The sequence below is a fragment of the Corvus brachyrhynchos genome, unplaced genomic scaffold (genome assembly GCF_000691975.1).
Source record: "Corvus brachyrhynchos isolate BGI_N302 unplaced genomic scaffold, ASM69197v1 scaffold249, whole genome shotgun sequence".
Lineage (NCBI taxonomy): Eukaryota > Metazoa > Chordata > Aves > Passeriformes > Corvidae > Corvus > Corvus brachyrhynchos.
Genome location: NW_008240226.1, coordinates 1,164,033 through 1,236,121, shown reverse-complemented (window position 1 = coordinate 1,236,121; position 72,089 = coordinate 1,164,033). Strand labels below are relative to the sequence as shown.

Below are 72,089 nucleotides of genomic sequence, written 5' to 3'. Positions count from 1 at the left end.
AACTCTCCAGCAACTCTCTTTGACTGCTCTATCCCAATCAGCACTGAAAGGCAGACACTGACCTGATTGTTGAGGCTCAGCTGGGAACAGACCTGTGGACTAGCAGTGTGGGAAAACACCTACAGTGTGAGGCCTACAGCACCTCACTCTTTGCAAAAGATCTGTAAACGTTTCACTTGTCAGCACCAGCCCATTCTGATCTCCTGAAGGAAGGAAAACAAAGAGAAAAGCCACGAAATACAGAAAGAGCTGCCTGAGCTGCAGCTGATTAGCGGAGGGAAAGGGTGAGAGGAGAAAAATGTTCTCAAATAAATAGGTCTCATCAGACAGCCACTCGTGGCTCTACCTTGAGCAGCCTTTAGATGAGACAAGGTTTCTCATGTCTACTGCTGGGTGAGAGCTGCAGATACCCTGTGGGTCTAAGCAGGACATGGATGAGCTTTTACTGGACATTCATTCCCATTGCTGCATTCCTGAGTGATCTAACAGAGCACTGGTTTTTCCTCAAGAACTATGTTGACGTAATATAATAAAAAAGGATTGTATTGTTTTGACTGTCAAATGCAAAGACAAATGCACTGACATTCCCAGAAATAAGACAGAGTTCTGTTGTTCCTTTATGACTGAAGAGAAAACACATCACAATTCCACACAGTGAAACTTCCTGTTTTCATTCTTTCCTATTTATTTATCTATGTCCTCTCAGCCACTGAGTTGCCTCAAGTTTCTTCCCTGGGACATGAAGTTTTCAGCTGGCCTGTTGAAACTAGTTCTGTACTCAAGAAAGTGATGATTCAAAGCAGGTAAAATTAGGCTACTTAGTTTATGATATGTTGACATTCTCCTCAGTTAAGTCCTCTTAGGAAAGAGAGATTCATACATCTCTACGTGTCTCAATATTCCTAAGTAGCTATCTGGACAACTGACATAAAATCAAACAGACTGATTGCTTAGTTTCTCTATCATCTTCTCTTCCTGTAGTCCATTGCAGAGTTGAAACCCCACTGGGAAGGTATCAGATTTTTATATAATATTTTTAAAAGCACATATATGGCTCAATGAAAAAAAGATATAACAAGATATGCTAGACTAGCATTGCTTTTCACTTAGTGTGATCTACAATATCTGCACATCTTGGATTATTTTTGCACGAGTACCACTAACTTCTAGAGTAGACTTCTGTAAATCAATCCATCATATTTTTTCTTAATTATGAAATGATGATAGAAAAATTCCATAATACACAGAGTATTTTTAAGTCCTATGTGTGATCATTATTATTTAAGTAACTTAAAATTCAGTCATTCTCCTCACAGAAATATGTGCACACCAAAACAAACTAAGAAAGACAAACCACAACTGACTAAAAAAATACAGCTACTTTCCAGTCTTTAGCATGTGGAACAAGGGAGCACAGTTTCGTTTACGAGACATCACCAAATGGCAGGGGAGGAATCCAAAGAAAGTTACTGGTTTCAGAAGTCCTTGGATGAGGCCATGTATTTTTATTTAAACACTTAACAGGTCATGAGCCATAGCTGCAAGGTTACATTCTTTCTAAAATCACAAGAAACCCAAACCTGGGTCTTTCTGCTAATTGATATACACAATGATTATATCACAACTGGGAAAAAGGAAAATCAAAATTGAAGCTGTTGCTAAATTTCCAAATTAACATGCTGAACAATGATACTCTAGGATGAAATGCAAGCAAGATTATTTTCTATTCATGTTCTTATGAAATTTACAGCTCAAAGATAGTTTTACCTGCAGACAAACTACATCAACTCTTCAGAAAAGCCAGCACTGGTATCGGAATTTCTGGATCATTTATTAATGGCAGCCACTTTTCTAAAAATTATGTTATCTGTACTCTATCAAAACAAGGATGTGTTAATCATAAAGTCAAAGTACACATCAGCTGGCTGAAATACAAGAAAGCTTACAAAACAACTTTTTAATTTTTTGAAATATTTTCCTAATTGCAGAGACAAGTAAAGCAACAAAGGAACCCAAATTTACAGCTAAAATTTTCCTGCACTAGTACCAATAGACATTTTTCTTTTAGCAAGTCAACAACCAAAGGAGGCTGGTTCTGTTCTGAGCCATCTGCTTTATTGTATTTAAAATTACACATAATGATTACATGAGTTTGAACATTTAACATTTCTGGCTACTCTGAGAGAAAAATGCAATTTCATAGCCCAACTTTTCATTTATAGTTTGGCTTGTGCACTCACAAGGGAGAAAACAGTTGCTCTGCAGCAGTCGTTTAGGTCCCCAACCATAATGTGACTCAAGATTTTGGAGAGTTATACAGAAGACTTTCAGGATTGCTTCAGCCTACACTAAATTACCAATAACATCAAATGAAAGTAGCCACAAATGAGATCGTTTTACCTCCTTTGCCAGGGAAATGACTCAGGACCAGTGCCAAATTTAATCAGATAAAATAAATTTATGGTACCCATCATTAGGGACTTACAGTATGAAAGAATGCGACTTTCAAATATTTATTTCTACAGAGAAATCATTGCTTTGAGATCTAGCCAAGTCCAAATGTCTGAAAACACTATCAGGCCTTGTATGTGAGCCTTCCTTGTCTTCATTTTCTATATTTCCATTTTTCTTTGTTACCTTCTCATCTTCTCCACTCTAAATATCACCAAAAGTAGCAAGTCAAAGTAGCTCACTAGAGGACACAGTCAAAAGAAAAGTATTCAAGTGCTTTGGCAGGAATGATGCAAGTAAAATAATTTCTAGCCATTTTATTCTTCATTTCTTCTTCATTTTCAATTACAGCAACCCTAGAAGTACAACGAACCAATTTTTCTAATTGACATATCTCTGTGAACATCTTTGATTTTAACTTTTACTTTGATTAGTGTAGTTATATCAATAATTGGTTAGTGTCCTAATATTTCTTTGGATCTCACCAATGTTATTCTTACTTGCCAATTTGTTATGAGTTTGATGAGGTGCTACTGCAAAATAATAAATTTACTGTTAATAAATGAAGTAAATCACAGCACAAGGGGTTTCACTGTATGTATATATAGGTAGTTAGTAACTTATTAAATCACTGGTTTAACAAACTTTTTGGTGAGTCAAAAGAAGGCAGAAGGCACTTAGGGCACTAATAAAAACCTGCTAAGAAGACACATAGGTTATGGCTAGATCCTTGCTGAGAATTTGAGGAAGGTTGGTTGCAAGAGTTGATGCAAACAGTGAAGTGTTGCTTGAGAAAGCCTCTCATCAACTCAGGGCAGGTATGTTCCACAAAATACCTCCATTTTTGTGGATAGGGGGAAATTTCTTTCCATGCATACATGCTACATATCACTCCCATATTTTTCAAATTTACATGATTACATTTAAATTTCCTGTTAAACATTTCCTTGTCTTTATATGACTAGTGAATTTTCTGCTGCAAGGAGGCTACAGAGTACAGTTATTTTTGTTAGGATTTTGAGACACAATGCAGTTTATTTATTGATTAGGAGTCAGATTTAAAAAAAACAGGCTTTTTCCTGTTTCTATGAGGCAAAAGAGCTACATATGTGAGCTTTTCTCATAAAATATGTATTGATAGAGTGTTGCAGATATTATACACATTATAAAATACTGTTACATTACAGTAGTGGAACTACAATATTGTTTGACAAAAGGGAAGATAATGACAAGAGGAAATATATCCAGAGCCCATTTTAAAGTGCTTAAGCACTGTTTTGGAAAAACGTTATGATCTTTATCCTGATATGCTGCACGGTATGAATGTGCAAAGGAGTTATAAAACTTCTCTGGATTAGCAGCTAAGGGGATCCCTTAATGGCAGATTGATGGCAGAGATGTCACTACAACATCCGCTTTGTGGCAATGAAATTTAAGTGAAGACTTGATGGCAGAGGCATGCCAGAGTGCCACTTCACTCTAGCTGACTTCCAGCCTCTGTAATGATGCTTTGGGTACACTTAGAGACTGACAATATTATGATGGTATCAAGATAAGGCTAACTGAAATTTGGCATGAAACCTTTGCCCCTACTGCATAAATGTGTTGAAGCTGTTTCTGAATTTATTTTGACTTTGCAATGGAAACACGGTAGAACTGAGTCAAAATTCCAAGCTCTTCTCAGAACTCTTACCAAAATAGCATTACTTAAAATTTTGTGATTAAAACGTCTTGTTAAAAGTACCCACTACACATAGGAAAGAATTAGAATAGTGATGAAAATGCAATCTAAATGCAGGAACAAAGAGGAAGCTAAACTACACAGAATAGGATAGAGGATTAACAGGTTGTTTTCTCATTTTATTTTTGTAATCTGCTACTGTATCATAACCTTCAACTGTCTCAGTGATGTTACTATTTCATAACTCATCTAAAAGAAGAAGTAAAGAGTAACTTGGAAATGTTGCTTAGAAAAATGAATTATATTTCTCTCTCAGGGATCTTGTCAGTGCTTTAACAAATTGTTAATCTCCTACTGCATATTTTCACATTTGATACACAATTATTATTTACAAGCAGTGTGAATTCATTAGCTTTATGAAAATGATAGTTATTATGCATGAGGTTCTTCCTGTCCCTCAGGACTGAAATTAAAGTGAGATACTGCATCTCTAAAGGCTTCCCTTTAGCAAACTTCATAAGTAAATACCACAACAAAACGTTTGTTAAATAGTCACTAATGTATACTGAATCATATTTTACCTAATCTCAAGGAAATCTTAGCAAAATTTCCCAGGAAGGATGACCCAGCTCCTGAATTTCCAGGGTTAGTCTAGAAGAGCTTTAAGTAGTGATTAATTTGCTCAGAATATTTTTGGTTTTGCTTGCCTGAGACTGTAGACTTGTTGACACTAGAAGACTTCATACTGTTCTTATGGTTAACATTTCTTTTTATCCAGTTTCTGACTGGAAAGTTTCCAAAGTTGGATGTTTTCTGAGTGGAATATGGAGAGATCTGAATAAGAAACATTTCTGCTTCCACAACACATATTTTGACATGAATCTTTCATGAAAATAATTCATTATTTCCATCACTGAGCAAAAATAAATGTGAGCCATCACAAAAAATTACACTCCTCTTTTCCAGTGAATGGCCTTGTGATGACTGACCAGATAGTTGAAAATAAAACCTCTTTGAACAGTTGTCAATAAAATCACTGCTGGTAGCAGGAAATAAAATTTCATGTAACATGACAGTTTATATTTTAAAAAACTATATTCTCTAATTCCAGTTAAAATAAGTCACTACATTCTGAGGAAACTTGTATTACTTGCATGACTCAAGTCTGGCTTCAAACTTTCAAAATTTCTTTTACATATTTTTTCATTTCCCTTAACTTTTGTTCAGCTATTGCAGTACAGGAATGTATTTGACGAGGTGATATGAATCTTGAAAGCCAGGACTAGTACCTCTCAGAGATGGCATCAGAGAAAAAGACATTTAGCTGTAATAAAATAAAGGAGCTGTCCAGATGACATAAGGAAGGAGGGGAAACAGAATATTTCTGACTGCTCAGTTAAATTAGCCATTAATTAGGTGTACTAACCTGTTTCTCTTATGAGAAGTGTCTTCTCGCCACGTAACTGGCAAGAACAAGACAGGCAGGAATATTTTTCTGGCAGACTTAAGAGCCCCCTGCCACATTCAAGCAAGCATCAGCCGTATCTCCAAGCCTATGTCCTCCTGCGCCAGAACAGAAACAAGTGCAAGAGTTTGATGAGATGTAGAGCATACCCCAGTTATGTTTGCAGTCCTGATAAACAGTGAATGTGGATTTCTAGGTCATCCTCAGATGTCCAGAAATCTATACAAAACCTTTTCTTAGTTTCATTTTTTTTTCTGAAGCTTTTGCCTTACTCTTAGTGTAACAGCATCACAAATATTAATTGCTCACCTTTGTAGATATTTCCTAACTCATTAGTGATCACAACACAACCACACTCAATGATGCAGTGGAAGAGAGCAAGGAAAAAAATTCAGCCCAAAAGCAAGTAAGACATCCAGATAAACTGGATGTCCGCCACCATCATTAAGATCAACAGTGAATTTCCTTTTTTACTTACACCACAGCCATACAGTTCCTTTCACTTCATTACCATCATTTAAAAGCTGTGGTTTACCCATCTGTCTCTGGCAGACTTCAGGCATCGAGGGATGGCTAAGCAACCTCCTCCACACAAACATCTTCTGTACTGTGGGCACTTCTGCACCTCAAGACAAACATCATGGAACTAAGAACATATGGAGAGGAGTAATAACCTTAACAGGGACAGATGAGAAAGACTGATATCCTTTGATGCAAAGAGAAGGATGATGGGGTATGCTTGAAGGTCTGTAAAATCACAAGGGTGAGTGAACTCAGAACTATTTATTGAATAAGCCCAAAGAGAAACAGCCAGCTCTTAATGAATTCATCATATCAGTTAAAAGCCATTAAAAGAAAATACGTTTGTGCAGTAGCAAGTGAGCTTCTGAAATTTGTTGCCTCAGGAGTCCCTTGGAGGCAGTAGATTAAAAATCCTCAGACAAATTTAAAGACAATAGTGCCATAAACAGGTACTAAAGTGAATTAGCAAAAAAACCTTCTAATATCTTTAATCTAATAACTGTGGATTTATAATTTCTCCAATATCAAGAACTTAGAAGTTCTCACTATTTCTATTCTGTTCTTATAATTTTTTAGTACAGTTTTCAAGAGTTGGTTGGATAAAGCTCTGAGTAACCTGGTCTCACCTCACAGCTGATAGTGCCCTGAATAGGAAATTGCATAAGGATGTCTCCTGAGGTCCTTTCCAGTCTGCAATATCCTCTGATTCTAACTTATGATTTCAATAATTTAAGAATTCAGGAAAAATAAAATCGTTATTGTTCTACTACTAGTATTCTCCTTGGCAGAAAAGTTTCATCAGAGGGAAAAGCACAACTTTATGGAAAGACAGAAAATTAAAATTTTGCTACAAAGTTTAGCAAATACTAAAGTTAATGGGGCATATTTGGAAATGGCTTAAAATCCATCCATCGTCAGTTAACATAGGCAGAGGATTATATAGCATTATATACATTATCTAGAATATATATATAATATATAATAACATAACATGTTATTATACAACAGTTAAAATAGGCAGAGGATAAGTTTTAACATGGTGAGATTTCAGGAGCCCAGCTAGAGGGCAAATCTTAGCCCGTGGAAATGCTCCCTTTTTCATTTGGAAGGAAAGCAGTTGAGCTTTCTTGCTTAACAATAACCTCATTAATAAAACTCCACAGTGAGAAACTTGCTTGTGCACTGATCCAAGGGTAATGTACATGGGGAAACCAGGCTGTCCATGAAATGAAATGCTTTCACATCTTGTATAAACAGGACTCAAAAAGGTCCATCACTGTTTCCCGGTGAAAGGACCATTCTGTTTTGCCTCTTACCTGCTTCTTTTCCTCTGTGTTCATCTTGATGTTAAAGAGTAAAGTAGATAAATCATCTATGTTTCTGCTTCTTATTCTAGATTTTTCTTGCTTGGGGACTTCCTGAGCTCGCAGTAGGAATTCACAAAATCTGAAAGTGGTTCTTGAAAAACCCGTAGCTGCTTCCCCTTCTTTCCAAGCACATCCATGCATCCTCACACATGGATTTGGCTGTTGCTATTGCCACATTCACTTTGGAAAATGACATCCCGCACCCACCTTACAGTAAAATCAAAAAATGACATGCATATTTATCAGCACAAATATGGGTTTACTGAATTGAGTAGTAACAGTATCTGTCAATAGTCATATGGCTGCAAAGGACTCAGTAGTACAATTCAATATGTGTCTGGTGAGGAATGAAGGGGAAAAGATTTGATTTTCTCCTCCCCTGCCTGAGTCTTTATGAAAAGCAAGGGTTCATTCTAATACTGTGCAGCAGCCCACAGTTTACTCCACAGCCCCAAGAAACTTCCCATTATTCAGCTACTTTCTAAAAAGCTCAAATATGAGTCAGGTTCAAAGCGATACTGGATGAGAGAGAGAGAAAACCAACAGATTCTATCACATCCAGAATATAATATCCCAAATTATCTTCGATTTTGAATACTAGCATCTGTTCTTGCCATGTTAATAGGTCACTCTAAAAGGTTCATGACTGAAACATTTATATCAACCATTTTTATTTCCCCTGGGAATGAGTCACAAGCTGGTGGTGAAAACTGGTGTCTTTCCATTGATTTTAAAGGAGCTATTCCAGCTGGCACCATCTAAAAATTTCATGCCTTATCTCAGATTCCACACTGCATATGACTTAATTCATTATGAAAGCAAAACCTTGTGGGAAGAAGCCATGCCTCTCTCCTCCACTGTCTCATTACTAGCACTTGCAGAAGATTAGATTTTAGAATTCATGACAAGTAATACCAAAAACAAAAAGAAAAAGAAATGTATTTTCCAAGGTCACCTATACCATAAAGCATTAAAGAGGAGTGAAAAATAACTTGAAAGGACCTGTATAGCAGCCCAAATTTTACTCTTCATTTTTAGGTAATCTCCAAATTTGTAGGATTAGTTTGAAATGGTAGAGAAATTTGGACTTTTTTGGGCATTTGGACAATTTCCCATAACATTTTTTTCTGATTATGACTATTCATGTAGAATTCATTATTATGGAAAGCCTTTCTATCTGAGACAGATCTTAGATCCAAATCTAAGAGAGATTTAAATTCCACAACACTGAAATATCAAATTTTTCTTGTTTGCTCATATTAATGAGCATATACCTCTGACTTAGTTTCCTAAATTCAAGTTAAGTATAGAGAGAAAGAGGAGTCTCGAAACCTACAAAAATCACAGGGCATAGCTGGAAGCCACCTCCATACAACGTTTTCAAAGCAAGTGGACTAGACCGTGGAAAAGGTACTCTGCAGCCCAGAACATAGGTTACAGTCAGGGATAAATTTCGGTCTATGTTCTAACTACCTGAAGTAAAATCAATGAACAGGTTTGGAGACTGCATTCCTGTCTCAGGTCACACCCTCTAATACAGCAAACACCCCTCTTTAAGAATGCAGTTATGTTCACATTCACTCCAAATCCTTTCTTTCCTCTTTACCTCTTCCTCTTTTCCCTCTTCCCATTACATGCACACTTAGGAACACAGAGTACAAAGCACTGGTCCTATAAGGCTACTTCCACCAAGTTAATCAGATGTACATCTGATATAGAGATGGTGTGAAACTCTTCAGTGTCCCATCCACAAGATTTCAAATACCCCTCAATGCACAAATTATGCCTCAGCATCTGATCAGAGAATGGAGCCCTTAATATGAAAGATCAAGAGCTTTTAAAATGAAAGCACACCAGAGGAGGAAGCAGTGATTAAGGATACTGCCTATGTTTAGAAATTCTGCAACTTTCTGATCAGGGAACTCCCCTGATGTTCCCTGAAACAAGATAATATAAAACACTACAGAATAAAAAAGTCTGACAAAAGGCAAAACTCCTTCTTTCCCTCAAATCATAGAATGCGTTGTGTTGGAAGGGACCATGAATATCATCCAGAAGTAAACCCCTTGCCATGAGAGTTTAATCTAGGGCAGAGAATTAGAGACTGTCACACCAACCAGCTGCATGCCACTAAAGGGTCTAAAAGTGACTGCAGTGAGAGGCTTCCCTGGCATCTATCCTTGCCAGCTGCCAATGTAGCTCCACTTTTTCAGAGGAAAGCAGAGCAATCCCTTACCCCAGCCACCATCCCAGTACTTCTCCCCAAACCAAATCACTTATCAAAGGAGAGGATATTCTTTGTAACTGGGCCAGAAAACTTCAAGGACAGCAGTAATTGTATTCAACACTGATATGAAGGAAGAGACTAAAAAGAGTGATCATATCTCCTTTCAATTTCTGTGTGGTACTCATATACAGTTTGTGTCTTCCAAACTAACTGACAATGAAGACAGAGAAAAGGAGGAAATAAAAAACGTCAATGGCTCAATGTGCCATTACAGTAAAGAAATTACCACATATCCATCTAAAATGTCATCTTGTCCAGAATATTATGTGCAGCATTGATCACAAGGTTTCAAAAAAAGTGTTAAACTGGCAGTGGTTCAGAAAAGGAAGCTCAAATCTCTGAAAAAAAAAAAATCCAGAGAAATTAACACAGGGGTGGAAAAACACTCAGTAAGGTTGGAATCATTTTACTTAAAAAGGTGATACAAAACAGTTACTCTTTATTTTAATGTAAGCCCATCAGTATAAAAACACAGGCACTGATAGTCTGGAAATGGTTGGGGGCTTTTCATATCCATTTCTTGTAATAAATAGGCATGAAAGAATTCAATTAAAGGATGATAAATTAATAATAATTTTTTTTTCCACATAGCAGAATGGAATTCACTGTTCCTCGAAGCTACTGAGGCCAAAATCTTAGCGATCCAAAAAGAACATATAATTCTAATCAACATCCAGAGTTCTTACGAGTGTCAATATACTTTGGTTTGGTTTTGGAATATGTACAAAACTGCAGGAGTAAGGCTAAGAGATTTCTATCCAGCAGAAGTTTAAGACTTAGAGGAACAGAAAGGAAAAGAGAAAATTTTTCTAGATTAAACAACTAAGAAATTCTCTTTTTTTTTCCTGTAGCTATGGATACAGTAAATAAGATCCTTCCTAAGGTCAGAATAAAAATACTGGGGAAGTTAGGCTTCTGGTCCACTCACTCCAGTACTGCAATTCCTAAAAAAAGGATATTAAATTTGTCTAGAATAGATCAGCGATGTTACATTTTTTGACAGAAATAAATCAATAGAAACAGTATCTTTCAAGCAACCCTACTACGAAAATATACAGGTAATAAACAATATGTTCTCTTGCTTATGTGATTTTCATATTTTTATTAAGCAATACTTTTTATGTGATTTCATTCTAGCACCTTCAGGTACAATTGCTTTGGGATTATTTCTTTATTCTGTATTTGAGTTCATCTATGCATTGTATACTTTACCACAGCTCTGTTTGACCCAAACTTTATCCTAAAAAGCAGCTTGGTGTATGATTAATAAGTTATAATTCATGGTGCATACTTTATTGTACATACTCATCTATACCTTACAGATATTGGGCTTTTCATTGTTTTAATGGCAGCATAGTTATTTAATAAAAAAGAAAGAGATGTCTTTTAGTAAGTAAAGGAAACATTTATGACCTCACTTTCAAAAGATATATCCAAATAAATATGAGGAATAGAACAATAAAGTATCATGAATTCCACAGTCATTGGCTGATATTACAGTATGCCTGTGATAAACAAGGTTAACCAGACAGTTGAAAACACTATGTTTGTACTCTTCAAAATTGAGTGCTTTTATACACTGGTTCATTTTAATGAAATGTAAATTAAAAGTCTTATTTTCCCACTTTCTAGGACATCATTAAAGCATTTTTCACATGGCCATTATAGCCCTTTATTTCCTTTTAATTAAATCATTCATTCTTTATCTGGGTCCAGTGGAGAGCAACAAGGATAATTGGGAGACTGGAGCATCTCTCTTATGAGGAAAGGCTGAGGGAGCTGGGCCTGTTCAGCCATGAAAAGAGACAACTGAGAGGGGACCTCATCAGTGTCTGTCGGTATCTGAAGGGAGGGTGGCAGAGGGTGGAGCCAGGTTCTGCTCGGTGGTGCTGAGCAATAGGACAAGAGGCAATGGGGCAGAAACTGATGCCCAGGAAGATCCACCTGAATATGAAGAAGAATTTTTTTACTCTGCAGGTGACCGAGCACTGGAACAGGTTGCCCAGAGAGGTTGTGGAGTCTCCCTCACTGGAGATATTCAAGAACTTTCTGGAAATAACCCTGTGTGTTGTGCTCTGGGATGACTCTGCTTGAGCAGGGAGGCTGGACCGGACCCAGCCAGAATGTGGTCCCTTCCAACCTTACCCATTCTGTGAATATATCTGGTTTTCAACAAGTTTATTTTCTTCAGTTTTTATTTTGCTTACACATGTCCAAATTGGTTCTGCTACTAACAAAAGACATAAAATAAGCCCCACTGCACCAATCTCCCAACATTTTTTGTTATTATTATTATTCCTGAATTACAGTTAATTTCTTAAATGGAAGAATATCAATCACTGGTGAGAGTTTTATATAACCTGCAAAGTCTTATAAAATTAAGCCATTGTTTTTCTAAAAAAAAATCAGAAGAAAATAGATTAGCAATCATTGTTATGAAGCTTTACTCTATATAGATCCTATTTGAAATCAGCTAAAATGAAACAATCTTCCTGTGCAGCTGTTATTACATAGAATCAAAATCTTTCTTACATTAACATTTAAGTGGGTACAGTTCTGACTTTATTTCATGCTACATTTCTAAAGGTTTGATAAAGTGGCCTCACTGCCATATTTCCTTAATGAAATATAATAAAGATTTGATATAAATAAATAAATAAATAAATAATAAGGCAGAGTATCTAATGACCTATTTTAATTTCCTTTTTTTAAGCAGGCAAAGCAATCTCAAAGACTTGAGTGGGGATTAGAAACACAGGGGTGTTTTCTCATTTTTTCACTGTTAACTTACAAAATAATAAAAAAAAAGCAAACCAAGAGCATTTCATAAATGATATTTTATTGTTAATGTTAATTCTTACAATTAAATATTTAAAGGAATTAATTTTGAAAATATGTGTGATGTATGCTTGTCTCTAAAAAATTAAATGTGGACAATTGCTTTCAGATATATTTGTCTACCAATATTTTTAAATGTTTTTACACAGATGCATAACAAATCTGCATTGTATTCACTGAATTTATCCAGAATCCCACCATGCATTGTCTCTGGATAAACATGTGAGTTTCAAATAATTTAGTCACACTCACACGATAAAAGTTACAAAGTAATGAAAGGATGACAGCATCTATTGTCTCACAATAGCTGTAAATGAGTGTCCACTGGACTATTGAAAAAATCTGCATCTTACTCTAATCAGTTGCAAAATTTTCAGTGTAGTGATGAGAGCACAGTCTTTAGCAGTGTAACACATATATTACACAGAGTGGAATAATAGGAAATTTCCATAAATTTGGCTTATTCAATTTTGTTCATATTATGTTGAAAATTATTTCAAAGATATCTTTCTGAAGATGCCTACCTCTACTTGTTAAGTAGTATTTCTGTCTTTGAGTGGCAGTCTTCATTGGCAGACCTTCCTGAGACCTTATTTTTCACCCATGTTGCTACTCAAACGAACCATTCAAATTATAACCTGAACCTAAGCAGCTCAGGTTTCTGCAGCTGTGAAAGAAATATGCTCCGTACAAGAATGACTCCCTTGGAAATTAATCACACCTACTTATGTTCGACCTCCATTCTAAAACTCCCATTTTCCTACAAATGGGAACTCAGCAATTTAGGTACATAAACAGACATCAGGATGCTCCCACACTAGCAGGATTTCTGTTTTGAACACATAGCATCGTGAGGTTATAAGCTAAACCACCTTTTACTATGCACTTGAGCCAGATTATGAATGTCCAAACTTATTCATTATTACACTGCAGGTAAAAGAGAAGACAAGATTTTCTTTGCAGTGGGACTACACCAGAGTTCCTGCCTCGTTCAGTACCAAAGCACTCCACACCACACTTGGAGAGAACAAGATCCCTCTGAGCAAATTTGGCAAGGGCTTTTCAACCTCTGCAGAGACAAAGAAGCATTTCTGTGACCAGACGAGGCTCAAAGGGCTTTCAGATTTCACAAATCTTCTGATCATTCCTGTTTTTTTTCAGAGCTATAGATATCACAGAGAAATAGATACTGTAGGAGAGAAGAACCAGACTTTTTAGCCTGCCGAAAGTCCAAGGTTTGATATGATTGCCCTCTGCAGACATATCAAGAGGCACTGTATCAAAAAAAGAAAAATGTAATTTCATTTCAAGGATAATGTGACACAAGAACAAATGACCATAAATTGGGCAGAAGAACTGAAATCCTTCTGGAAATTCAAAGCAAGTGCCTTGTTACCAAAATACTGGGAACCCCAAACACCAAATTGATTTTAATGTGGACTTTATTAAAATTACTAACAGCATTGCATGATGTAAAAGGAAGGAAGGAGGGAGGGAAGGAAGGGAAGGAAGGGAAGGAAGGGAAGGAAGGGAGGGAAGGGAGGGAAGGGAGGGAAGGGAGGAAGGGAGGAAGGGAGGAAGGGAGGAAGGGAGGAAGGGAGCGAGGAAGGAAGGAAGGAAGGAAGGAAGGAAGGAAGGAAGGAAGGAAGGAAGGAAGGAAGGAAGGAAGGAAGGAAGGAAGGAAGGAAGGAAGGAAGGAAGGAAGGAATTTTAGTATTCTAAAATATAAATCTATTTTCTAGGGAATTAGGTTTTTTTCCATAGAGCATGCTGTACACAGATTTGGGGGTCAATCATTCTCAATCTTCATTGAAGAAATTGGAGACAGTTTGATGATCAAAATTAATTAAATGAGAAAGAAATTTTTGTAATACATGTAAAACGGAGGTCAGAAAGGAATCATGTTAGAAATTGTCTATAAAATGAAAGTATAGACATATATCAGGTATTACTAGAGACAGTCATTTTATTGATAGTGTTAATCACATCCAGAGGACAATTCCTAAATAGGTAATTCAATGGCACTAGAGACAGAGCATTCCACTGTGCTCCTTGGCTCAGTACTCACTATCTTATTGGTCTTTTGCCATGAGACAGCCCTTGCTTTTGGCACCTCTAAAATTGCCATTTTAGAAATCACTGCATACAGTCATAATAACCCAAAGATGTGAAAGCAAATAAGGATTTTTATCATTAAAAAGGGAAAGGCTTCAAAGGGAAGATAATGGAAACATCTTTGTTCAATAGCTGTTGCCTATAAAGAAGCTTAACCCCAAGGAATAATTACATGGACATAAGTTGTGTAACCTTAGGACAGTCATATAGAAGCAGAGATTTGTAAAATGTTCTAATTATACAGAAAAGTCTTCTGAAAATTGTTTTTTTAAATCTCTGGACCAAATCTAGAAGCAGATATGTTGGTAACATATATTAAAATCTCTGAAAAAATGAGACTTTATAGTTGTTACTCAAATTGTATCATCTTCATGCAAATTTATAATCTAGTTTTGAAACTGGCATTCATTTTTATGGATACAAGTAGTAATTATTTATAATGTTCACTGACAAGTTGGAACATTAAGAGCACTTGGTGCCATTTTTTTTTATTCCCTAGGTTGTACAATATAAAAAGAAACATTCTGCTTTTCCAGCAAATTTTAAATTCATGACAGCACCTCTTTAATGCATGTTTGTTAAGGTGACATACATTTCATAGGAAATTAAGTATGCCATTTGAAACTATTCATTTTGTAGAATTACTGTTTTTACTGTTGAGATGTCTTCTACCCTATTACCAAAAGTGATCTTTATGCTTTCTTTTGCTTGATTTGGGGGAGTACGGGTTGAATTCACTATGTCTCATGTAAGACACTCATCATCAAAAATTATCTCAATTGTTCCTTTAAATTACATTAAAAAGTGTGATTTGGGGGGGTGTTAGCAGTGATATTGTAATTGATCTGAATAGGGAATGGATAAAGGAGTGTCATTTACACTCTTTTAAGAGAAAAAGAAATCCACAAAGTCCATAAAGTATTGACAATTTCTGTATTGATGAAGGAATATGTACTTCACACGCAAAGAAGCAAAAGCAAATTAGCTTCAGATTCTCAACAGGATCAATGAGTGATCAGTTACCGATCAAGCAGTAATAATTATCTCCAACCTATTTTTATGTAGTGGATAATGGAACTGGGTGTCAGTATCCTATTTTTGAATTTTGGCTTAAAGATTTATATCAGTGTAACTTGTTAAGTGATGCAGGTTTTTGTGCTGAGGAAGCTAAGAATCATGGCATAAACACCAGTACTTCCATAACAATTTTCAGTGTTCAAAGGCATGTTGGCAACAGTTTCAAACCACTTGTAATAGTTGGAGGTACTGGATTAGAAGAAAAGTTGTGAAGAGATGGCACAAGGAAAAAACTTGAGATGGTAAAAACAATAACCATTACATAAATTCAAAATCAATCATTCAATTCAAAGAATATATTCAAATCAGAGAAGCCTGTAAAAAAGACCGATGCAAAAGCACCTGGAAATTACGTAGCAAAAAAAAATTTCTGCTGACAAAGTCATGCACTTCTCTTGGTGCTAAATTTTACATGTGGGGAGAAAAATAATGAGATTCATCCAAAAATACCTTTTTTCAAGCATGAAAAGTAAGTCAATCATCCCACAAGATAACTGAGACAGAAGAAAAAGAAATAATGTTTTCATTGCTTAAAAATTCTATTTCTTAATGATTCTATAGGTGTATTTTGGAAGACAACAAGCTTTTAGAACCACTGGTACAAATAATAAAGTCAAAGTGATATGTGCCATCAGTAGCCCAGAATGCATGTCTGACTTTTTCCACCCTCATCTTTTCCCATCTCAAAGCATTTACCAACAGAGTAAATGCCCCAGCTTTTCAGAGATCTCATGATCATATTAATAGCCAGTGTAACATCAGGAAGAAAAGTGCAGCTGTAAGAGCAGTATTCCTGTATTGAGAGGTAAGAGATACGAAGGAGAGATATGAAGGAGGGGTGTTTCTTGTGACGGAAGGAATATGCTCCTTCATTGTGGTACAATCTGACGTCACGAATGTTACAGCTCTTTCAGCTGATGATTAAGCTACAACAGAATTTCTCTCTTTAGTCAACCTTCTTTCTTTTTCATCTCGTACCTCCCTCCATAGAAAAGGTTCTGATCGAGTAACTGACAGAACTGTGAAGGAAGAGAAAAAAAGATCTAAAGAGTAATGTATTGATTCATTCCTTCCTATCAAAGATTTAACTAATCTTGCATCATTTGACTTGTTTTAGCTAGAAATCCCCACTTTACCTAACATTTAGTGATGTTATATATTCATATACTCAAATCACTTCACAAGGTTTACAAAGTTCTTTACAAATTGAATGTATACCATGCAAGAAACTTTTTGGGCCCTGGAACCGTAGCTATGTCTAATGTGAATTTCAGGGGATATATTGATTTTACACAATATTTTGTAATAGAAATCGAAGGTTGCATCTATTTTGAACTGCAGGTGAAATTAGGTAAGGAGAAAATAATTATCCAATCGGGAATTGGAGCAGAATGCTAACAACTCCATTCTTGCAGAACAATACTGACATGTTCTTGGTTTCGCCACTCGTGAGAAATGTAATCATCTTTATAATATGGAGTCCCTTACTCACTGCTGAGCCATAAATTCAAAATTTACTTGAATCAGTACAGGGTTTTGTTAAAAAACCCTCAACAATTACCTCTAGATTTTCTTTCGGGTTTTCTTTCCTGGTTTTACCAGAGAGAAACATACATCTTTGATTTCTTTTTTCTTTCTTTTTTTCCCCAGGAACAGCCTGTTTGATTACAAAACTGGAAAAATATAGTCCCAAATGGCTTTTGCCAGTGGTAAAACCATTTTAGATGCATCTCAACAGTTGATTTCTGTTCTCTGCAGCAGCACTAACATTGCTTTTTTGCTGTCTTTAGAAAAATCCCAGGGCCAAATGCTCTCTGTACATGCTGTGCACGAGCAAAGACATGACTTACACGTCTGTACTGACTTTTAGGGCTGTCATAAGGTTGCTGTGAACTGTGGACTCATGATCTGACAGTAACTGCCCAAAATACAGGATCAGGTGGAGAGCTGGAGTTTAGGATTTTCACACGCCCAATCAAATTAGTACAATGATCAACATGCAGATATGCCCAGCTTGGCAAGGTAGAGAACTAGAGGGTTGGCCTGCTGACAGCTCAGTTGTAAAGATTTTTCTGCCCAAGAACTGCAAACTCTCTGTACTCCTTACGAATTTCCACTTTTTTTTTTTAATGTGAAAGGAATAAGTTGTTATTTTCTACAAACACTGTCATTTAAAGGACCTTAACTTTCCATGAAATAAACAATTATTTTTGTTTTCTTTTAGTTTTGCTTTTACCTGAATTCAAGAATCATTCATTTCATCTGGAAGCAGAGCCTTTGATACTGATGAATAGACTATAAGAATTTTGCATGTATATTTCACAGTGACCTGTGTGTTAAAATCACATGGGTCACGGTCACTGAGAAAGTCATAACTGTAGTTAATCTCAAAATTAACAAAAATTTTAAACGTTACCAGTAATTATATTGGAAAAAATAACTTCCTGTTGTGGTGGTAACCCAGAAAAGACCCGGCATGTTTTTGCAGTTCCCTTTTATCAGTAATTCTGTCTGAATGAGATACATCCATTGCAATTATCCTATAGGTCATAAGAAATACTGAAGCTACAGCCTGAATACAGACAACATACATTAATTAGAAACAGGGTTATCAAGATGTGAGTACCAAATCACTGGAACCTCTATATACCATGTTTCAACTCAAGGGGAAACAATGGAGGGCAATACTTACCTCATCATCTGTTCATAGGAGGTAAAGACAAATATATCTGTGTCCCTAAGCTATTTTCTGAAGACTTGAGAACAGCTGCAAAAGAGGTCAGAAACAGAAGGAGTTTGTCAGCTTTCTCATTAACCAAAATCAGAAGATACATGTTTCCAAGGAGGTAACGCATATAGGAATGAAACATGCTGAGGCTCAGCAACAAAAGCTCATACTCACATCTATCGATGCCATCTTCTGACTGGATTGTCTCACCACGCAGAAGATATTTTAATCCCCTTCCCCACTTTACTTATTGGGACTAGGACCCAGCAGATGCCTTTTTTCTCTGTTGTGCCAGGTCATGATGGCACTTTGAAGATGGTGTGAGGAATGCTCCCAAAGGAGCTGTCTGTTCAAGGATTCACCAATTAGAGCAGGAGGATGGAGCACAGAAGATAGAGTATTATGAGTTATTATAACATTATAATAGTTGCTTCTGCCTTTTATAACATTTAACACAAGACACTCATCTTTAAATATTATTCAACTTTTCTGAACAAGAATCAAGATCAATATTACAGTAATCCAAAACACTATAACAAGCTACCTCTGAGACTGTCCTTCAAGATTTTTACGTATTTTCCAATCATCACATTAAACTAGCCTATTAACTTAAACAGTTAATATTACATGTACTTTTCTTATCACTTGCCCACTGCCTTGGCACTCTCCTAAAAGAACAGGGCAAAAGTTAGCAAAAAGTTTTATACATAAAATCTAATCAGCCCACCACTGAGTTCAAATAACTGTAAGATGTAGCATAGGACTCAGTCAGGTTTTTGACCCACTTTGTTTAATTGTTCCCACTGAAATCAGAAATAAAATTCCCACTGACCTCTCAGGGAGTGGAATTAGCCTGACACTAAGCAGTTTTAGCAGATGAAACTGCAACTTCGCCTTTCCTCCTGAATTCTACATTTTTTCTATTCTAACTGCTCTCCTGGCCTTTCTTTCCCTTAGTGTCACCTGTGCTCTCTGACCTGCATCTGTTTAATATTATCACTTGGACTGTCTCTAACCTCACCTCAGGTTTTAATCCATGATTAAATGGATATTTGTACATGAAACATCAATACATGACCATGTAGGTAAGGGGATTTTTTCAAAGTTATCTTCAGTGCCTTTTTTGTTCTCTTATCTCCTCACCTAAGAAGTAAATTAGAGCAATTAACAAGCAACACCCATATGAAATTTCATTGTCACTGATAGGTGAGTTCTGAAACTTAATGATGGGTGATCTAATATAAAATGGATAAAAGATTATCAATTCTGTTCCCTAGGATTGACTCAACAGTGAATACATATTCTGTAATAGAAACAGCTCAATGGGTTTAAAGTTTAAAAGACTTTTTCTGCTAAATAGAGTGTGCTAAATAATTCTGACTAATCTAAAACCCAGAAGATAAGCCCTCTAGTGCAGATTTCTGAACTATGCCACTTATTTATCTTACGTAGACAGTGCTACTGCTGAAACCTTTCTTTAACCTCCTTTGCTCTGTCTTTTTAGTTTAGAATGGTGATACTTTCAAAGGAAAAAAACCTTCATTTTCCTGGTACTTTTGATTCTGGCTGTCCAGATATGATCTTCAACACAGCACACATTAATTAATTTCCATATTTCAGTTTTAGGTTCACATTTTCCTAAAAGGAAAAAATCTACCTTTTGGGCTTGACTTCATTAATGCAAATGACTTTCCTTGCATTCAGCCTAACATTTTAGAAAATGTAGGCTGGATGCAAGGAGAGTAATTTTTCTTTGCAGCTACAATACAAGTCTCATACATGCAGTATACTAATCTTCTTTTCATTACACAACTGCAGTTATACAAAGTACTTTAGACCCAGAAAAACAATGATTTGGAAGTGATTTCATGCAACAGAACAATTGCATCCACAAAACATATTCTGTTTATTGTAAGTGCACTCTAAATTGATTTAATTTTGGAGCCACAGCTAGAAAAGATGCTGTTTAGACAATATTTTCTAACCAAAGAATCTGCAGCATGTATCCCTTTTTTCAATCTAGCACATATCAGCTGAAATAATGTTTTATGTAGAATGCTTGTTATATTCTACCACCTCTTTTTCACAGTAAGTAAGTTGAAGTACAGAGTGAGATTGCCCTTGCCTTCAGATCCAGCAAATAAAGAAATGTAGCGCTTCAACTGATAGGAGAAGTCCTTGTCTGAACTAAGCCTAGCAATTTTCTGTGGATCTACCAGCAGTCAATTCTAAAGCCCTCCACAGGTAAGTAATTTCCTGAACTAGGGTAAGATTTGGGAAGAATTAGGAAAAAGGTTCTCCAGTTCTCCGGAATATACTCAATCACAACATTGCAAGATGTGTTAGAGTGAAATTTATGGCTACAGAATGAAAAATGAGATGCTTATTCTAAGTCAAACCTAGACTGGATTCAGATTAGAGATATTTTGCTAACATTCTTTATCATACTCGCGGCCAGACCTGACTGATGAGCATTTAAATGGCAAAATTCAAAGCACGAGAGGTAGACACGTATAACAGATATGTCTCAAAATCTTTATCAGAGGTCTTAAGATAGATTTTTATCAGAAAGCTTCAAGTTAACTACAGTTGGATTTCCTTAATTTTTAAAACTCATGAGGAAAGAAATCGGGGTTTGTAAATATGAAACTAATTCTAAAGCACTGCAGCAAGAAAAGAGTTGGATTTTTATTTTCAGATTGTTACCAGCACTGTATTTGTTGCCCTTATTAACATGCTGAAGAAACCTTATGAATGTTACAGAGCTTTAAAAAATCATGAGGTTTTGAGGATGGCATTAAGTCCACTGACAGTCTGTGTGTTTGCTTTTTGAGTTTTCCTTTTAATTTTTTTTTTTTTTTTACATCTGGATGAAACTTGAAATGCCTAATTATAGATCATGAGGCTAACATGGGGCAAGAAAGAAACCAAGAGAACTGAAGAACTGACAAGAACTGAAGAACTGACAAGCTGACAGAACTCTTGGGTTACTAAGCTCAAAGATTTAAGGCAGAATATGATACACTATCACACACACAAAAGGCTATCTGATTTCAGAGTCCTCTGACTAGCTCTAACTAGGGTGATAGAAATGGTGAACCTTTGTTGTTGGCCTTCTCCAGAGGGTGCAAACTGAGAAAGGAAAGATGAAAAAGCTATATTGTTATCTAAATGACCTGAAGTTTTTTTATTTGTGGGGACTATAATTGTGGGGAATGTTCAGGGCCTGTGCTGACTGAGTATCACTAAAGAAAACACAGCAAACCAGAAGGGTAGAGCTGTTGAGAAAAACAATCTCTAAAAAATTTATGATGAATGTCAGAGCCCAATGTGAGCACCTTTTGCTTTTGTCACTGCAAGACACAGTTCTACTAGTAGTTATCTCCACCAAACACTCAAAGAGAAAATGTCCATGGAGAATGGGACTGTATAATCTGCAGTTTTGCTGGGAAGTGGCCTGTGGTCACTGGAGGGCATGTAAATCACCATAGGTCAGTAATCAAATGCCAAATAGTCACTAAGGACAACTTAAAAAAAATATTGTTGATTCCTGCTCTGTAACCAAGTCTCTATTTGGTAGTGCATGTATGAGCTAATTTGGGGCATAGCTCTAGCAGTGGAGACCTGCAAATCTCCACTTCACAGACATGCAAAAAATTTCAAAAGCTAATTTCCAAAAATGGAAATGCATTTACTTATTAAATTCTATTATTTACATAAAATAGGTTCTGTTAGAATCTATCACACCTTCTACAGTATGACAAAGATCTATTGAGCATTAGCTGACTGATATATGTAACATAAACTAACATCAAATGGCTCAGACAAGATACTCAAAGAAAGATAATCTTCCATACCATCTACCTATCAACATTTAAGTGCTCCAAAGGTCATACACTTTCTTCTCTAATGAGGAATAAGTTACCTTATGCACACATCTGTTCTTATTCAATTAATGAAACTTCTCTTCAATGGATTAACTTGTTAACATATAATATCTTGAAGACTTTACAAGCTATATGTCAAATTGTGACATGCACATATAAGGAAACACACTGCTGGCAGGAGTGAAATACAAACTTCAGGGCCAGAGAGCTGGCTAGACACTTGATAATTTCTAGCTCCAGGCTTAAGAAAAGATGGTTCTGGATATCAGCCACAAGTGCTTTGAATTTATCAACATGAATTATGAAATATAGTACTGCATGAACAGATAGATGCAAGTAACCAAGGTGAGCATGACCCACAGCTGAAGTGAGAACAATAGATTTATTCCATCACTTTTCAGGCTGGAGGATTTCATGAGCAAGCTGGGGCACATACACTGCTAAGCTCATTCCACCTTAGCAGGGGCAAAAAGCACGTGACCTGTTCCCCAGGCTCAATATATCAAACAGTCTGGCACATGCCCAGTTTACCTCCATGATTTTCTCTGTGCTTTTTATGACCTCTGCTTTGATCTCTCTCCCAAGACAGGAAGCTCAAGCATGTCTTGGAGAGGGTCTCCAAGTCTCTGTAAACACCTATGTTGTCTCTACACAGAAAGTCTACTTCTCAAAGCAGAGGATAAGCAGCGCTAGGCATAATATATAGTTTCCCACACTGTTATTTGCCAGGACTTGGCATTCCCAGATACAAGGTCACTTGAGTAAATCTACTATCCCCCTTGCCATTCTCCCACTATTAATTCTTTCCTCCCAGCAAATGCTATTACCATTGGGATACAAATGAGAAGAATTTAAAAAGTGAACAGGGCTGCAAACAGTGCTGCAGAAGATATAGAAAGCAACATCTTATATTCTCCACAACTTCTATAATTTATGAAGGCAAAATATCAGAGGAAGAATTTACAGCCGAGGAAGCTGCAGTGGAATGGTTGGGCAGGGTGCACCAGCACATTCAAAAGCTGTCTACACAAAAAAAGCAGAGGGAAAGAAGGGCAAAATATTCTTTGAAAACAAATTCCAAAGAACAACTGTACTTTGTGGTCATTCAGGTGATGAGTAAATGGTTTGTCCATAAAATAAATATACTCCCAAGAGCCAAGGCGGCACGAACACTACAGATCTAACTGAAGGATTTGGAAAGAATATGACACCTCCAGGACCTCATGTTTCTATCCTGCTGTCAGGAGTCATTCAGTAGCAACTAGAATTGCATTCTTCCATCTCCATTTCCAAGGCACTTATAATTTCTCCATCCCAGAGACCAGGCCTGCAGACAACTGATTTAAGTCAACTCAATTAACTACTCACTAGTTAAGATCTACTTTGAGTTTCAGTGGAAATACAAAGAGGGCATAAGAGCTGTGAAAATCCTTTTAAGCTGGCTTCTCAATGGGGCAGAAATGAAAGCTGAAAGTGTGAGTACACTATTTTAGTGGGGCACAGATCCGTCCAGTGGAGGCTACTGATTTGTACAGTCTCAAGCTCCCAAATTGTCCTTATTGGGAGCAATAGGTCGTCATCTGCCTCAGGAACACAATAGGAGATGGGAATTGCTGTCCTAATATGATTTGGTGGTTCTCACTGAGTTTTGAGTGGTAGAAACATTTACAGTGTGCAGAGCTGAGTGCAATTGCTTCATACAAAGCCAAGATGACGGGCCATTAATCAGTAAATCGGTGCTGTCAGAGTAGAAGAGTGACTATTTTTAAGGTATTGATAATAGCAAAATACCTCACATTAGCCATGCTTTCTCTTCAATTGAACTTTAGGACCAAAAGCACATGCTTTTGAAAGTCTGAAGGGACAAGAAATTCAGGAAGAGTCTACAAAGGTGTTTTTCTTATGTTGAGGAATTATGTCATGGGCAGATTCCTAGAAATATTTACAGAAACCCAACTCCTGCAGAAGTAATAGAAATTCATTTCAGTCATAGGATACTCAGGACACCAAATCACAAAATTACACGTTAACTTCGTAGTAGCTGGCACCTAATCAAATCTGCCAAAATGACCATTTAGACTAATCATTGTTTAGGACCGTTATCACATACAAAACAAAACTAAACAAAACAGTATATATCCAGGAAAGAAGGGTCGGGAGCTTCAAGTTTCAGCAAAACCCAGCAGAGTGAGGATTCTCATTACAGTTATTTATACATTAAAATAATCCAAGATGTAGCACGTTAATTCCAATACCTAAACTATCATCTTAAACTGGACAGTTCGATGCTTAGCAACCTCTCCAACTGGTCTAATAAACCAGCCACTTGTTTAACTATGTTCCAGCATTTTCTGTGCTGTCTGAAAGTCACATGCAAGGGGAGCACGGCTTGCAGTGAGTGGTGGTGCCCAACAGCATGACAGCACTGCCAGTTTACACCTCATTCCTTCAGAACTAAGCTGACCACTGAGAAGGAACATCACAGCTGGAAGTTGCCCTTTGCTGCCATGCCACTGGCTATCTCAGTATGAGATTTAAAAATGCTACACATCTTTTTTAGATCTTATTAAAGTATTTCCAGAGACAGCTGGGCAACATTGCCTGATCTACATTTTGTTTTTAAATTAATCACTGCACTGAATTCAACCAATTTAGGTTTTCCAGAGCTGCTAAAAATGCACCCAGTTTTATTAGTGACACCTTTTTTTATGTGGGAAATCCCTAGACACAAAAGAGTAAAATGGAAAGGACCAAACTACAGGCTTACCTTGTGGGACACAGGACTCCAGGAGCACAGGAGAGATGACCTTTCAATCTTCTGTTGCAAATGTCCTTTCCTGTTGTGTACAAGGCAGAGTGCTATGTGACACCAACAGAGTCACAGACGGCACAAAAACTAGCATTGCCCATTAGCCACTTTCGTTCTGTCTTGCTGGTAATGAATGTGTACAACACCTAGTTTGGTTGTGTTCTTGACAAAATCTATGTTGCCACAGCAGTAACAGCTTGCAAGACTGCATTCTTAGACATGTCACATATACTCTTACCATCCTCAGGTTAAATTTAAAGTTAGTTACATTGTGCCTTACCTGATTTATTAATTCTTTCCTTACTGTTACTATTGTACTCATAAACATCCAGAGTTTAAATTCTGAAATACATTTTACCTCCTTGTGCTCCCTGGATAACCAGCTTGTAAATTAAAAAGTAATATAGCAGCTATTCATTCCAGTTCAAAGAAATTAAAGTTACAGCATCATGATTGCAGTTATTAATGAATCCATTTCCAAAATTACTTTTTTTATGATGTACATGGAAAAAAACAAATAGTAGCAAAACAAATAGGCAAAACCCATAGTGAATGGAGCATGACCAGCATTTGATTCTGATAATTAAAAATACTGAAGAGTTATTTATCAAACTATGGGGAGAAAAAAAGCATGATGTTAGAAGCCAAAGTATCTTCATATTTGCAAGGGAACACATTAAAAAATCTCCTCCTGTTTTGTGCATAGTTTGGCTTTCAACAGGATAGTCCCAAAAATGAAGGGAAACTCCATTTGAAGGGCTGCAATCAGCATAAGATTCAACTGCTTCTAGGAGTGATAGGAGTTTCACTGGATGCACAGACTCTGTCAAGGCAGTCTTCCTCAGTATAATGGCACCTGCTGACAGACTTTATTAAACTATATTCTATCATAACTGCTGGTGAATTATGGTCTGGGGTGCAAAGATAGGTGATATTTTTTGCTCAGTATTTTCTATACATCACTGCACTGTCATTGGTTTATTATAGTGACTGATTTGATTTAACAAGGTGTGATGATTTATTGATTTTTTGAAATTCCCACACTATATTTCAATGGTTAGTGACACATTCTGTTGTCATTACCTTCAGCTAATTAGCACTTCTGGATTTATTTTCTTACGCAACTGACTGAAGATGAAGCACAGTGGCAGCAGAAAATTGCTGCGTCCCTGGACATGCTCAAGGCCAAGTTCAATGGGTCCTTGAGCAACCTGGTCTAATGGAAGGTGTCTCTGCCCATGGTAGCGGGGGTTGGAACTCGATGATCTTTAAGGTCCCTTCCAACACAAATCATTCTATGATTCTATGACAGACGTGACACAAATAAGACTGCAGTTCAAATGCTTTGGACTGAATTTAAACCTGGTATTTTAGCCACTGGAATTCTGCTGGGGAAACAAAGATCCACTGAATATATAACATATCAATATGGCTTCTTAATATTAACTTATTCTGTTGCTCTTGACTTTTTTTACAGATCTCCTCTCTCTAAATAAAATTCACCTCAGCACAGTAGGTCAACAAAAAGTCTATGAATTGAGTCCCACTCAAAATATCACTATAACCCACACGGTCTTTTAATATCCCTCTATAGGAATGAAAAATTCTTCACCCCCACCACCCCCTGCCAATCTCTCTGTATATTCAGAGGTGTACTCTTCTGAAAACTAAATATAGGATTTTTCATATTAATTCATACAGCAGGATAATCTAGGACCAAGGACATCCAACAACCAATGATCAAATGAAATGCTTAAATAGGTATGTCTGGTATTTGACAGGGGAACAAAAGGAAAGTGGTAACAATACCTTGAAAAGCATTACTGTCAGTAGCAATAAAAAATCTGTCATCATTACTAATAAATACTTCATAGCTGAAAATGGTTTATATCTCCCTCCCATTTCCACTTGTATCTGTATCATCGAATGAAGTGCTGATCCCGAAGGAAACATGATCAAAGCCTAAGCTTGGAGTTTGCCTTTTATCGTCCATACATACTGTGTCATTTTCTCTGACCATTGTTGCAACTGCATTGTGTTGTGCATTATCTTTTCTTTCAGGAATGTCTATGAATAGGTTGTTACCTTATGTTTTCATTATATTGCTTTTCTTCTGTTAACTCTTAAATTGGCAAGAAAAATAAGTGTAATAGAAACTCAAGTAACTGTGATCAAATACCTTCTCTTTCCCATTCTTGCCTGCTCAGTCTTGCTCAATCAAGGTAAAGCATCACAGTCAGTTTTATAACCTCTAGCTATTTTCTTCTAAAGCTGCAGGATGGCCCCAGGCAACATGCCTAAATCCACAAGCAGTATCAGATCAGTAGAAAACTTGATATACCAGTTTTATTGATTTTTTTTTTTAAATAAATGTTCCACTAGTATAACATTTCTCTATTTGGATAACAAATAATAGATACACTTTATTACAGTAACATATTCTCAGCTATGTTTATATGTAACATTTATGACATTTTATAGATATAGGAAACCTTGACCTTTATTACCAAAGTTACTTGTAATATTTAGAAGGAGACAAGCAAATAACATATTTATGCTTTTAGCAAGTTTATTTTTATCACTATAATATAATCTCTAGTTGTGAAGACACATGATGAAATCTTTTACCAAAGTCAACTTCAGATCTTTTTTTTATTACTATTAGAATTATAAATGAGAAGGAAAAAAAAAAAAAAAAACGCACAGAAAGAAAGAAAACAAAAATAAAGGCTAATTGGGAAACAAATGCTTTTGTGATTCCTTTTTTATGACATGAAATGCCAGGAAAGGAATTAAAGGCAATGCTATAATTTAACAAAAACAAGAATGACTAAGAGCCTAATTGTTTTAAACCTACTGGTAAATTAACTCAGAATCAGTTGCCAAACTGGAAAAACCTCCGAATACTGCATATATTTCTGGTCTCTTTTAATTATTTTTTTTTAGAAATGTTAATTTAAACTGGAATGGGTTCCATAGCAGGACTGATACAATGATTAGATGACGGGAAAACTTCTTCTTTAGTTAAAAAATAGATTAAAAGAACCTGGATTGTTTAGTTTGCAGCAGTAAAACTGAAAAGGGAAGCTGATAAAATCTGCAAATATTGAAGGGACAGAAGCAAATATTAAGATGAGTGAAGAATTACTTCAGTTATGAGATATAATTGTCTATGGTCATGCTAAAATAAATTCTGCTTGTAATAACTGCCTGCTTTCACAGGCAGAACTTCTGAAACAGAAATTAAAATGTGGAGGGAGCACTTAAGTTCTCTGCAAATGAGAGAAAACCTGGCAAAGGATCATGGAGCAAAACAGAAAGCTTGAGTTTAAAAGCCTTCCCTAGCCATCTTTTTGACCTCAAAGGTAAGGTTTGAAGGAACAGAACTGTTTTGTGAATATCTGATCTCTCCTGCTTTAATCTTGCAGAAAATTGATGCTTTTGCCTCTTTCTGTAGATCTCAGGTTTATCAAAGTGCATTGAAAAGCATTTTATTAACTGTTATGAGGGGGAGGTAAATGTTAAGTAACATAAACATATGTGAAAACATAAGAGTGGGGAAGGGAACAGAGCATCAAGTACCTCAAGAAGCCCACTCTATTTTTGTTCTTTAAATCACCTTTTTTATTTTCTCCTTTTCTAGCTATATATCCACAATTTGTAATCTTAATCACCAGTCCTTCCTCCCTCCCATACATGTGTGCTCTCAAAGATTTGGTTTGATGTTAGGGGGTCAGAGCTACAGAAGGAACCAATACAAACACATCAGTCTCTATCTCACACTCAGTGCTAGAAGTCCATAACAATTTGCTAGTCTGACAAGGAGAAAAAAAACCCCTTCTTTCCTTCTAATCTGTGAGCAGCTGACAAGTTTCTCTTCCCTCCTGCTGTGTGGTGGTGGTGTGCGGCTGTGATACAAGAAAGTTACCCATCCAACTCAATGTTAGCCGCAGCTGATGTTTACTTACAGGGCAAATAATCAATTATCAGCTCTACTAAGTTTTCCAGTCTCAGCATCCCTGTTCATATGCCTCATACAGACAGAAGGAGAATTGTTCCTGAGGTCACAGGGACAGATTGCACAAACTAATTTATGGAAACTGAGAGACATAAACCACTGTACAGCAATAGTGTGCAATTTTACTGAAACAGAAGGAAAGTCAAATGTAAATGGGCTTTTTTGAGTCTGGCCTAATAATTGACTTCTTCAATATAACAATTATCAAAGTTATCCATGCAATCATTCACCTTCTTGCTGTATTCTCTATTTGTTGGAAACGGAAGTAAATTCAAAGTACTGAAATTATTACCTTTTTTACCATTAGAGACTAATGAAGTAGCATCTCTAATTTTCCAACAGCAAAAGAAGGAAAAGAAATAGTAATGAAAAAACACTGTTTATATAATACCATCCCACAACTCAAATCAGAAATTCCTCTCTAAAAGAGTATGGATAAACTCAGGGTAGAATAGATTTAGCAGTTCATACAATTGTATAGGAAGTATTTTTGTTTCCCTAAAGATACTTTTTCTAAAAAACCCACAGAATTTAATTACTTTTTAAATTAATTCCTTTCAAGAAGGTATAGCATCTTATAGTGTTTACTGTAAAAGAAATCACTTTTCTAACTTAGTCTATAAATAATGGTAATTAATGTGCATTAACATGGGGTATCATGGAATACATAGCCAGTAGGGCAAATACACCAGGAACAGATGAAAATTCAGCCAGATTTTTTTCAGGGAAGCAGAAAGCACATTTCTTTTGAAAATTTTTTGACATTAGCCTGATGAAATCTTTTCTGGATAAATGATTTGGCCTAAGACAACTCGCTCTTCCCCCTTCAGTTTACCACACTACTCATGTAATTTCTTTTCTAATTGTCATCTCTGTGGCTCTGAGCATTGCAGCTGTCCAAGATACAAAATGCCAGAAGCTAATTTACTGCTCTGCTTAATAAAAATAGAATTTCCCATTGAAGGTAAAAGAAACTAGATCCCTGTTAGTTGCCATGAAAAATAGGAAGATGATTGCATTTTTGTTCAAAAGTGCCCTTTCTCCCCTAAATTTTCTATATCCTGCTGGACACATTTTACAAAAGGCTCAAATTTCCCCATGCAACTTCAAAAATGTCAACAGCTGGTGTTTCACAAGTAACAGACTTCTGCTTTAACGTGGGCACCATGTAAAAAATGTGGCTGAAATTGGTATACAGAAAAAAAGCACATTGGCTGAAGACTGACAGTTTCAAAAAACTCTCCAATACAAACCAGTTTAGAGTTCCATATTGCAATCTTATTTTCTGTGTTGATACTCTCTGTCCTTAACAATAGTAAAAATACATCAATATGAAGGCAAGAAGATACACCAGGAAGGCTTTTACCTTTACAAATTACTTTTACAGATTACCTTTACAAGTGTCTATCCAATGTTTGATATTTTTCAGAATTATTGAAGTTTCCTTTTTTTCCTTGAAACTTCTCTTACGCTTTTGTGGACTTTGAGAACAGTCACTAAATAGGTGGAACAGGAAGCTGCCGCTCACAAACAAACATATAATGAAAACGGATGGCAAAATACAAGCTGGAAATAGACTCTCTGCATCTTATTTTTGTTGAACACTGAGGGTATTACATTCTAGTCAGCAAGGATCTGCCCACATATCTTAAGGGACCATTGTTAAGGCCAGATGGAAAATAAATTTAAGAAACTCCTGCAGAACTGCAACAGTATTCAGGACCTTTGTTCAGATTAAACAGGAATTAAATTTATTTTCTGGAATTGCTTTTACTCATTTCTTGACACCAAAACCACTGACATTTTATGATATGCTGTTAGCTGTTGAGAAAGCAGGAGGATGATAGCTCTGAGGGATTCTGAAACCCAAACTGCTTGACCTGAACGGTTTATGGTGACCTATGGTCCTTCTTGTCTCCCACTTGCCCCAGAAAACAGGATGAATAACAAATACTGCTTCATAACTGCAGGGTTTGCAGGTGCCTACAAGGAAAGAACATAACAGCAGAGCTAAAATCTGAAAGCAAATAAATCCAGAAAAAGTCTGCAGTAAAACTACCTCAGAAGCATGGCTGGAAGATCACTATGGCAGCAGCATTTAAACAAATCAGGAATAATTGCATCTCATTTTTTCTATTTCTTTTGTTATTTCTGATAGCAGAATCACAAATGTTTAATATTATTTTAGCAAAACATGTTTTAAAAAGAATGCTTCAACCAATCTAGTGCATTGCACATCAGCAGTGTCAAAGGTAGTCCTTGGGTTGAGAAAGAATTGTGTAATTAAATAGTTCAGAGAGAGGTAAAATATAATTAGAAATACAGGCATACATTTAGAGAAATAGGGATCTCTATGAGTTATATTTTTAATGTCTTTTATTTTGAAAGCCCAGGATATTTACTAGTCTGTGGATCTACTGTGAATCTACAGTGGTTTGCAGGGTATCGCGTTATCCTCGTAGGAGGATTAACAGCAAAAACCTGAAGTCTCCATGGATCACAATCACACTTGTTTTACTGTAATGCCAACAGCAAATAAAGGTTCCATATTATGTGCTATTGTTCTTGAGAATGAATTGCTTTTTTTCCAAACTCTTCTGACCATCAATTTAAAATTGCTTTCAGGACTTCTGTAACTTTGCAAAAAACATAAAATATTTTGTTACCAATATGGTGAAAATATGTAATCTGAATTGTTCTTTTTTTAATCTGATGCATGCTGCTGGACTCTGCATTTTTAAACACTAATTTCAAATTGAAAGTATGTGATAGCTTTCCAAAATATAGGAACTGCTTCTCTAGGGTGTTTAATGTGTGCTATAATGCAAGCACATATCTATTTTTACTAATCTAAATTAAAAGGTAAGGAATTTTAGCACAAATGATCTTGTGTTTGCTAAAAACTGTTGAAAATTAATTTTAACCGTTCTTAAAAGTAAATTATAGTTATCTGTCAACATATAAAGAAAATGTTGACTTCTGTCTAGATTATTTTATATTTATGTCTAACATAAAAGATTCAGAAACACAGCCCAGCATGGTTGGGCAAGATAAACAACACACATCAAAATTCTCAGTGTGTCCTTTTTTACCTTGGTTTCCAAGGGTAGTAAAGCTGTGCTTGGTCTTTGAAACAGCTATGAAACCTTCTGCCAGACTTACAGTACATCTGGCACAGAAACAGCAGGACAAGCTACAACTCACTGGACGTGTACAGTAACTAAACTGACCAAATTTGAGTCAATTCGTATCCCACATACATTCCCATGTTTCCACCCTTACCTAATCCTGACTAATGTCAAAAGACTTGGGCACTGTACCTGAGCTGCACTGGCTAGATTATCTTTTTCAACTTCCTATGGCTACAGGAGAATTGTAATTTCAAATTCCAGCTCAGAATATCCTGTGATTCTGTAAAATTTCCTATGACTTTATTATCAATTCTCATAACCTACACAAATATCTGTCAATTTTTTTTCTTTTCATGGGCCACAGAGTGGGTATGACAGCATATGCTGTTTCTTCTTAGTCTTCTGTAGGTGCTAAATCTCTGTAGATTTCCCACAGCCTTCTGTAGGAGCTAGGTTTAAGACATACTTTGGCACACAGCATTTTTCATTGATTGTTAGAGCATAGTTTATTTCTGGTACGCATAAGATTATGTTATCTCAAGGCTTTTGAGATATTCAAGCCAGATGTGAAGGAGAAGTATAATTTGGAGATGCCAAAACAGGTTCTGTAAGCAGAATATTATTAGCTTATTCTTATTGGCATTAATTCTAAAATCTAGTTTCTAGTAGGTGGACTCCTACTTGAGTCATCTAAGGTCACCCCCAAGTAAAAGCAAACTACAATAAAACAGGTTGTTAACAGCACTTGTTCAAATTTCTTTCATTGCAAGAAGAAAGATATGATGCAGCATTTCGAATCTAAGTCTAAAGGACTCAGTGAAAGGCAAATACTATAGAGAATGCACAAAACCCTTGTTTAATTATTTCCATAATAGTATGACAAATTAAATTAATTAAACAAAAGCAATGAGTTTACTGCTGGCAAAGTCAGATACCAGAAGGCCCGAAATATGTTAAATGGAAACAAAATATAATGGACCCAAATTCACATAATTGGTCATTTATTTGTTGCCAGTATACAATAACCCAAATATAATGAATTAAAAGCAAAAGATGACCACATAAGGCTTCACCAGATTATGAGAAGAGAATGAACATCTTAGATTATGAGCATGCCAAAATTAGAAAATATTGACTTTTTTGCAATACCAGAGTGCACAAGAAAGTTCTTGGCTTAATAGAATTTTCCTTCCCTATGATTACTTCATTGTCTGGGTTCACAGAGAAAATACTTCTAGTGCACAAGTATTTTACCATTTCTTTCTTATTCTTTCATTTTATTGCTTCTTGACTCTATTTTTATTAATGCTCTACTTTCTACTGTTCTTGTTGGCTGGGGCCTTCTCTCATGCAATAGTATGACCAAAGGCAAATCTATTCTATTTTGTGACGTGTATTCTCTATATATAAATAAAAGAATTTCACTAGACTAATGGGGGAAGTGATTCTGACTTAATAATTCTATTTATTTTTTAATTATAGATATATTAATGTGTTGACTGTAGTACGGTCCACTGCTTCCTATTAAATCTAGCTCTATGTAGATAAATTATTAAACAAGCACTTTGTTTTAGTATTGAATGTAATGATGTTGCTACCATTTGCATCCCAGGTTGAGTACAAGTACTGGAACGTTCTTACTGCATTTGTAATCGGTTCTATATTAATATTTAGACTGATTAAGAGACCTTCTCTAGCCTACACTACTCAAATAGCTGCCTCCTCTTGTTACTGTACCTTGTGCCCTGCACAAACAAGTTCTTGCTTGTCTTATTCACAAAGGAAGTTTTTGCTAGAAAGCCATCTGTGAACTATATTGTAAATTCATATGTACTTACAGAGGCAGGGACAGAATGAGAGAAATGGAAACCTGGAAGTAAGGCTATTGCTGATAAATCCATGCTGCACAAATAGGCTAAATTTCAATCATTTCAAATAATCTACCTCCTGCCCAGAAGCAGAACACCAGGATTCTACTTCTGCTGGGTCCCAAATGTAGATGTTGCACTACAGATGTAGTACTAACAGACTTCCATATGATCCTGTGCGTATACCAACAATATGTGACATGCTGACTACGAGCTGCCTAGGAATTTGCCCTGAGAACCACTGAAGAGACATTTCAGTTCCTTAAAAAAAAAAAAAAATTCTGTGTTTTGAGGGGTTTTTTGTTTGTGTGTTGTTGGGTCCTTTTTTTTTAATCTGGCAAATATTCCCAGCATCCTCTTATCAAACTCTAAAAGGATATTCTTTGTATATGGTGAGTCAAGGTGAGTCTCCCTATGGTACGCTTGATAGAAGTTACTTTGTATCTGAAATTATGACATCTTCTCTTAATCAATGTGATAAAACTAGAAAGCCACTACTACATTGTAAGAAAACTAGCACAAGGAGCAAAAGCCTATACAATCAGAAAAAAAAGGGTCAGAGATATATGAATATGAATATCCACTCCTAAATGAAAATAGGACTCTAAAAGAATAGAGATTTTAAAATCATACTTAAGCAAGAAAAAATGTTTTGATTTATTCACTGAACTGGACAAGAACATTATGATTCTGAACTCTCCCCACAATCTCCATCAAAAAGAGAACATAAGTGTTTTTCGAAAAGTGTACAGCACCTCCCCACATTGAAAGGCTTGTTGAAATAAAAGGTACTAAAAAATTAATTACCAGTCATTATTTCTAAGGTCAATCAGTCAGCATTTTCCAAAGGGGGAAAGCACAGACTTTATCAAAGTATTGCCTATTACATCATAATTACAGAATCACAGAATAGTTATGGTTGGAAGGGACCTCTCTAGATATATTTTCTCTAAAGCAAAGGAAGCAATACTCACTTTTTGCCAATGTAAATGATAGTAGCAACTGATCATTGCATTTCCAAATAATAAAGCATAAAAGTCAAAATATGCAGCTTTGCCAGCCTGGGTAATTTGCCTCAGGGTAAGTAAAGTTGAAGAGTCTTTCTACAATGAGAGGTAGTCTGTTCAGAGCACAGGAAAAGATAAAGGAATACTCAGAGCAGTGCTGCTCAAGAGGAAACATTTGATGATGTACCCTACTCTTTTATAGATTTTTATCTTTTTTTTTTAATTCATGTGCTAGTTCTCATTTTTTTTTCTCTTTTCTTCGTTGGTACTTATTTTGTTACATAATAGTATTCACTTTTGTCACATCTTTCCTGATCTCTACACCACCAGATCTGAAGATTTATGCTCTAGATCCCCAACAAAGTTCTTTTTCATGACTTACTATTTTATGACAGAAGAGTGGGTAAAAGTGGAATTCTCAGTGTTAATGATTATCATAAATTTTGCTGTACCGTAGTGATGTAAAAAAACATATTCAAGCCCCAAAATGGGCAGTGAAAAATCAGATAAAATTACAAAACACATTGAAATAAAAAGACCTGAATGAGACAGAAGTTTCAGAAGGACAATCTCAGTGACAGGAAATTATTTTTCTCAGCTCTTTGAATATTGTTTCACCAAATCATTAAAGCCATATCCCAGTGATTGCATGGTTTAGATGTTTTTATTTTACCACCAAGTAAAGTTAGATGATAAACTATTGGATAAATTATTGGGACAGATCAGCAATATCTGCTGTATAAATGGAAATGATTATTTAATATAGCTAAAAAAAAATAATGGTTATCCTTACATGAACTGAGTATTTTCATATGCATATTTCAGATGAAGGTCACCTTAGTGTTAAGCTCTATGATTTTATTGCACTGTAAAACATTCTCTGTAAAATCATTTAATAAATCAAATTGAATAGTACCTATAAATAAGGCTGATAATTCCCAGAACAGTAAAATCAAAATGTTCCAAAACCAGAGTGATTTATTTTTCCTATCTTCCTATTGAAGCTATGGACCACAAATCTCTCAATACAGAAATTTTAGAAGGTGTGTATCTCTAATAAATTTTCATCTCATTAAATTTCATTTTCTATATTTTGTCTTCTCAACTATAGATCTTAGAATAACCTGAGAAGTGTGTGCTTTACAGTATTTTTATTGTATGTTCATCTGTTGAAAACTGCTTACTACTAACAAAATTTTTAAATACATATAGCTGTATAACCAAGCAAACCAGTATAGGCAAAGTCACTTTTTAATTTTGGTACTGAAATAGTATAATAGCCATTGCAAAAAATATTTTATGATAAAAGAGAAATTTCGCTTCTGTCTCTGAATAGTATTCAAATCCTGTTGCAATTCTTAAATAGGATTATCCTTCAGAGGGATTAAAATAAATGACATGTCATAATGACTGGTTAAACAATAAATTAAACAAGGCTTTGTATTATTGCACAGAAAGTTACTATCATCTAACATCATTATTATGATTGGAAGAAAGGCTTTTACAATGTCACATTATCTGAGAATGTGACAGGGTTAATGGCAGGTTCGGAGTTTCCATAAGAAATCAGACTCTTCAGACACCTTTGAGGCTTTCCCTGACCTGACCTTACTATATGGTTTATGGCTATATGGGATGCCTACTCTATTACAAAAGCATTGTTTGTTCTATTGTGTAATTAAGTAAATTACACAAAGTTCTACATGATTGTGAGAAAACACCTTCATTTTCATGTAGAGGCATCAAGCAGGCTCTATAATCACACCTCTCTGAGAACTATTCCATTGCTCATTTTCATTCCCTTACTCTTTGGAAAAAAAAAAAAAAAATCCTAAATATTCTCCCAAGAATTACATTCTCTGTGCTCAGGAAACAGACTCAGTAGTTTCTGCTTAGAATAACATTTTTAGCTGCCAGTATTTTTTCTGGGTTTATGGTCAAGCTACAAAAAAAGATAATTTTAACAACTGATCTTTGTTTCACTTATGAAAACAGAAGTAGATATGAGTATTAAAATCCTTGCTACTACTTTTACCATGTGTACACATTTGGGTCTATAGCCATAGAAGCAAACACAGGTGCATGATACACTGTCACAATATGATGTGCATCAACAACAGAAAGTAACTTCTCTGGGTTCACTACTACGTGAAAAGATATAAAAAGGCGTGAAAAGATATAAAAAGGCATGAAAAGGATTCCTGATTACTTAACCCAGATATAGCAATCATATTTTACTTTCTGAACTACTGAATTTCTGGAAATCAACTGATGCTTAAAAATAAGCCACCACTCAGATACAAATAAACTGGGTTGTTTACTTTGCATATCATGTAGAAAGACTTCTTCAAGTCCTGCTATTCTGAAGATGCAGAAAAGACCACTCTGAAAACAGAGGCTTCAGCAGGTAACAATGCATCTACCTGTCTGGAGGGAAAAAACCCAAATTCTTCCTTTATGAACAAGGGTAGAAGAAACTGAGATATCTCATATTTCCCTCATTATCCTGTTCTCACCCTGCAGAATCTGCTGTTGTGCTGGAATAGCCTGAGACAAAGAGGTAGTAAAACACAGGAAAGGGGCAAGGACAATTCCCCTCTCCTTTTACTGTCTTTCCCTGAGGAAGCTGCTCATACAAAGCTTGCTATCATCATCCACTGCAGAAAAATGTTCTAAAAAACATTTTATTGGCTTTGACTGCTTTCAGTAGGAACATAGGTTTAGATTTACCCACTGATCTGAGCAACAAAAGCAGATCTTGGTCTCCAGCTAAAGTCATAATTTAGGTAGAATTGGGGTCAGCAATTGTTTAAGTTAAATCTGCAGTGGAAATTCTGCTGCCTTTTGGTGTTTAAAAGAATCTAAGTACCAATAGCACACTACAGTCCTCTATCCCCAATGTTTAGCTTGTGACAAGAAGCAAACATCTCTAACTCTGTTTTATATCATTTTATCAGCACGATCCAGCAAACAAAACAAAAGAATATAGAAATTTGTTGAGTGTACAGTACAAAGTTCCCCTATGGGCAAAATACACAAAACTTGACAGAATTGTGAAAACGTGACCTTTTTTTTTCTTTTTAAAGTTAAAATTCATTTTCATCTAGAAAAGAAAATAATAGCTGAAAGGAAAGAAAAATAAAAGCCCAAAACTATAGGTTCAGTCTACTCGTTGCTTACTCATCTGTTATACGTGAATGAAATGAATGAAAATAAACTAAATTATTAAACAGTTATCAATCATATTTCCCACTCTCCATTTAGAAAAAGGTTTATAAAAGGCATAGAGCGTCAAACTTTCCTTCTCCTTCTAAAAATCACATATTTTGAAGCTCAATTAAGACAATGAATTGTCTTAGTTCACATGAGATGATAAAGTTTATTCTTTAAAGAGACTTAGCAAACCATTACAACGTAAGACTTTGCTGATTTTCAGCAGTTCAAAATAAAATTAAGTAGGACAAAAAATGCTCAAATTGCTTAATGTGAAGATCTGGATCTTTTTTCAATACATAGAAGAATTCCTCTAAAGCCAATATTCTCCTTATAGCATAATTTTATGTTCCCATTAAATACTCATCATAAATCCACCCTGAAACATTAGTATACACCTTTGGACTGTAGAAATGCTTGGGTTTTATCTGGAAAGGTTTTGAGAGTGCACAGATGGCTATTACAGATTACTAAAATGGGACTGTGCAATAACAGTGCCAGCTGTGTAACAACCGGTCCATCTCTAAAAGAGATTACAAATTCAAGGTGGTAATCCTTTCAGTAAAGGTCTGAGAGCTGCTTCAGAGGAACTGAGGCTCCACATTGGGAGGACAGAATTCTTTTACAAAAAGGACAGAATGCTTCTAGCATATTTGCCATTAAAACTGTGCAGGTGGTTTAGGGAAATGAAAGAGCTCAAACACTCTCTTTTATATTACAACAATTATACCACTCAACACTCAGCTCTGTTTTATTTTAATCTTTCTAATCTGACCATAAAAAATTAATTCCAGAGAGGTTAGATCAGTGGAGAGAGTCACCAGAGGGGCAGGCTGATTTCTAGACCATTAATCCTAGCTGAGGTCCACAGCGCTTGGAAACTATCTCTTGAGGAATATCTGCTAGTTTATTTAAAAATATATGATGTCTTTGTGTATCATTGAAGTAGTGGGGGAAAAAAACCACAAAAATTAAAAAGAACTGCATTCAGAAGACAGCCCTGAATACTTAAATTTTGACACCAATTTTTTATTTCAAGAGGCAACAATTCCCCACAAAATTTTTCTTCTCCTTCATTTTCTTTCCAATTGCTTTTGTTCTGCCCCACTGACAAATTTAGCAATTTGAGATCCATATTTCACTAAATTCTTTTTTGATAACTGCTGAAACAGTTATTATATATGTTTGGTACCCTAAGGTTCAGTGAAATAGGGATTGACAGTAATAAGTATCTTGCAGAGCAGGTATTTTGATATCAGCCATAATTAAATATAGTAAAACTTTAAATAATTCTATCACTGTTATGAATATAGAACCATCCTCACAAAGGTGTCAATAATGTCACATAAGACTTCAAAAAGAAAAAATTAATATTATAGCAGGTACTGCTTTCTGGTGTCTCAGCTGAAACACTGAAGAGCGAATAAACTATACAGTCACTTTTTTGTCCTACATTCAGATTTAAGCAAAACTCTTACTCCATACTGAAGCAATATAGTAGTCACTATACTTTCCATGTTTATACTTAAATAAATACATGAATGAAGCAAATCTCCTTCCAATCTTTTTGGCTTTTTTTCCTGTATCATGAAGAACCGGATCTAATCCTTACTTAATAAAAGAACCTGATTCTGGGAAAGTATCAATACTAACAACAAAAAAAACTGGTTAAGGACCTGGTTTTCACAAGGAGCTTAATCAGTTGGGGATTTAAAATTCTAGTGTGTGCTTGAAAATCTTAAGTAAAATTTGCCCTTCCAGAATTTAAAGAGAGGTTTTCATGAGATTTGAATTGAATCAACAAAAATAACTGGGTTAGGTTTGCAGCATGGCAGTATGATTCTATCCTTTCAGAGGCTGCAATTCATAAATGTATGTATAAAGGTAGAAGACAAAAACTAGTTAAAAATATCTTCATCAGATCATACATAAAATACACAGCTCGAGGGGATAGAAAATGTTCTTATGGCTGGCTAAGCAGGAGAATAGTTTTGACTACCGTCATCTCCTTGTAGTAACAGAGATGGTACTGAGCATAAAAGCTTTCAATAGTTCCTGCAGCAATGTCAGCTGGAGTTCAAGCAGTACCAACGACTGCTGGAGTGTCCTTTACAAGGCAAAGTTACTGTCCTGTTAATGATCTGTTTTGTTTTCCTGATAATGTCATTTGTCCTGGTTTATGCCTGACTTATACCACTATTAAGGAATAAAATCATAGGTATTTGCAATGATATAACATTTTAATATTAGTCTTTTTGCAAAAGTTCATGTATTTTTTCAGTGGAGGAGGTCATTATTTAGTGCTTCTATTAGGGTAGACCCAGGCTTCTGAGCTGAGCTTTTTTCTGTTCAAATTTAATGGCTCTTTTATAGACAATTGTACCATAAATAGTTTCAACTATTCTATCTGGGCTTTTTTTCTATTAAGAATTATTGTTGTGCCTCTGGCTTAGGAACTTTACTTGCTAATTCTCCAGTTTTCTTACATCAGCAGTTTTAGGACTCCCCTTCCTGGAAGGCTCCTAATATTTTATGGGGTGACATTTCTAATGTTCCAACCTTCATCTGAGAGGTGACTCCTTTCTTAGTCTGAAGTGGATTGTCCAAGTAGGGCAATAACATGAAGATCACTTTAAAAAAAAATAAAATTAAGTACACTCATTTATTTCCCTCTAAGCATGCAAGAGGGAGAGTTATCAGAGCTGAAATTATAAATACTTTTTTGGAAGTTGCATTGGATTTATACCATTAGAAATGGCTTTTTGTTTTCATGCAGGTGCAAACCAGCCATTTTGGGTAACTATGTCATGGGTTAGCAAGCATAGTCCTGGAAGTGATGTTCTTGCAAAGGGGTGCTTGCAGCTTCCTCTATGACCTGACAGAACCTATCAGCTGGCCAGTTTGAATATGGACAATTCTCTAAGCCACTTAAAATTGTGACCGCCTCTGTGATTCACACTTAAGAATAGGAAACCCTGAGACAGAAGCTCTCTCTCGTTTCCGGTGCTGGGCCGGTGGGCGGGGGGCCCTTTCAGGGGGGGGGCCCGCGGACCCGGCCCGGGCCCTGCTCAGGCCAGGCCAGGCCAGGCCATGGCCATCCTGGAGTCGATGGACCCTGCTCCACCCGCAGAGCCCCCGCACAGCCCTGCTGTGGGCAGACGAGTGGCCCCCCTTCTCCAGTTCGGCCAAGATTCAGCTAAAGCTGCCCACCGCTGTCCGCAGAGGCCAGGTGACCAACAGCGATAAGCAACATTCCAGCTGCAAGGCTGAGGTGAGATTAACCCTTTTAGTGCTGTGAAGAGCTGAAAACCTGAGGGAAGAGAAAGAGGAGATGCTTAAAGCTGAAAGTCTGTTGTGAAGCTATGATACATCAGAGTATCCCGTTGTAATTTCTGAAGGCATGGGGGGTGGAGTGTTCAACTTGTGAGCAAAAGCACCTGCGCTGAGATAGGCAGATGCTGATGCAGCTGTAATTTCATGAGAAGTTTGGACAGGGAGAGATGGAAGCAGTGAGGACTTTTGCTCCAAATGGGAAAGGAGAAAACCTCAGCTCCTAGAGATGCTCCCAGAGATAGTCCTAACGATGAAGATGAGGAAGACCCTTTGCTCCCAGGGAAGGAGAAGGAAGAGAACTTTTGTTTCTGAATAGCTCAACCTTAAAATTGTACCCCAAAAAACTTCAAGAGTGGACCCTCAAAAGCAGTTGCAAAAGAAGCTGCAAGTCGGGGGAAGGGACTCACATGCGAGCAGAGAGACCTCTTCCTAAATGGACTGAACAGAGTTATTTGGAAGTGGGCGGCTGTCTCGTTGTGATAATATGTTCATTGCATGGGCAAGAGAGACTCCTCTTCCTAAATGGACTGAACAAGGTTATTATGGAAGTGGTAAACAGACTGAACATCTCAAGGGTTGTCTTTTTACAATGTCACTTGGAGAAGGGAGAAAGGTGGGGGGAGGATAAGTGTTCTGGAGGTGTGGTATAATTTTTTTTTCTTCTTTTAGGTCTGTTAATAAACTTCTTTATATTCTCTCAAGTTTGGTGCCTGCTTTGCATTTCTCCTAATTCTTATCTCACAGAAGGTAAACAGTAATGAGTATTTTGGACCAAACCACTACTCTCTAATATTCTTTAAAAGTGTTTCATTCACTAAACATAATGAAAGAAAAACCTCAACAAAACTATTTGGAAACCACCATATAGTACATTCTCTAGCTAAGACAACTAGATAGATGGTAGGAAAGATAGATAGTAGCCAGATATATAATTTAAAGCTGGCCAGGGCACACGAAAGGAAAAATGGCTCTTGCAACACTTTTTGTAGCCTACGAGGTTGACGAACACTGGATATCCCAACAGAAAATCCACCTAAAAACAGAGCCTTATGAGCAACAGTATTTTCTGTCTACTAGCTTAGTTCCTTTCCTCCCCATTTTCTTAAGCAGGTAAAGGTTGGAAAATGAATAACTTTTGGTAGACATTGAAGGTAATGCTTGCAGGAAGAAACAGGGTAGGAGACAGAATCATTTATATTGGTGCTGTGGAAATAATAAAATGGCACATACTTAGAAAAAATTAAGCTGTTTATTTGAGGGGACTATTTTTTTGAGGTTTCTTCTCAGAAAATATATTCACTAACCTGTTTACATTTGGCTAGCCCACCTTGCATGTTTTCCTTCATCTAAATTGTGACATTTAATTGTTTGACCAAGCACAACATTTTTAGTGTATTTCATCCCACTCTTCTAGCAAGGATTTCTGAGTGAGGCTGGCTGCTATCTTCTGCAGTTTCATGCATTTATATATGTAGATTTATATACACATATTTCAAACATGGTATAAATTCCACTTCTCTTTTATCCACTAAAGACAATTAAGAGCTGTGAGATTAGAATGGCACTCCTTCACTTTATGTCAGAATTGAAAGGGAATTTTCTGCAAAAACTTCTGTCTTTTTTAATGCACATTTCAAATACAACTGAACAAAAAATCAAACCCAAAGATGCAAAATGTATTAAGTTTCCTACTTTCTTATTACAAAGAATATAGTGGAAATAGAATGTCTATTTATAGGACAGAGACAACACATAAGAGTTCAAGTAAAGAGGTGCTCTATTATAGCTTGCACAACATTCTCATAAGAAGTAATGGGTACTATTCTCATTTAGACATTACCAAAAACACTTCTCTCATCTCCCCTTGGGAATAATGATACTTTATTTTGCTATTGGTACTTTAAGTTTTTGTATTGATATATATGTAGGGCTTTTAAGATTATAAAATGTCTAATACCTTATGTACCAAGTTACAGACCTCACCTTAATAGTCTCAGCCGGGCATAATGTGGATCCAAAACACTACCAGGAGTTGAAAGCAGAAATAGTATTCTAGGAAAACAGCCAATAAAAAATTTTCTCACATTCATGTTTTCCTTGTAGCAGTAGTTAACATTTTTGAGCTGAACAGGACTGCCACATATTTCAATTAATTTAGAGCTTTGGCCAACCTTCCCAAAGTGCTGCTATTCCAAATTTTTCAGAATGACTGCAAAAGCCCTCAAAAATTGCACTAACAGCAGTGACAAAAAGTCTTCCAATTGTATTCTTATTCTATTATCGTAGGTAACACATTTACAGAGCAACACCAGTGGAAGAAAAGGAAATATGCTATTTTCTGTGACAAGTTTGACAGTACCTGGAAGTGCACAGGTAATGCTAAAAGCAATGACCTAAGCATAACATCCTGCAATAAAGAGCATCTTTGTTATTGCCTTGAACTACAAGTTGCTTCAGCTGAACCAGTACTTTTCTTCTGACTTCCATTTCTAGTTATAAAAAGTCATAAAAGGGACGCGCCTCGGTGATATTTTCACATCTACACAAAACATGCACACACACATTAATAAAGGTAAGATTTCCCAGCGTCTAGCAGGTTATTGAAAGGGAATTCCTTTAGCCCAGGCCTGATGAAGGGAAAATACAAGATTACAGCACGTGTGGTGTCCTGCAAGAGAGTTCAGGGGGCATCTTATTTAGCAGCGTGCACCAGCTGCAGCACAATACTGAGTTCAAATTCATCTGTCTTCTCAGCAAGGAAAATTAGGCAAGACAGAACCTCATGCTGTCAGAAATCTAATACTTTAAACTAAACTACCAGAGGTACCTCTGCTAGATACAGGACAGTGTACTCCACCTATCTGGAAGCACAAGAAACCTCCTCCATCAATACCATCTGCAAAGGTGTCATCGCCAGTACTTGTGGCACGGCACTGCATCTGAGAAGTCATACCTGTCTTTCTCTTCTGCCATATCTTCCACCAACAGTATCTGTGTAGATCACAATGGTCTACTTGACTTCTTTGAAAGCCCTTTCTTTACCCTAGTTTAATTTGTTGCATCACAGAAGACTGTGTCTTTCTGACATAGGAATAAGGGAAGCCAAGATCCAAGCAGTTTATATATTTAGGACTATACAAACCACTGTTTCTGTTTCATAAGTGGCTAGGATGTTTTTATAAATAGCTCATAAATCATAGAATCATTGAATGGCTTGGGCTGGAAGAGACCTTAAAGATCATCTATTTCCAACGCCTTTGCTATGCACAGAGACATCTTTCACTCAACCAGGTTGCTCAGGGCTCCATCCAGCCTGGCCATGAACATTTTCATATCTTCTCTGAGCAAACTCTTCCAGAACCTTACCACCCTCACTGTAAAGAATTTCTTCCTGATATCTAATCTAAACCTCTTATTTTTCAGTTTAAAGCCATTCCCCCTTGTCCTGTCACTACAGGCCCTTGTAAATTGTCTCCATCTTTCTTGTACACTCCCTTCAGGTACTGGAAGACCGCAATTAGGTCACCCTGAAGCCTTCTTTTTTCCAAGCTGAACAATCTAAATTGCCTTAACCTTTCCTCATAGGAGAGGCACTTCGTCCCTCTAATAATCTTGTTGGCCTTCTTCTGGACTCGTTCCAACAGGTGGTGTCCTTCCTATGCTGGGGATCCCAGAGCTGGATGCAGTATCCAGGTGGGGTCTCACCAGAGAGGAGCAGAGCAAAACAGAATCACCTCCTAAATGTTAAGTAGACATTGATTTTAACATACACCTTTCTTGTCAGTTTTATTGTGAAAGACAGAACAGAACAATCAAAGACATTATTTCCTAACAAGTCTTTTCTCATATGTTGGTCTCCTCTCCCCTTGGTCTCTGACAGCTCATTCAGATTAGTAATTATTGGTAGGTAATAGCATTTAGGAGAAGCTCACAGTTGCACCACTGACTTAATGGCAGATTTTCTCCCTGTGAGATTCCTGAGCATATGCCCTCCTCGGTTTAGGATTTGGCTTCTCTTGGCAATGTGAAAAGGTACAGATGGTTTAGATTGTAGCAGCCTTCTCTGAAGGATGAACTATTACTATTAATGATGATATAAGAGTCTCATACTGTTTCCTCTACCACGGTAGAGCTGTAAAAGTCAATTAGAAAAGTTTGGTTACATAAATTATTTTCTCATTTTCCATCCCTCCAGAACTCAACTGGTCAAGGAGGATGGCAGCTCAAATGAGTCTTTTCTTCCAAACCTTTACTAAATGTGCAGTCTTTGCTTACTAGATAGGAAGCTTTAGATGTAAGACCACACTGCAAACTACAGCCATAGAGAATGATCACTTCTTCTTTTTGAATCATTCAAAATTCATGGTGAACACGTGTATTTAGACATTGCATTTATAAGCCTTTCAGATTTACAAAATCATTTTTTTCTGCTTTATGATGCATATAAATATAAATTCTCACCTGCAGAGTGAGAGTACAGTCAGAAAACTGAAGGGGATTGCAAGCAAGGGTTCAAGGTAAAATTTCCTTTTCCACTGAGCACTCCACAACAGACAACACTCAGGCTGCAAGTGAGAGAAGCATGGAAGATTATTTTAAGAAGCTTGTAATACTATTGAACTACTGTGCTTTAAAACTAACAGTCCCATGTGCATACAAAGATATTCTTGAATCTATTCTTCAAAGCAAACAAAACTGTTTGTAAAGGTACAAGTTTTATATTTAATAATAAATAATAAAAACATATAACTTCCAAATTTTAGTTCAGTGAAATATTTGATACCTAGTAGAGCATGTATCAAAATTTTTAGTTTAATAACCAGTTTTTCTGTTGCAAGGAAATATAGCAATGTATACAAATATGTTGCTGCACCTAACCAAAACAAGTTTTGATCTGAAAGAGTTCACTAAGAGCGTGGGCACAGAAAAGTTGCAAATATTTTTCCCACCTGTATTATTTTATTCTACAATATCAGATGCTAAACATTTATTTCAGTGGTGAGGCACATCACACTGAAAACTTAAGCTATACATCTAAGTTTCTGGCCTAGTTATTAGGTTTTCCATTTTCTAAGGTTATAAATAACTGCAAATGTAGTAACTTCTACCATCTTCTTTGATTTACTTCACTTCTACACTAGTGACTGCCAGCTCTTGGACTAGTTCTAGCCATTAGATGACAAAAAAACCCATATGCTAGATTTATCTCTTCTATCCTTTCTCCTATAATCTATTTTTTCCACAAAATTCAACTTTTAGCTTATGACATTTCCTTCATTTTAATGAAAATAGCAGGCCTAGTTACTACCTCCAGCTTATGAGAGAGATCATGTGGCTTTAAAGAGTTTGCATGAAAACAGGACCTCAATCAAAATATTGCTTGCAATTACACCACTGCAAACTGCTTCCCAGCTCTCGTGAGCTGAATTGGAGGAAACACCTTGCCCCTCTTGCCATGCATCTTTTATGACATCGGCTGCACATCAGTAACCAAAAATATCTCACTGGTCTTTAAACAACTAACATATGGTTGTTACAATGCACACATCCAGAAAACAAGGATAGCACAGATTTCACTCAATTTGATTCAGTGAAGCTCTGCAAAATAAACATTATATCTGTGGGGGTTTTGTACTTCCACTGCACATTTACTAGTGTTGACTCAATTTACAAAGAGGAAACAAGATACGTAACAGCATGAAAGGAGAAAGATACACTTACCATGTTACAGGAAAGAACTTAATTTATTATGCTAATTCTTTTTATTTAAGGAAAAGTATTTGAATCTAGATGTGATCATTTCTCCTGAATCAGCTAGTAAAAAACTGACACCCAAAGTGTTTGTCTGACAAACATGTCTGTTTTCAGGGAGGCTGTGATTCTGAGGCAGTCTAAAAAGTTCTACATTCTTCTAATCCATGTAACCAACAGCAGAAGTACACCCCTGTATATAATCTAGGAATTACATTTTTCTAAGATGGGTCTTAGATATGCATAACCTTTATAAGTATCTGTCTTTTTGCGAAGCAAAATTGCTGACTTTTCCTCCTTTAGTACGTCAGGATGACTATTTCAGTAAAACCCAGATGCTATACATGGCAATTCCTTTGCAAATTCAATTCCTCTCAGACTTTACTGGCCTTCACCAATTCCTACATGGTCTTGATTTCCTCCTTGTTCTTGCTGAATCAATTTCACTTTGTTTTACAAATATATTTCTGATCCTTTCCCAGCCAAGTTCTTCCTGTTAAGACTATTTTCCATGCTGAATGGATTCTATCCTGATAGGCTAGGAACAACCTAAGCTAAATTTCACAGAAGCATACAACAGCAGCGTTTGGCTCACAGATTGTCTCAGCCTATAGTCCTGCCATGACAGCTGCTCCCATGATAAATGATAGGAGCTTACAAACAAGGCAGAGTTGCAAAGGACAGTGAATTTCAAAGAACCATTTGCTAAGGTGTTTGCAGAAAGAGTGGCTATTTACAATGTCTAGGGTAGCATTTACAGTGCAAAAATGGATATGAGTTCCTTTAGCATTCCCTAGCCATACTGATGTTCTCATCTATTTTCACTTGTCTCCCCTTTTCTAGCTTCTTCTCATTCCTCCCCACACACATACACAAGCACACATAAAACCCTCTTTTGCTCAGAAATATTTTCCTAGGAAGTTTCACAGGGACAGATTCTGGAAAAATATGCAAGATAAAGAAGTAAATTACAGGAATAAGTAGAGTGCTTCTTAATTGTTTGTGGCACTGGTGCTGGATTCCAATGAAATTTCTACTGCTTTCTAACTAAAATGCCATTTAGTATATAAGTGTAATAAAAAATCTTCTGACATAGAATCTAATCTAATTCCCCTAAATACAGGTTTTAACCCTTGTACTGCCTATATTTTGACGAAGATTGTGCATAGTCTTAATAACTGGATGATAATAAAATAAAAATTTCTAAATTGTCAGGTGGTTTAGACATATCTAACTTCAACATAAAAAGACTACATCTGTACCTGAACTCCCTACAATCCAAAGAAATATTTTAAAAGAAATCACAGCAACACTGATCAGTAGTTAAAACACTAGAACAGACTTGAGAGTTTGAAAAACTTGATTTCCTTTACTATGCAAAAGAAAATATTACTTCTGCCTGAGAAATACAGAGTGGTCACATAACCTGAGGACTCAACAGGTCTGCAAAACCTTCTTCCTTAAGGAAACACCTGTTAGGATTTAATCGTGCATTTACCTCAGAGTAAGCCAATGAAGTATTATTTCCAGATGGAAAGAGATTCTTAAAATGTAATCAGACACAGGATTTCATTCTGTTTAATTATGTGAGCAGTCAGTCAAAGTGAATGATATAGAACAAATAAAAACAATCCTTGCATTTAAACACCTCGCAAAGGGGAAAAAAAAATATCCCAAAGTCAACCAAAATTGTCCTAACAAGAAAAAATATTTAAGTGTAATTCTATAAGTCATTACCTTCCATACTTGAGTAACATATTGATTCTCCTTTCCAAGTCTTCCATTTTCTAGGCACTGAAACAGAAACTAACAGAAATTGACTCATTGACAGGATGAATATTCACATATTCTAATCTCAACAATCTATCTTAGGCTGAAGCTAACATAATAGTCTCCTTAGAGCTAGACTGCAAACCCTTGAGAAAAGAAGGTATTGCTTTGTGCAATTCAGACCAAAAAAAAAGGAATCTCCTATCCTGAACATTTGGAGAAGTAAAGAAAAAGGCCCCGTGGTACAGGAAGGATAGGGAGAGCTGCCTAACTTAAACAACCACATTGATGATTTGAATATACCCCATCATTTTCTTTCTTCGCAGCTTTTTACAACACCAAATGCTTTTGTCAGCATATCTATGACATCAAAGACCAAACCAAGAAAAACAGCTATTGATCACTGACAGTTAGAAGTGTGGCACAGCAGTACTTAGAGATACGTGGAATTTTCCTGAATACAATACCTTTTTCCATTGCAAAATTAAAAGGAAGAAAAAGTAGAATGTTCTGTGGAAGACTTTCTTCTTAGACCAAGCTCTCTACGTACATCATTTCAAATCAAAGCAAGAACTGCTCAGATTCATGCATCTGCACTGAAGCAGGTGAGTATGGACTTGGTTGATTCTGGCATATTCCAGGTAAGTAGAGCTACTCTTTGAATCTATGGATACCTAATTACTTATAGAAAATAAAGAATAGATTAAAAGCAACTCATCCCAGTACATTCAGTTGCATGGTATGAAGGATATTCATCTAAGATGCAGATTAATCATACAAATCAAATCTTGACTCTGAGCCCAGCAGAAACTTTCATTAAAGAAGCATCTGGATTTCCAGGTACAGCTAAAGGTATAATTCATACACATAGTAAGTACTATAAACTGCTTCCACTGTCAAACATATCTCAAAGTATTAAGAAGGAAATGAGATATCACCCGATCATGCACTGTTAAAGGCAGGAAAAAAAGTCTGCCAAAACACAGAACTCCTAAGACAGATTCCTTGCATAAGCTGGAAGGAAACCAGGTTACTTGCTTCCAGTATAGACAATCTAGTTAACTTTCAAGAGCTGTGGCACTGAGAAAAATACTTCTCCCTGTAATGGTTTAAACCCAGCTGGAGATGAAACACACACAGCCACTCACTCAAGACCTACTCTCTTTCCCACATTCTGGTGGAATGGGGAGGAGAATCGAAGTAAAACTTGTCTGTTGAGATAAGAACAGATAAATAATTGAAAATAAGGCAAAATACAATAATAATGGTAAAGAATAATAATAATGATAATAAAAAGAATAAAAGAAATCCAAATGATGCACAATGTAATTGCTCACCACCCTCTGACTGATGCTAGACCCCCCCTTCCTGAATCCAGAGTGGCTGCTCCTTCCGGGCAACTCTCCTGGTTTCTACAGCAGATATGACATGCCGTGGTGTGCAATATCCTGTTGTTGAGTTCAGGTAATCTGTCCCAGCAAAGCATCCTCCCAGAGGTTTTTTCAGGGGTTTTGGGGTTTTTTATTGGTTGGTTTCTTGGGCTTTCTTGAGGTTTTTTGGTTTTTTGTGTGCCTCCTCACTGGCAGAGCATTAGACAAAGAAAAAATTCTTTGATTTAGGATAAACACGGTTTAGCAAAAAAAGCAAAACACTGTGTTATCAACATGATTCTCATTCTGAATCCAAAGCACAGCACTGCAACAACTACTGAGAAGAAATTAACTCTACCTTAATTGAAAGCAGATCACTCCTTTTTCAGCATTACAGGCTGTCTGTACAAAAAAAGAAGCCAAAAAATTGTACAGACAGTACAGATGGTTTCACCTTGCACTTGAATAGAGTACACGATCAAAGGGAAAGGATTAATCTGTGGAGAGTTTTGTGTGCTCTCAGTTGCTGGTGTTGTTTGCCATACACAGAGAACTTCTACAGTGATCAGCAACGAAATTTTTTTCTGTACCTTCTTTGAAAGGGCCTGTACCTTGGTCCTTTCAAATCATAGAGAAACCTGCTGGGTTCTCATCCCCAGAAATAATCAAATTTGAGCCACAGTTCCCCCACTGTGCTTTATCTGCAATTTTAAGTTGGCCCTGTGTAGTGGTTTGGTCCAAAATACTCATTACTGTTTATCTGCTGTGAGATAAGAATTAGGAGAAATGCAAAGCAGGCACCAAACTTGAAAGAATATAAAGAAGTTTATTAACAGACCTAAAAGAAGAAAAAAAAAATTATACCACCTTCAGAACTCTCCTCCTCCCCCCACCTTCCTCCCTTCTCCCACTGACAATGTTCAAAGACAACCCTTAAGATGTTCAGTCTGTTTACCACTTCCATAATAACCTTGTTCAGTCCATTTAGAAAGAGAAGTCTCTTCTTGCTCATGCTATGAAAACATTATCACAACGAGACAGCCGCCCACTTCCAAATATTGTTCAGTCCATTTAGGAAGAGGAGTCTCTCTGCCTGCGTGTGAGTCCTTTCCCCCGACTTGCAGCTTTTCCCGCAACTGCTTTCGAGGGTCCACTCTTGAAGTTTTTTGGGGTACAATTTTAAGGTTGAGCCGTTCAGAAACAAAAACAGAGGCCCTTCTCCTTCCCTGGGAGCAAAGGGTCTTCATCATCTTCATCGTTAGGACTATCTCTGGGAGCATCTCTACGGACTGAGGTTTTCTCCTTTCCCGTTTGGAGCAAAAGTCCTCATCTGGTTCATCTCTACGGACTGAGGTTTTCTCCTTTCCCATTTGGAGCAAAAGTCCTCATCTGGTTCATCCCTCCCTGTCCAAACTTCTCATGAAATTACAGCGGCGTCAGCATCTGCCTATCTCCAGCGCCGGAAACGAGAGAGAGCTTGGAGGGGGAGTTTGCCTATTCTTAAATGTGGATCACAGAGGTGGTCACAACTTTAAGTGGTTTAGAGAATTGTCCATATTCAAACTGGCCAGCTGATAGGTTCTATCAGTTCCCAGAGGAAACTGTAAGCACCCCTTAGCAAGGACGTCCCTTCCGGGACTATGCTTGCTAACCTATGACACCCTGTATTAACTTTGCACATCATCTCATGTGGTCTCATCAGGACTTTAGACAGTCTTGAGACTTAGATTTGTTTACTGACCATATTCAGCTCCAGACTACAAATCACCTCTGAAAATGCCAAGCTCTTCTCTCCACAGTGCATATACCCAAGCAAAAATCACTTACAGATTCATCAAGCTGATACAAGAATTCTTAAATTTAAGAATTTTTTAAAAAATTAAAATTACAACACTGATTGTTCTTTGACTTACAGAGCTGTAAAGAGAAAATAACTCTTTTTAGTCAATTATGCTACAAAATTATAAACTGACCTAAGAGAACAGAAAGTAAAAAAAGCACCCACATGTTCTCTCCTATGTATGTTAATAAATGACTGGCAAATGCCAAATCCTTATATAGGGTTTAAGGCAAATGACACTTTTATTACCAATTACAAAGTGTTATCCAAGACTGCTGACATGCTAGCCCAAAGGAGAGACTTATCAGTTTTTTATGGCTTTATTACAGTGAAGAAAAGTACTAAAATTATTATCTCCTCACAGATGATCATGTTACATCCAACTCTCCCAGGGATGCATTAATACTGGGGTAAAAACCATATATAAGCTTCTTGATAATTTCCTGATATCAAAATTCCTGCTAGAACAGCCAGACAAGGACAACGGGATGCTCTAAGGTCCTCATAATTTCACATTCATCTTTCCTGGTTCTCTCTAGAATTTGTAGATGTACCAGCATTTTCAGATACTCAGTAGCACTGTGCATCTAATTCCAGGCACTGACACAAACATGATGGAGGCTTTTGTCAAATCCTTTTTTCCCTATGAAATGAACAAGAAGTAATAGAAGTTCAGAAAGTATCGGACATCTATGCACATGAAGAGATTTTTTTTTTTTTTTTGTGATTTCTTATTTGTATTTCTTTCACATATAGTGCTGTAGAAACTGAAGATAACTTTCAAAAAAAATAGAAGAGGAAAAGGACAGTATTCACACTTTAAAAATATTAGCAAGCAAGCAAAAGTCCCAATTAAGCACATTCATTTTAAAAATTTTTCCATTTTTTACAAAGAATTAGACTAATTTTCAAGAACTCCTTTCATAATAAATAGGTACCTTTTTGTTCCTTATTTTAGTCACAGAAATCTGATCTAAAACTATATTTTGGCTCATTTTGATCTATATTTGCAGAGTAATTAGTGATTTGTGGTGCTCTGAAGGGGCTTGCTCAGAAACCGCAGGTTATCAAGCAGTTTAATCAGAAAAAAAAATGTTCTTCCAAGACTAACAGGCAAAACTGGGAACTCAGACTTGTGGTCATTTCTGATGGAAAAACATGAGTGAAGACCAAAGGAGCAAATTTGTTTCTCCTTTAGAAAATGAAAAAATCTTTTTACCTTGTTAGGGAGCACATAGAATTATTTACCTCATTATCTTTCTACCAATAAAAACAAGAAAACCATCTTTGTAAGCCTTGCAAATATGAAAGGGAAATGTAAATGGTTGCTACAGAGGAGCTGAACACCCATACAAAGCTGGTGTGATTCTAATCCCTAGGAGGGCTTTGATAGTATATCACTTGTACAAAAATCAGCAACCTCTTCCAACACAGCTATCCTGGAGGGAAGAAAAAAATCTTAAATGCTTAAATGAGAAGTCTTTAAAAAGCATAAAAAAATCACAGCATGCATACAATTTGCAAATCCAATTGTTTTCACACCTCTTAAAAACAAAACTCTGCAGTATCCAGACTGGTGAAATGAAAGCAAAGCAAACAGCAAATGCAGAGGTCAAGAGGGTAATGACTTAATTTGAACTATTTGGTGAACAGATCAATAAGTCAGCGAATCAATATTGGGGGGCTTTTTAATTATAAATTACATCCAAGCTGAATAACAAAATGAAAAGTGACATAAGAATTAAAAACTATGTCAGAGCTGACACAGTCAGGAAAGCAAAAACACAGACCAAAACTGTTTGAACTTTCAAAAAAAAATATGACAAGTTATATATTATTACGAGCATTAATGATCCATCCATTACCACTCAGCAGGGTCTGTAAATCTTTATTTGACCTACTGAAACAATAATGACTTAAGACATTCATAGCTTTTACTGTTGCTCTTATCTAGTATGGAATGGGAACAAATATAAACTTTGCTCGTGAAAGGAAGTATAGAAGGCAAGGAAATTATCTGAATTGTCCCAGATTTTATGCAACTGGAAGCAGGGTCAGTGTTCCCATTTTTATTATTTCTTAATATTTTCCAGCTGAGTTAATGAAGATAAAATATTAGGATCAATAAAGCCTACAACAGAGTTCATAAAGAAGAAATTTGCTCTCAAGAAACATGAAGTATGCAGAAATGCATGGCAACATTCCACACCCTTGCAGGACATGAAGACCACAGAGGATGGAGGTGACATGTGAAATGAAAATGTATTCTGAAAAAATGATAGAGAACAGCACTGCAGCCCGCTCACACATACTTTTACCTTCTGGGGAAAAAGGAAGGAAACATGAAACTGAGAACTAGATAGAGCAATGCAGAAAGGACAAATTCAATTAACCTCTGGCAGAGAAGGCATATTTTCCCTGTTCCTTCATTATCAGTTATATCACTTTCAGTGTATATTGTCAGGACTTCAGCATAGGAGATTTTGGTAGGCAAAAGTCAACTCTTGCATTGTGTTACCTTGTCATCCCCAAAGCAGAAAGCCAACAGAGTTTGCAATGATGGCAGGAATAGAAGCAAACAATATGATGCAGAGTCTTGACCTGTAAAACAATTAAACATTTTTCTTCACTTCATATTTAACTCCTGACATATATTTCATATTGCTCTGTCATGCAACAGAAAAGTGTAACCAGATTTCACTATATCTGGAGTATGGTCAAATGGAAGCAAAGTGTAGATGTGAAAATTACATTCACCAGCCAAAATAAAGCAACAGAAGTATTACAGATAAATCATCTTCATCAGCTGGAGGTTTGTTTCTTCCTCTGTGATGAGTAATTACAAAGTCTAACACAGTAACAGGCACCCTTAATCTCTGAAAATGTGTCAACACAGTTAAAATATAAGCACAGTCAAAAACATTTTCTGAGCACATTAAATTCATTAAATTCATTGTATTTTATTAGATGTAAAGTCAGTGTATCAATCTATGAACCATGGTCAAAAGAATGAATTCTTTTTGCATTCATGCAAGATTTGGTTTCATGCTGAGGTGTAATAATAGGGATTATAAAAAACTTTGAGGTCCAGAAATTATGTTTATAAAGAAAATCAAGTGTCAGGCTTAGAGACTGTTCCAAGTTCTCTTATTCAGTTCACTATCCTTCAAATTATATATGGATTACATCCTATGAGATATCATAGGACCTGGCTATACTATTTAAATTTTAAATAAAATTTTAAAAGGACAAACAAACAAACAAAACAAACCGAAATAAAACAAACCAACACTACTGTGCAATCACTGCCAGAACTGTAACTGGAGGCAAATGCCCCTGCTCTGGAAGTACAGCACCATTTCAGTGCATGGCACCAGCAGCAGATCAGGTACCCTGCCACAGAGCATTTTGTTAATTTAGGTGGAGACAAAACTCATAGAGCTGGCTTGAAGCACAACACCCCAGCTAGCTTGGAGGATCTCTGCACTGTACTTCTAGGAAGCCCGTTGTTTCCTTAAGATCAGCTACTTGCCTATAATTGTTGCTCTCACCATCTCTTGGGAGTGTGAGGAGGGCTCAGGACATTTTGAAGGTTTCATCCAAGTGGCTTGGAGGCAGGGAATATCTCCATGTCCACTAACACAGGTTCCTGAATATAAGTGAATTTTCTGAAAAACAGGGAGTGGGTTTATTAGGCACAACTCTTCACTTCTGAACATCACATCATACAGTGAACTTGCAGGGCTGTGGCACAAAGAGTTTGCATCCTGGGATTATTTACTTATTTTATTATCATGTAGGCCACGGTGGAAGAAGAAAGGTTACATTATCTCTGTGTAAACTGAGCTAGTGATATGACCACTATTAGACCACTCAATCTAGGTATGGCCTTCACATTTTAGAAATAATATCAAAAAATTAGAAACAACAAAAATATAAACCCCCATGAACATTCAAAGAATCATAATCTTTGAGTTATAGAGAAATTAAGAAGTTAATTCAGTGTAGTACATTGCAAAGAAACACACAACCTGGGTATAAAAGACAAAGAAAGCAGGTTTTTAAATCTATCTCCTCCCTTCCTCAAATTAAGATATAATGAGATGTGTACAGGTTGTAGACTAAAGGTTAATAAATTAAATATAAAAAATTTTTCCATCTTTATAAAAGAGAGTAAAATTAGCCATTGGCATGACTTACCAAGCATTGTTCATCAATAAAAATAAGAGATTGAAGGCTTGAGGTTTTTTTCTAGGAGCAGGGACTACTGAGCTCTGTGCATCTTCCAGTCAGATATCATTCACAGAAGCTCTATAGCTTCTGCAGCAAAGCAAGCCAGAATGAGATTATCATGGTGGTTTGGACACCTCACTTCAAAATTCATGAACTGAAACACCAAAAAGGTAATAAAGAAACATTAAAAATTTTGCTGAGGTCTCCAGAATGATATGCAAATATATACCACAATAAAAAACAATCCTGTAATTTTCTGTTATTTTTCAAAAATGCCTTGTAAATTGTACACTTACAAAGTAATAGAGGTTCAATACCTGTGCTTCAAAGTACTAGAGTTTTATATTAGAAATTTCAGTAAAAAGAATCAAACAAACTACCAGCAATTCTTGTGTCTTATTTTTCTATCCATGAGAAAGCAGCCAAATTGAAGTCAGACCAATTTATCTTACTTGGAAGTAACCTGTGAATTTCTCTCTGTGAGAAATGTTCCAGTGTTTTTACTTATGGGGGCACTCTGGTTTTGAGCACATGACTAATACATTTCTTATTTGCCTACAAGAAGACTTGTATAAAGGTGATTCCAATATAGTTAGACAGACACGTTTGCAGTACTATCATTATTATTATTATTATTATTATTTCAAAAGCTGCCATCTCCAAAAAAAGCTCATTTTGGAGCATTCCTGAAGTAATTTCTCAAGTAATGACATTCAAATGGTCTCTGACATTTCTGAAGACAGTTTTTTTAATGAAAAGTGGCAAAACTCCTTCCTTTGGTATGCAGCTACAATCAAGGATATTTACTCACCATAAAACATATCAAAATAATGGATGGCACTCCCAGTAAAGAAAATTAATTTAAACAACTCAGGTAGAAACACGTACTTTTTTGCAGGGGAAAGTTTCTTTGTAGTGGTTCAGTTTATTTATTGCCTCTTTGGAAAACCATACTACACGATTGCTTTGGACTCCTTTATTTTCCCAGCACATGCCTTTGAAATAATACAAAATTCCAATACTTCCAGTAGTAATTTTGCTTCTCTCAACCTGTGTGCAAAAAAGAAAAAAAAAAATCCATTTTGACTTCCAGCTGGCCTATTAGTTAGCTAATTAGTGCAGCTTATTACAAAATCAATAACAACATGCCTTTGCTGATAATTTTCCCATTTACAAATGTGAATATACAGGGCTTCCAACTACTTCATTATTGAATTTATTCTTCAGTGAAAAGATTCTTCAGTGAGTAATGCATTAGGCTGGCCTGAATTTTCTCCACATATATAGAACACAAATAAAAGTGAGAATGCTACATTTCTAATTCTACAAAGTCTGTTTAGTTACCAGACTTTTCTTTTATGTATGAAACATCAATAAAATACAGTATTAAAAACCCACACACTTTTCTATATTTTTTAAGACAATGCCCTCTAACAACAGAAATAAAAAGAGCAAAACATTGCCTCACTCTAACTCATGTAATACCAGCAGTATCAATTTTGTGTGCTTGAGCTCAGTAACATTGGATGCACAGCTATCTCTGGTACTGTAAAACACAAAGGGGAACATTTCTGGTCAGACAGAAGTCCTTTTTAGTACTCAAAAGCAACAGAGTAATTCTAGCCAAACTAAGTTGCCAGCACGTGGGACATTTATATTCTAAGTTTAATTTTGTCTCACAGTGTTGAAACATTATTTGTCTTTTTCACCACTCTGACAGGTTTCCTAACCCCTGGCACTCCTTCTTTTACTTCATTACAGGAAATAGGAGACCTACAACACATGTAGTTTAGGCCAGATTACAAGACTGATCCCTCAAGGTTTGCTAGGAGCTTAAATTATTCTAGTTGTGTGATGATACTGGGTAGAACTGAAATCTTCAGTGATACTTAGAAGGAAGTAAGCAGAAGGATTTGTACTTGTTCACAGTATTTCACTTAGTTCCAAAAATATAAAATACAAAAAGTACAAAACCACAAGCCCTGGAGAAATTCAACTTCCTTCATTTTGGCTCTGCGCTAAGTTACGGAGCGTTTCTAAGCATTGTGGATCTAAATAAGCTTCTTATGTGGCCAATTAACACCTTCTCATACTTACATTAGATGACTTTTACCAGCTTAGATATATTAGAAAATCATGTTAATATATTGTGATTTCTGAACAATATAATTATCTATCTAGTGATGTATGGTTGCTTTCCCTGGTAGCTGGAAGTCTGTGTGAGTGGTTACGTGCCTTGATGATCTGTTCAAGTATTGTAAAGGAGCAGGCTACGCGCAGTAGTGCTGTATCTGGTTCTTCCCTATCCTGCTAACAGCTCACAGCTGACAGTTCAAATGTGGAAACAGAAATTTCTTCTTTCTGCAGCATGAAATATGCCTCTGGCATCTTTCTTTTGCACTTGTCAGTCATGAAGCTGTACTATACAGATTTTGAGAGCACTAGAGCAGCAGTGCTAACACAAGAATTACAAAAATGCTGGTATTCAAGGATCTGAAGGGAGGCTTGTTTTCATGGAAAATAACTGAGAAAATGCTTTGCAAATATTCCACAGACTCTGTGGAACTACGCCAATGCTTTGACTGTGCCTGCCCCAACATCTTACTTGGATGATCTCCTTGTTGCTTTGAAATCAGTGCAAAGACTGACTTCAGTACAGTTTGATCTGCTTAGACCTGGATTTACCATTATTTCTCTCATCACAGAACTGACATTGCACACATAATTTCTGTGATAAAACTGCCTGAATATTTTCATCATCTCACCCCACAATCATTTTAAAAGAATAACCACAACAAACCAAATTTTTAAAGTAGTGGCTTTAAAACCCTTGCTCCGCAGCCAGGTGGTCTATGGGAACAGGCTGAGATTTCCCAAGCTGAATCTCACAAAATTTGATATAACATATGTTCCTCAGAGCTCTGATACACAGGAGATAATTGGCTATTGAGATGAGCCTGCTTATAAAGCAGAGTAAAAGGTGTTCCCAGATCACACTTTATGCTGCACTTTCTCTAATTTCAAAGATATTTTTATCTGTAAACCAAACGATCCTGTGCCCCATAGAGGCTCTTCTGTGCAAAGTTCCAGACAAACCAATGGAATTGGAATGACAGACTAGGTGTTAGTATAAACACTTTCCTCTGAAACAAAGACTCAGTCTAAAACTGACTCAGTCTAAAACTGACTCAGTCCAAAGCCCTCTCTGTACATGGGGCTTGGGAATTAAACTGATCTACAGAACTGTTTTTGTTCCTGCTCTTTTTTGCCAATAATGGAAGCTACAAACATCTGACCAACTTCAAGGAACTTATATCTCTCTTGATAGTGCACAGTTTTCCCCCAATGTTTGAAGAATAATATACCATGATGAAAAAAGGCTACACAGAGGATAGAATAAAGTTTATGAGAATTTTTTTATATATATATATATATATGTTTGTTTTTTTTTTTAATAGAAGAAATTCCTAGCTCATCATCTCTGGGTACTCAACATGTTTTCTACAAATAAAGCACTCCAATATCTGTTTGTTCTGCAGTCCTGGCAAGAATGTGAACTATATTTTAAAAAGCGGATTTGTCTGGACTTTATATGATATAAGATGAAGTGCTTTCCTAAAGTATACCATGGAGTCCTGCTCTCTGCACTGCAGCATTGGTCTGCTGTCTTCATGTATCACTGTGGGTGCAGGTACAAGGTAGCAGACGTGCAGAAAGGAGTGCTCCATCCCTCTGGAGCATAAATTTGTAGTGCTTCTGAAAATCAGGTTAGTAGAGACAGAGACAAATGCAAGCAACAAAGCAAGTAAGATTTAACTCTTTCAGGTAACAGTGCACAGGAGAAAACCAAAGTACAGCTACTTAAGCAGATGAGCAAAATGGTTCTCAAAATAATTTTTTTCTGCAGTACTACATGCTGGGCCATAACATGCATTATTAATTTTTCTAGCAGAGTAAGTCAGCAATATTTTCTATACCATGTCACAGATCAAAGACCTGGATACTGTTCCTATCAAAAATGACAACTGTGATAATGATTTTTGTTAACATTCCAATGACCCAACTACATTATTTTTTTGTTGGGAGCAAATGCACAGCATTGTTGAACCTTACTACATTCTCCTCTTTGCTGGAATGTAAATGGAATGATAATTTTCTTCCTCTCATGGAAAATAAGGTGAATTTAAAAATCTGTTTATACTGTAAAAGCATGGTAGTATTGTAGTCCATGGAACATTTGCAGAGCATTTTCAGTTATTTCCATATAATCAAACCTTTATTGTCAGTCCCTAAGGTTTTGAATAAATTTTGTGATGCCACTGCTGTATTACTGCACCATTTGCTCTTAAAAGTTAATCAAGAAAGAAAGCAAGTTTTGGAGGAATTGAATAAAAACTTCTAAATACCAGGAGCAGACAAGGACAATTGAATTATTTCCACATTTCTTTAATCTCCCTCATGCTTAGACAGTACTGCATGGTGAGTCATGTTGGGATGTAGGTGATGTATTTAACATGCAGCAAAATGAGTTATGCAGAGTAACTTGCTCCTTATTAAAGTCTACTGCCATAAGAATTGTAAATCTTAGGGGAATAATGCACAGGGTAGCCAGACTTGGGTCTCTCTCCAGAGCTGCAAGATAAGATAAGAGAACCTTTACCTCACTGTGCTCCTTTCCAAAGTCTGCTCCTTTCAGTTCCCTTATGCCTTGTGTGAGTATGTGGGACCACAGGGCTCACAATTAATGCCTGAGAATCCCTCACTTTTTTATCAAGTCTACAATTAAAGATGAAAAGTTTAAACTACCACAGCAGAAAACTTGGGTGCTAGGAAATTTTACCACTTCTGAAGTCAACTAAGACACCACCCTGCTGATTGACTGATCTCAGGAGGTCAAATGAGAGTCTTACAATTAGCTATGAAAACCATTTTATATGGAAGAGGCATATTAGATAGTCTGAAATAAGTTCTCTTTAGAGAGTAGCACACTATGAATTTCAAAGTGCTATCCTGATGACTTTTGCACACAGGGGAGTAAAAGATCAAACATATCAATAGATTTGATTTATGTTGTACAGGTGAAATGACATATTTTTGGCAGTTTGGCTTTAAGAAAAAATGTGTCTAGATATGGATTTCATTCATTTGATAATTTCTATTTCATCTTCCCAGTTATTACAAACTTGCTGGCACAATGGCCTTTTAAAATAAATCAATGACTCAATTCTAAATTAATGCTTCAGCATATGGCTAATTTTGTTTGCTCTTGCTATCCATAAATGTCTGTGCCTTCAAATTTTATATTTACATGTTACATGTGTTTATTATGTGGGCTCAAAAGAAGAGGCAATCAGAAAGTGACAACATTAGTGTCTACTTGTATGGTAAGGTTTGACTACAGATCTTAATATCTTTTCAATGTTTCTCAGGTAGTAGTACGTGGTAACCACTGTTAAGTCTGTTTCTCAGTATTGACTAGAATTAATTGATTATAGCTGATTAAACGTAAGGAACTATCTTTTTGCACCACGTCATGACTCTTTTCACTATGTTCTAACATGAAAGAAATTCCTTAAGTGGAGAAAAAAAAATCTGTAAAAGCTTACCATAGAGGCAGGCTGGAAGACTACACCAAAATCTCAGACAATCCCTAGATAGAAAAAGAAAAGAAAAAGAATATTTCTATTTAGTAAGTTCACTTTTTATTTAATATGTCCAGTTCTCACACCCATAACTGTTGAGAAAACTCAGAACATGAGAGTTTTAACAAAACCAAGGTCAGTCACTCATAGCTGAACTCCCACGTTTAAAGTGTGCACACAAAGCTTTTAACTCTTAACTTGGAGTTGCCACAGTTTGCCATGGGAACTGAGGTCAGGAACTGGGAATGTTTTTACTGGCAGATCATAGATAAAGCTAACTTTAAACTTGCATGACAAAGAGTTTCCTTTGGTTTGGTTACAGGTTCTACACCCTGTCTAGAAATCTGGAAAATTTCCAAGCACTGAATGGATTCTCTCGATAACTGAAACCTTTAAAACCTCTATTCTGTATTCTCATCCTTTCTTTTACAGTCCTGTTGGAGCTGCTCATCAGAAAGCTAAAGGGCAGTTTAAGCAGAATATGAACTGGACTGTTAAAACTTTCTGACAATGCTCTTCCAGTATAAATCAATACGTTTATGAAGATCTACCAATATTACAAAATAATTGTGTCTCTGTGCTCAGTCATTCTTTGATAATTGAAGCAGAGATTTTATGCACTTGAATTCAGGAAAATAGTACAATTCCAGGGAATTAATGTTTTAACCTAAGAGAGAGCTACAGCTCATACCCAAGCATCGCTTTCTAAAGTGCAGTTTGACTTTAGCCATTGGTGATTCAACCATACACATACATTTAAGGTGGGTAAATTTTTTGAAATTTTCAGAATTCTCCAGGAAACATAAGGCAATATGAACTCTAATAAAAGCATAAACTATCCCAAGGACCTACTGAAAAAGTGGGTAGATGGAGGTTTCTTGCATTTTCTTCTTCTTGTGCCAAGCTTGATAGAACCAAATGCTTGGAAACTTCTTCTCTTTGGCTTCTATTTGAAGAATGTAGAAATCCAAATAAAGAATTACAGTTACAACTTCACTCTTTTCCAAGAGTTTCTCAACAACAGTTCATTTCAATGAAACATTCCACCACAACATATTTTTTTTAAATCAATTTTATATAAGATTTTCCTTGTTGTGTTGATAGCACCCAAATTTCACGTCTGAAGACATGTATATGGTCAATAAATCTCAAGTTAAGACAACAGTTCTTAATCCTTGTGAATCCCTGAAAATATATTTTTATACTATACAAAAAATAACTATTAAACACTAGCTGCTGCTAATATCTTCAAATGTGAGTGGAATGAATTACTTGTAAAAGGAATTTTATGTGAATGTGTAGAAAACTGGGAATTATTTAGTGAAAAGTAATGATCACCTTTCCAGCAGAAGATGGATGACAAGAAACAGTAGTCAATACCCCATTAGCAGGTCCATTATAACTTTGGAATAGAAACACACTTTATTTTAGAAAGCTAAAACAATTGTAAGTGAATTTTAACAGCTGAACAAATGTACGTGCTAATCTACAATTACAAAAGTTAAATAAATTTTAGTCATGCCATCACCATCACTTCTACTGCACAAAAAAGTTTGTAACTCATTATAAGACCCATTATCAAACTGCTCATTATTACTAAACACACTTTTATTGTTAATGTCATTTCAGCATTTCCATTACAAACACTTCTTCCAGATTTAATCATTGCTGAAATTCTTCATTGGATCCTTCATTCTGGAAGGTGTTTATAGGGATGGTTTTAGTATAGTTCTAAAAAACTTACAGAAGTGCAAAAATAATAGTTATTATTTTAAATAATTATTTGAAGTTCAAAAATTCATTGAAGTTCAATGTGCCATATGGATATACTAATGTCTATCCAACTCGGGTCAAAACTGAGAGCAAAACCCAGAAAAACATTTTGCAAGTTGAAATGTTTAAAATATGTGAACTCCCTTGTTTTTTCTCAAAATTCAGTTAATTGCTCAGAATATGTTCCTTCATGCCAAATTCTGTTACTTTCATAGTATCTGGATTTCAATAAATACAATGAGAAAACTAGAATTCGTTTTTGCTGACCCAACAGGCTTACAGAATCTGGACCCTATTTCACATACATTGTCTGTCAGTGAAAGCACATTATTGAACTACTTACTGACATGATTTAAAATAGTTGCCTTGTCTCATTCCACTTGAAATCAGGAATTCTAGGTCTGCAAATTCAGACTTCATGGGGATTTTTCTTTACCATAATTTAAAAAATGGATCTTAAGAGCCTTTCCTGTTTGGGAAAACTCTGCTGTTGGGGAGATAAATGTACACAAAGACGTCAGGAAACCATATTGCACTGTGTCCTCTGGGGTGGTCTGTTGTAGAAAAATATGTTACTTGAGTTTTGTGAGTCAGAGTGAAAAAAAGATTCTACATTTTCCTAGATGTCCAAGAAATGAAAGCCTCATGTAGGACTCCTCCATTAAAAGTGTCTTTCATTACACAAAATTAAAAAAAAAAAAAAAAAACAAACAAAAAAACCCAAAATTGTGGTCCAGCTCAGTTGTTCAAAATGTAACACTACCAGACAAGAATTTTTTAAAAATACAGCAATCCAACTGCACTACGGCTGCTTTTAAACCAAGTTTGGTGTTGAGGAGAGATAAATTTTCTAAACCTTTTTTTAAATTTTGCATAGCTATTCTTACCATGACAGACTTTTCCACATCTCAAGATAATGGATAATAATAGTGGACCAATCCTGGTCTTTTGAAGAGAAGACTTCAAATCAAACCCTATTATAAAGAGCTTACCATGAAATGCTCCTTCCCACTAATCCATAAGACCAGTTGGGTGATGCTTACCTATGGTAGTACATGGAGGTGCTCCCCTAGGAACGAAACCAGAAAATATTTCAATGGAGGGTGTAGGTCTCTAAAACAACATATTTTAAATGCTCCCTTGCTAGAAAGATCCAAAATACATGTACACACACAAGCCAGACAGATGGATTTCCAGCAGCTCACAGTCACATAGCTTAAGAGTATATATTGTGATTACTACACCTTAGCTACATCTACCAAATTTTGCTCTTGGCGGATAACCACGTGCAGTCTGCAGTACGCACCTATCGGAGTACGTTCACATTTCATGGTGGATGGAGTCACAGACTTGGCTGCATACTCATGAGAAATGCTACTTTGAACACTTCTACAGAAAGTAATTGAGCTGTATGCGCTTTAAAGAGATAAGTGATGCTGACTGCTTGACATGTTGCTCCCCTTCCACCAAGAGAGCACTGATTACCCAATTAGGGCTGACTATATCACTGAAAATGAAGGATATTCAGGAGAAAACATGGTGGTGTGGAGAGGGTTGACAAATGCAACTTGGTATGTTTGAAAGATCAGGGAATTCCTAAAACAAAACCCTGTGAATGTAGGATTCTCCTTTGAGAGATGCAAAAAATTCAAAAGCAAAGGACTGTAACACATGTAGGAGTAGCAAGAAACAAGCACATGGTGTCCAGTCCAAGATTCCTACACAAATCTAAAGGTAAAATGAGTGGACTACAAACATTTAAAAACTTCTTGGTTCTCCAGACTTGCAAAGATGAAAATGTGACTGTCTTCTTCATTTTTTTACAAGAAAACAATTGGGAAAAAAAACCCAAAATTATGCCATTCTTCAAACTTCAAGGCTCTAGTAACTACAATCCAAAACCTATTTTGCAAAAAACTACATTCTCCTCCCCTCCCTGTGTCCCCTTCTGCATCTTGCCAAACCAAGACTGAAAAACAATGCAACTCTGCTTCTCAGCCTTCCACTCTCTAACCCCAAAGCCTGCTGTGTTTTCTCTAATTCCAGGATACAGTGTACAACCCTCTGAAAAACTGTATTTTCCCAATCATTCCATATATTTTAGAGGAACTCACATGTGATTGAATCTCACTGTCCATATCAGGAGGATCCTCTGACAGCAAGAACTGTACCTCATGTCCCAGCAGAACCAGAGTCTCTGTCTAGCTTTGGAATCTTTTAGACCCCACACTGCTTCTCAGCCCAGTACACCCACAGCTTTCCCGAGCAGTCAAAACCTTGGAAGGGAAAAAAATGGAAGAGAGAGAAATATTTTTCAGCATGGCTCAGGTTAACACTGTCTCCACAAAGGCTTTATTGAAAGTGTTTGTTATGGTTTAAGTCCTGTTGGTAAAATTAGAACACACTTTATAAGTGGAACCAAAAATTTAGTGTTAGCTCAGACAACACCCAAATTATTCAAAATGCAATACCTCTCATTAATTTAGATTATTATTATATTATTATTATATTAATAATAATAAAAAAGCCCTTAAAACTGTCATGAAGGAAAACTTACTATCCACTCAATTTCTCTCATGTTGTAGTCTCCTCCTTTCCAATGTCCTCCCAAGTCAGAAGATTGGTGACTTCAGGTCTTCTCCAGGCAGAGCTGTCCTGTGACGTGCCACTGTGAGTTACCAGCACTCATAATAATCCACCAGGACCAGCACAATGCTGGTGATGGGGATCTTTTCCTCCTCACTCTTGGATTCACTTGAATCTATTTTTAAATATTTTCTCATCACAGTCTATTTCCCCTCCCTTATGCTCCCTGCACTGGTGTTGGGAGGATTTCAGGGGAATTTTGAAAGCTGCAGAATAAGATCTATTTCCCCTCCCTTATGCTCCCTGCACTGGTTTTCAGGGGAATTTTGAAAGCTGCAGAATAAGCTCCCACTGTCTCAGCTGGCACAAAAGGCTGTTGTTTGCTGGACTACCCTACTACCTTGTGTGCTAGACCTGTTAATCTACTCCCTACATGTGTCAGATATCAAGGATGAGGTTGAGTTAAAGCAGATAAGCAAGAGTCAACTCTAGAAAATTGTTAAAAGACGCTAAAATCAGTTCAGGCCTAAGTCCTACCAGATCAATACAAAGTCTATCTATTTAAACTAACCATGGCAAAATTCCTATTTACTAGGCTGTGAAAGATAACTATTTGTTGCCTGGATTCTGGTTCCTACCCTCCCTTCATATGTTCCATTGGCCAGAGGAAAAGAAAAGATGAGTAGAGAAAGCAGTGGGCATCAACTCCAGCTTCAAAACGGCTCTAATACAGAAGGTATAGACTGCTATCACAATTCTTTGGACTAGAATTATGTAGTTCTGGCTTTTACAGTATTTCAGACACTTCTATTTATTTTATTTTTCTTTCTCCTGGAATTTCATAATGAAAAGTCTCTAGGCTTAGTTTTAGTTTTGTACTTCAGTGTTACCTGCTACTAGGGACTGCTTTTCTGATTGTGGCTTTCGAATTATGTGTAATTACAATGACTGTTTAGATATTCATGTTATTTTTTTAGCATGACTGTAGAAGCTACTAAGTAAATGAAGTAAAGTTCAGAAAATTAAGGGATACAGTTATTACTGTATTCCAAAGTGTCAAAACAAATCTTCATATTTGAATTTAGTTGTGTCTGAATAAAACATCATACTGAATAATTAGATGTCTTAAGGAACTTGGGGAAGAGTTCTGAGGCATTACAGACTCCTACTTATCAGAAAATTATCATTGCAAAATATAGTGATGGATGAGTGGTTCTCTGGCTCATTATTTATCACTTGTAATATTCTTTTTCCAGCTCACTAGCTAGAAACTCCCATGCAGAAAAGTAACTCATAACTGCAGGAATCATTACCATCCCTTCATTTGAAATCAATGTGGCTCCAGCACTGTTTGTGTCTTGGTTATACTAAAGCATTCTAACAACACACGGATAAATGAAGTGAAGTGAAAGATCACTACAATTCAGACTCATGACAGTAGCACATTAACATTTATGTTCTAAAACGGTTTTTGTAGACTATTATTTAACACTGACACATTGTCATTTAACAATGACACATTTTGCACAACAACAAAATAGAACAATAAAAATATTTTTGAAGTTGAGGGGGTAGGTGAAATATTTTTTGAGAGAAGAGTCTGTTGCAAATCTTTTCTGGGTTGCAACATTTTCAGGGTTCTTTGAAAGTGATTGAAGAAGAGTGTTTCTGAGACACCTCAGAAAACTAACATGATGCAGGTCAGTTATGTTTCTTTCTATCTCCTGATATTCTTTTTCCTGTTATCAAGCAGAAACTAGAAATTGATTTCAACAATTCTGAGTCTGAAATGGATGACCTCTAGATACCAGGTAATGATAGTAACATCAATTCTCATTCTTAGAAAAGCAAGAGTATTAACAAGAATAGTAACAGGTCTCAAGGAAGGAAATAAAATGGCAACATTGAAATCCATTGGTAAACATTACAGTGCATTTAAAATACAAACAAATGTGACTACACAAGTGAGAACATTGGATGCACTAAAATCATCTTGCAGGTGTGGGGAGCCTCTTCCTTACCTCTGAACTCCAATGAAGCTCTTTTATCATGAATTATCTATTGGTTAACTTCAGCTTTTTGCCCATGGACACCAAACTGATCCAGTAATTTTCTCTGTGCTGCTGTCAGTGTCTGAATATGTCTTCAATTATTTTCACATGAACTGAATGATTTAAGAAGAATTTGACACAAGGGAAACAGTCTCAGGAAATAATTGCACTTGCACAATTTCAATGAAAATGGAGGCAAAAGTTCCTTTGAATATCTGTCCTCAGAGAAAGACTTCAAGATGACTTTTAACCTTCCTAGACTCCAAAGTCAAACTGATCTGAGAGAAATCTATAGGAAAAGAGACTGCCTTGCATTCTAAATTTTAGGGAAATATTTGTAATGGAAAGAAATATTAAAATAATTCTAAATCTCTGACGTCTTTTATTGTCCTTCCCATTCTATTTCCAGAATAAAAAATATATTAATTAGCATATCAATATATTTTCTATAACTGTCACTTTAAACCCTGGCACATAAATCACAGACATTTTTTGTACTATGGAACTAGTAAACAGTAGGCTGGAGGATCCTAATAAATCTAGGCCTTTTTCCTAGCATGACTGAAACAACCTTTTTTCTTTTGATTTACCTCCATGAGCTTAAAATGAAATTGAAGATATTACAGTGAACCATTCAAGGAAAAATATCGCTATATATTTCTCATTTTATTAGTTCTATTAGTGCACAACATATGGATAAGCCTTACCCTGCTCTACTAGTTTCATAGGGCACCACTTTAGCATTTTACCTTTTCACCTGCAGTATGATGTATTTAACAATAGTTGTTTAGCTGTACTTCAGTAAATGTGGCATGAATCAGAAACATGGTCTAAAATCCAAAAATAAGCCAGAAGTAGTAGAAGATAAAATGTATGAGATGATCCTTTGAGTTTTATCTTGAAAAAAAGCCATTTTGTCAACAATTATATCCAAGAGAAAATCCCCATTTTTTGTATACAACTATTTTACACCCATGGAAATGAACAAAATACTCAACAGGAACTTGCATACAGCACACAGCCCAGCTGTTGAGTACAACTTGGAAGCTATATTTTTTCTGCAGTATCAGGCGCCTTTGGTATTCCACAGACAAATCATGGCGGTGATAGACAAAATGAGGCGTTATTCGATAAGGACAAGCTGTAAATCAGGTGTGTCTTCCACAGAGGGATGAGGATTTATGTGGGTTTCTGACTCAGAGATTTTACTGGAAAAAAAGAAGGCAGGTGTTTATGCATGCACACATAGAAGTGATTTATGTTAGTCTTACCACAGTTTATTGTATTAGAACCCCCTATCCTTACATGTGCTGCATCAAGTGTACCAGCAGGGGTGTATGTTCTACTGGACAATTAACCAAAATTCATGCTGAGAACAGTATTGGCATTATACACAACTCAGTGCAGGGATATCTGCAAGAGAAGGGTCAAGATCAATTCCATTAACCACAAAGCATCACTGAAATAGATTTTAACCCCTTGGATGTAATTATCATGATTGCCATTAACACCACTCCATCCTTTTGATGGATTGAATGCCACTAGATACTGAAGTTTTACTAAGACTGTAAAGTTATCCAGAGCACCTAAGGGTGGATATTTTGTGTCAGATTCAACTGATACTCCACATTCAGCCAAAACCAGTTTTAATTTTTTCTTTTTTTTAAGGGAAGGGGAGACATGTCCTTACATTACCATTTAGTCTCATTTTTATTTGCAGATACTGATATAAACTCATAATGGAGATCAAGCCAATGTGATTCCCCTTTCCACCCTTTGCACAGAATCTTCCTGAAGGAAGAAATGAAGAATGCTACAACTGCCCTGGGTTACAGAACCTCACTGGGACTTTGTTTCCTTATATATGCTGCACCTACTTTGTAGCTAGACAAACTACAGCTAGCAATTCATCTCCACACACTGGCCTCTGGAAGGCTATTCCTAGACAACAAAACAACATAGACAAAACTACAAGAAGACAGACATACATATCATTCTGTATTCTGCTTAGGAAATGCTTAATGATACCACAACCTTCTAATTGCTAAATTCGTTAATGTATTTAGGTGTTTCAGATCTGTTATATCCAGAGAAGTGTTTTGAGCAGAGAGCTATACCAGATAAAATTCTAAATTTTCACTGAATTCTGCTAGGATCAAGAAAAGATTAAATCAGCTGAGAATGTTGCTTTCAGGGCATTTTAACCTCTCCTATAGAAATCACACCATTAAATAGAACTGAAGGTTTCCCCCACATCCACGTGCCTATCAAGGACTCAAAGTTTCATAACCTTTCTTGTCTCTCAAATTTTGTATTTGATACCTTCTGAGCTTCTAGGCACAGAGCAACATTTTTTGTGCAAATGAAAAGGTATAGACATTGGCTTTTAGAATATAAAAATGCAGTATCTAACTGTGTGTAAAAGGAGGCATTTACAGATCATAAAAATAAAAAAGATTCTTTAAACATACATGCTTTATTTAAGCACTTCTTAAGGGTAGTTTAAGAATTTGAAATCATTACTTATGGAGGCTCCTATAATCCTGCATTGAACAACTTTACACTAATCTGAGAATGTAGAGATTCTGTGACAAAGACAACATATTAAAAATTAAGTTCTTCAAAACTAAACATTGCTGCCGACATCTCCCTTAATTTGTCACTTATTCATGGATGTGGAACACACAGAACCTGTCTCACTGTACTATCTGGGGGTACCAATGATGTCAAAAGCTCTACAATTATTCAGTGAGGGTGTATGATCCAACTGAGCACAGCTAGATCTATGCAAACCTGCAACATTTCTTCAACAATATAAGTTAGGGTGTTAATAAAGTGGGTGAGAGGAGGAATCAGGAGCAACTGTATGCAGGAAAAGTAGATTATGAATGTAAATTATGGTGGAGAATATTTCTGAAGCTTCTGTACTGAGACCTTTATGCTCTTTAATACTCAAAATCAAGAGTTATTAAGTGTGGGTTAAATGTTATCTTCTATCCTGATGTAAATCCAGACTAGCTATTGTCTTCAATAGGATAATATTATGTTACCAAGATCAGTTTTTTCCCCTAACCACTTTTTGTCCTTATCCAGTCACAAAATCATTTTATAAACTAGTAAATCAGTGTTTGATTACACAAGTAGTAGCTACTAAGTTTGTTTAGAAACTGTGGAAAATGTTATTGACCATCTGTTTTTAATTACTGGAAAAAAACCTAAAGCAATTCTGGTGGCCCATTAGTAGTAGCTGTTTTGCACAGCTGCGTAGAGGCTCCA

The 72,089-nt window shown here is 36.3% G+C and overlaps 1 long non-coding RNA gene across 1 annotated transcript; it reads right to left on the bottom strand.

The window, feature by feature from the left end:
* Positions 1-18,493: 18,493 nt before the first annotated feature.
* On the bottom strand, positions 18,494-50,543 carry LOC108449321. The gene is made up of 5 exons (XR_001865478.1): positions 49,286-50,543; positions 46,259-46,362; positions 25,186-25,255; positions 18,706-18,877; positions 18,494-18,570 (listed from the first exon to the last, which is right to left on the bottom strand). It is a non-coding gene; the product is annotated as an uncharacterized LOC108449321 (long non-coding RNA).
* Between the last annotated feature and the right edge of the window lie 21,546 nt (positions 50,544-72,089).